Consider the following 72,089-nt stretch of genomic DNA (forward strand, 5'->3'; position numbering starts at 1 on the left):
CTGTTGTCCAACTCCTCTGTACGCAAGGAAACTAAGTCTTCAAAATTGCCCACTGCATCCTCCTGGATGTCATCAATGCCAATATGATCCTGGGACTCATCTGTACACACTGCCAAATATGAAAGATCATCAATACATTCCAGCAAGTATGGTTGACTAGATATATGAACAAAGCTCAACACCGGTGTATAAAAACTAATACCAACATCGGACAAGCTGCTAGCACAAGAAAAGACAACACCGTGCAATCTACTAATCAAATCCATGATAGCACCCAAACAAACACTGCTACCAAAAAGTGTTAAAGATCTCCTGTCAACTGAATCCCAAATGCCAATATAACAATCTTGAGTCCATATCTGTAAACTAGAATCAGCTGGTAACTCAAGCAAAATCCTCACGTGAGTAATATGACCAATACCAACTAACTCCACATACCTGTCATGATGAGATAATGAAGTCAAAATACTGTCTTCACTCACCTTCAGCTGGCAGGATAAATCATGTGAAGTACTACTAGCCTCAACCTCATGTGATGAAGCATCTAACTGTGCCTGGTACTCTCTCTTAGAAAAGTCATGAATGCTCAATGTCTGCTCATCTCCACCAGGTATCTCACCATCATGCACAACAACATCCTCATAATCATCATCCTTGAGGTCAAATCTATCTATCACTCTTTGACTAAAATCATCAAATGTAGTTACCTAATCATGACCTTGAGTAGTCATTCCATGATACCACCAATCATAGGCTGCATTTTCCAAGTGTAGACTTGCAATTTGAACAGCATCACTCTCCTTCATGGGGTTAAGTGTGAAGAAGGTCTATAATTTTTGTAGCCATGCTCTAGCTGAAATTTTATTTGTTCCATCAAAAGTAGGTGCTATAAACTTGCTTATTTTATTTTTGAGCTCTCTTCCACTTATGTCATGCTCCCTTTTGTACTCTTTCTTAGGCATCAAAGTGTTCATCATATCCACATATTCTCTAAAAGGAACCAAACTACAAAAGTCATCATCTAAGCCATTGTAAGTAGCTCTTAATGTAATCAAGTTACCTGTAACCTCTTCCATAGGATTAATGGCTGGATTTGGTACTGGCGGCTCATCTGCAGGCAAGAAAATAGTTTTGGTTGATTTAGATGGTGTGGATTTCAGATTTCTTGGCTCCTCTAAAGTGCTCCCTTTCTCATTAATAGATGCAACTCCTTGTAGTTTTTCTGTCAATATTCGCAAAGCCTCCCTAGTTTCTGCCATACTATCCACTGTTTGCTTCTGAGTATTTTGGATCTCTTGGAAAAATTTCTTTGCCATCTCATCTCGATCAGCCATACTTTTCCCTTCCTTGGATTTTGTACTTTTACTTTCAACTAGGGGTTTGATCAAAATTTCTTTATTCTTTTCTCGCTGTAAATATCTCTTTTCTCTTTCACTTAGTTGCGTGCAACCATAAACTTTGACATGCAGCTGATTAGAAGCAACATGCAACCACCAAATTCACCAAGAACTAACATGCAAATGATTATAAGTAGAATGCAACCATAGATTTTGACATCCAGCTGATTGGAAGCAACATGCAACCGTAAATTATGACATGCAAGATTTGGGTAGTTATCAAAACTAACATGCAAGATCTGGGTAGTTGTCAAAACTGACATGCAAGATCTGGGTAGTTGTCAAAACTGACATGCAATCTTCTACAACCACCAAATTCACCAAGAACTAACATAAAAATGATTAGAAGTAGCAAGCAACCATAAATTTTTACATGCAGCTGATTAGAAGCAACATGCAATCATAAATTATGACATGCAAGATCTGGGTAGTTGTCAAAACTGACATGCAAGCTTCTACAAACCCTCAGGCTGGCAAGATCATGGCTCTGATACCACTGAAATGTCCCTTTTCTGATTTTGTATGATATTTCCAACCTCTAATCAGATTTTCAAGATCAAACAACTAATATCACAAAGATCCACCAAATTTCTCAAGAAACCCCAAATCGGGTATGCCAGAAATTGTGCCAAAAGCTTCACAGCTTCACCTATTATTAATAAATCTGAAAGTGGACATTTTTATAGAAATTTCAGCAGCATAACAGCCTACAAAATGACATTTTCAGATCCGTATAGCCTTTACACAACAGTTCTCAAATGTAGGACAAAAACTATGCTCATCGGGCTCCTGAAATTAACACAAAAATGTTCGAAAACACCACAAAAACACTAATAATCTATCTCAGAAGTTTAATCACGTCCCAATACATATATTCAGCTCTATTTTAACACCTTAAAGACTGAAATACAACAGCAACCCAAACTGATATGAAATACTCAACTGAAAACACCAAACTCATAGAAAAACACACCCAAAACCCACAAATCTGCACTGTTCAGCACATAGGCAAACTCTATATGAGCATGCACATGGAATGGCTTCAAACTCCCGTCCTTAGCCTTCCTGGAAACCTGCAAACTACCCTTCTTGGGTCTCCCTGGAAACCTGCAAACTCCCGTTCTTGGGTCTCCTTCTCCACAAGTTTGGCAGCCTCTGAAGAATAACAAAGAATGAGCAAAAATCAAGTTCTGGAATCAGCCCAAAATGCCTCCAAACCCCTTAAAAGAGGGCATAACCGTAACTCATGTCCAAGAGAGGTTAATGAAACATATTTTAATAATAATTTTTATTTATTAGTCCAATGGTTTCCAAAGATTAACCCCCTTTTTCCGAAACTTCACTTTCTTGGGCCTGCTTGCCTTAGCAAAGATTATTATTTTTTAATTATTTGAAAAGGGGACATGACATTGACCATGTCTTTATGGGTGTTTGTACCTCTTTCCCTCTCTTATCGTTCTTGGTTCGTCTGCAGGAGACTTTGGCCCACCTTTTCAGTTGCCTGTCATCTCACCCGTCTGCATTAAGGGGGGGTTATTCTATTGTTCTAATGCTTCCGAGGTTTGATGGTTTGATAGTGTGAACTATTTATTCAATGGTTGATCCTATATACAAGGCAATTGTAGTGGCTGGCTACCTATGCATTTCGGTGAGATGGATCATCTATCATATAGACACGCTCAGTTCATGCCTTCTTCTTCCATGGAGGTTCTTCAGATTAGCAGTTTTCTTTTTGATGGCAAATTTGTGGCTTCTTCATGCTTTAATGATGTTGTTCATGATCACTCCTTGTTCCTATTTTAGAGGATGTTTCCCTAGTTGGAGGCTTCTTTAGTTCTTCACTAGGTTCTTACCTCTTTTTGGGGATGGTTTTTCCCACATGGTTTTCTCTCTTTCCCCATTTTCAAAGGTTGCATTTCTTTGCATTGTACATGGGTACCTAACATGGCGTCGTTGTCGAGATCCATTCTGCATTAATCTTAGTTTTGTGAGCTTAAGGCATTTCCCTAAGTTGCACTTAAGGGGGGGTGTTAGAGTAAATAATTAATTTACTAATTATTTATTCTATTTAGTTAAGCTTACTTAGGTAAATGCATTTCATTTATTAGTTGTAGTCTAGGAGTTAGTTATAAGTTGTTGACAATAGGGGAGTTTGTTCTCTCCTAAGTCATACTTATCCTCTCACCTTGTTCGAGGACTTTTTACCTCATGTGGATGTATGCTTAGTTGTCACACTTATCTCCTAGCGTCTTCTAGCTTGTTCTAGGAGATTCCTTGAGCTCTTTATATTCGAGCTCCCTCATTGTATTTTGATCAACACATTCTCATTCTTGCATATTGTAATACATGTTTTCTTGTGTTGCAATATCTTGTGGTCTCTCATGTCCGTTTAGGGTTTTATTCCCTTGCTCCACGCTCTTCCTTCCTTGGCTTCCCTTTGATAGGTTATTGCATGTAGGTGATCTTGAGCATCTTTAGAGTTGGAATTCATCAACTCCAACATAATGTATTATCAAATCAATAAATATTACAACTCACTTGCAATACAAGTTCTTACAAGAACATTACCTCAACTCAAACTTGAAGGAGCTTCACAAGCACCCTTCTAGCACTCGATCTTGCAAATGAAACTCCATGCTTAAACTCCTCCCCAAGCCCTTCTTTCATAAGCTTCTCACCAACTAGAATCCACTTGCAGTTTTACTATACCACATGCAAAACCTCCTTGACACATGTTGCATATGCACAACTTGTGTTGCCCAAGATATGCATGAACCAAGTTAAAAATAGTGTCTCATGCCCAAACTCTTATGCCCTATTTTTTACCCTCATAATTGTCATGACAAGTGTCATATAGAATCTAAAAAATGACCCTCCTATATTATACTATGGACAAGGCATCTTTTGACAACCCATTTTACCCTTCCCAAGGCACTAACATGTGGAAAACTTCCCAACTACTTTTGGAACTATCTAGAAAATATTGCAAGGTTGAGACATGCTATCTCAATAGATATAATTGTCAGTATTATAAATATATGCACTTCTTAACCACATACATAAATTTTATTTTAAAATTATCAAAAGAATTTGGCCAATTTTAAAAACCTTCTTTCTAATTGAGTTTCTTTTCCACATAAAATTAAAAAAACAATAATGCAACAAACAACCAAATAGAAAAGAGTCAACAAAACCCTGACAAAGTTTTCTGTTTTTGCCCTCCTCGCCAATCAAAATCTCTACAGCACAACCAAAATCCCCTTGAACACAAACAATATTGAGATTAAAAATAACAATGCCAAAAGTATTTAGTTGAAACCCACAAACCAATAGTCATAGCCATGAAAAACAAAGTTGGTACATTTCATTAAATACTCATTATCTCCCAATATCTTGCAAAGCCAAGTTGCTTTTGTCTTACAAATGCAAAATGTAAAAGGTGGGAAGGGTGAGACACACGTCACCACCTCTCCAAGCATAACAGTAGCCACCTCTCCAATGAAAATAAAAAGTCAAGACTAAAACAACACACACAAGATGCATTTGTGACAAAATATAACCATAAAAAGTGAAAATTAGGTCTAGAACAAGCCGTCAACAATTTTTGACAAGAGGAGTGACAACTTCCCATTAATGGATCCCCATACAAGACATCTATCAATATAAATATAATAATCTTCACTGTAACCCTACTTTCTTTAATTACTTTCCTAAAAATAACCAAAATATTTATCCTCATTAGCACTAATTAGCACTAATGTGTGTAATGCCTTGTTCTCTATACCTGAATGGACAATACTAGATTAATCTTAAGGGGACGTTGTTTCCTTTTTCAATTACACAAATTTGTCACTAATATATGCGACGTTAGCCAACGTGATGCTAAAATTTGACTCCTTATGAATGGATATTGTTGCATAGCAGTTATGTTGGGAACTTGGATAATGAGAGCATGGAAACAGCGAGAACAATCGGTGTTTCTGGTCTTTGTAAATGCAAACCAATTGCGCGCTTCATTTATACTCCTTGCAATCTTCGAGAGTCCAGTATTCCTTTAAGCAAGAACAAGAAAAGTAAGAGGGTGGCAGTAGATCGAGTGCAGTGTGAAGCAACCAGAAGTAGAAGACAAATATGCCTGGAAAGTGCTGGAGCTATGTGGGCATTGTTGTATGGGTTGCAGTCTCAGGAAGCTGAGGCCAAGGACATTCAGGTGGGCTCCTACCTTCCCCCTGCTCCTTCCAATGCAGGTTTCGTGCAATTCAAGGCTACCAACAAGGACACTCCAGCTCTGCGTGCCGGTAGGAAATTCTGATACCTATTCCCAAACTCTTTGATAATTTTGGTCAGTCATGCTTTATGAGATTTTTGGGAGAGTAGTGGAATTCGCCAGAAGATTAAATTGGTTAATAGAAAACCCAATTCAATTTGTCTGCGTTTCCAGGAAAGTTGAGCCTTTAGAGTGCTTTACTCCTAAAATTGGTCGTCGACTAGTGGATCCAAGAGTGTAATTAGCTCCACTTTTATATGATGGTAGTTCAACTTAGAGAAAGGGAAATATATTTTGGAAAGAGCTAAGCCCGTTCGGTAGTATTAATGATATAGGTTCCTGCAACAATTGGAAGCAAGGTTTATAACATATTTCCCGTATTAAGATGGGACCTCATATTTTTTTAGCATTAACAACTTGGAGGTTAGTTAATTTGCTAGTTGTCATCTTAATGACTTTTATACATTGGCAAGTCTCTTCTCTAAAAATCAATCAGCAGCATTTTTTCCCTGACAGATACATACGTTTTTTCAAATAAGAACTGTACAGTTACACTTGTCAAGTCAAGCATTTATTGTACAGCAAGAATTTTATTTAGAATTGTAACCTATTCTACTACTACCACAAGTTTGGAATGTGCTTCAAACTATCCCTTTTTATCGGAATCAATAAAATTTGGACTTAGGTGGGGAGTTTCGAATGCTCCCATTACAGGTTGGACTGCCAATTTACCTAGAGCCCCTTCCTCTTATAGTGAACAATTGACAATGAAATCCTTATTGAAATCTGAATGCGGACAAGTCAGGTCAGTGTTCAGAGGCGTTTTAATTAAGGGGTAGCTCCTCAAGGAAAAGAAATTCAAATAAATACAAATGGTGCAATAGTAAATGATTTGTCATTTGATCAATCAATATCGTCATAGAATAAGCCAAGCTCTGGATCTTAAAAACTGTCAGTTCATTAGCCAGATCCTCATTTGTCCTCTTAGTCTGAAATCACAAGATTGTGCCCATTATGCATTATTGCATTATTGCAGTGTGCAATAAGTCATGCCGAAAGGAAAACACAACGTTCCATGCCAATAGATAGAAGGGCTTGTCACTCCACCAGTACTTGGAGCTTACTCTACTCATGTGCAACCCCAATATATAACTTTTGGTAAACACAAATCCCGCACATAATAGAAATGACCATATAAAATTTGCAAATCCATACTTTTTTCATGGTTAGTAAGCTATATGTAACTAGGTAAAATATTCATTGTGCAATCGATATTGTTTCTAACCCATAAATAGGGAGGTCTTACCTCTAGTTCATATGAATAAATGGAATTCAATGAAAAAAAGCACCTTAACAAGCATTCTTAAATCATTTGTTAGTACCAAAAATTGGTACTCCTATGGAGCTTTGCACATTGCATCAGATTTTTAGTCAATATCCTTGATTACATTTAGCCTAGACCTGCGAATATACATTGTAATCTTCATTGCAGGATAGCATCAATATCAGCACTTTGGATTATTGGTGATAACTACTCGGCAAATATATCATCTGTCATTTGCAATACAGAGAATTTGTTCCACCTCTATAATTATGTGGTTGCATCAATAATTCATACCTTTGATCTACAACAACATTCATAGTATAACATTGTCATACAGCAATATAAATACGGTGTGACCAAGGATTGTTTGCATTGATGTGAATTTTATGACCACTTCAACATGCAGAATCAAATACTTAGTATTCCAAATGAAACCCCAAATCTCTAACTCTCTCTTGAACAAAGAAGCTCATATGCTAAGCAATGTATATAAATTGTGTGATCAAATGAGACAACCCCAAGGTTCCTTCTTATTGTGGACTTTCACTCAGTTGTAATGATGTAATATGTTGGGTATCACAAGGAGACTTACATTGTTCATTCACTGGACATCAACTACTTCAACCACTCCTAACCAAACAAACTGCAAAGGATAAAGGTTGAGAAAGCTATTCTACTCCTAGAATGCAAGAGATGATGAATGTCTTTGTGACTCTACTAGACTTAGGTTAGCCATTGACATCAACCAAACTAGTGCGATCTCCTAAGGTAATGGTAAGATGTTCAAAGTTCCAACTATTACCATTCCATTAACACCATCAATTGATGCATATTGATGTGCAAGGAATCATTGAAGTAAAGCTCATCAATATGCTGGTTGACCACACAAGGCAAACTTACAATCAGCAAGCTGCTAGTGGTATGCTCTATGTGAGTTCAACAAAGATGCATCCAAAATCACTTCCATTCAACTAAACACTACTTTTAATCAACATGAAATAAAATCCTATAATAAGTGAGGAAATGAAGAAATCATGCAAAACTCCAAAATGATACAAGTAATCTGCCACGAAGACCAACAATGAATTATGAACAATCTCAGCAGTATGATAACAACAATTTCAACAAGTCTCTCACTTTGAAATGACAAGGCATTGACCTTTTATAGTTGTTCCCAGTGCACTGAATGGCTCTATTTAATTTGAAATCAAGTGCAGATAATTTAATTTGAAATTATCTCCTTGAGCATATTCCTTTTAGGAAAATTCAATGAATAGCTCTTGCCCACCTGTAACCTTAATAATTCTTTTGGTTATTTGATCTCTATTCTTCATGTTCTCACCAAGTTTTGCAGATCCACCCTGATTTTCAACTTTGAGCCATCTTGTTTGTCTTCTTCAATGGATGGCTGGCCTTGAAGTCCTTGAGCTTGATCTATCAGTGTGGAAGCCATCTTTGATTCTTTCCATAACCCTTTTGTTTCTAAGCCATCTCCTTCTTTCATAGTTACCTTGCAAAACAAAGGAGACAATTGTATTAAGTTTCTGAAAAGATTATCACGAACGCGATTAGAACACTGTTAAAATGATTTCAACATGACACCTTGATGAAAGAAAAATTACTCACAAATTAGCATCAAAACATAATTTTCTATTTCAGACTTGATTTCTGATTTGATTTTCTTTCACCACTTCAGATCTGATTTTCCATGGGATAAAGGCTTGGCTGTAAATCAAAACGGTCGAACTCATGAAGCAACACAATATAGAGGGCAAGTTTTCTCTAGCAACAAAGGGCAGATTTTATGGTGGGGTTGGACGCTGCTGTCCATACAAAGTGCAGATTCCACACTAGGCTTGGACAGCCTTGTCTAAGCATTGTGTGGATTCCATACTATGTTTAGACAAGCTTCAAACTTCCTTCATGCAAACACTCTTGTCCTTTTCACCTCTGAAACCACCTTGATGTGTGATGTTTCTCCGAGTTTCAAGTTTAACAATGCAATTACTAGATCTGGGTCTGATTGGTGGTCTGACTAAGGCAAGCAATATTGGAAATCAGACACTCATGTGGCAGGTCGGAAATGAGAGGATCAAGTGGGAGGACGGAATATAAAATATAACAATTAAGTAATCTTTCCTTTCCCATACTTTAAGTTATATTTTATGTATATATTGTCAGGATGCTGGAGAGTGGTTTCAGATCTCAAGGAGTTATAATGGAGATTCTAGATTTTAGAAGATCCTAAAAAATTTCAGACTCAGCCAAATTTTAGTAATCAACACATTTTTTTTATAGTTAAAACTCAATCTCTTCTTGTTCTGCATCTTCACTTCATCCTTTTAGACTTCGGCCAATTCATTTCATCACAAAACTTTTGACTTCTATTCCACATCCTTGACTAGCTTGACCTGGATCTGACTCACCTCTTTGGGTTGACTTGACTCCCTAGTGAGTCAAAGTTGCTAAAACTCATCTCTTAGACTCAAAGACTTGAAAATTGCCACTGGACTAAGACTACCTGGGACAACTGCCCCACTATTGAGTGAAAAGAGGGGATCCCCATTTGTAGTGGAGCAATGGTGTGAAAACTTGACAATAGTTTGATCATCAACTCATCTGAAGTATATGCAATCTGGACATAACTTTGAGGTGACCCATACATAGCCATACATATCCACTTTCCCTGCATCTCACTGCCCCTTAGATCTTTGCACATTCATGTTGGTCTCCATGCAATAACCTCCTTCAGTTTGTTGGTTCCCAAAACCGCAGATTGGAATCCTACGAGCTTTGCCTGCTCGATGCTGGGATATCCAACCGGTCAAGGCCAACTTGACAAAACTGAACAACACGGTCCGAGTTCCCTGCACTTTTGGTTCTGCAAAACCGAGGTGGGTGTACTTGATACTGGAAAACAACCTCAAATCCAAGATGCTTAAAGCAAATCGGTTAGAACACAAATACAACAAAAGCTTTCAAAATGGCAAGAATTATTGAAAACTTCAAACTTGTGATTTATGAATTGAGAACAAAGGTAAATGATTGAAATAATGTTTTAAATAAAGAATAAGTATAGATTAATGCAACAGATGAATATATTAATTCCTCAAAGGCAAGAAATGAGACTTTTGCCAACATATGGATTATGAATCAGGAGTAAAAGACCAGTGCCTAATTAAATAGGTAATCAGAGTCAACATTATAAGTTGAGACATACAACTTTATAAAGTTTAATATATTTAATTATAAACAATTTTAATAATTTAGATGCGAGGGATCAATTATATAAACGCAATTTAAACTAGTCTAAAATGCACTTTAACTCCTGCGGAGACAAATTAGACATAAATACGGAAACAATAAAATATTTCACAATATCTATGTTTATCAAATTTAAAATGCAATAACGACCCAATCCACTTATCTGAATATTAAAATATTTATAGAAAATAATTTAAAATCATTTATAAAGGACACAACTTAATAATAATTTAAAACTCCGAAATATAAAATAAATAATTATGCCAGAAATAAAATTGCAATAAAGACATTCCTTATAGATGATCAATCTATTGTGAATATACCCAGACCGCAAAATTTGCTCATTAATCCACCATCCACAGGCTTAGTTCAAAAATTCGTTTCTTCACCCATTGAAAAATATAATACATCACAAAGCATAAGATAAGTAAAAATTTTAAAATATAAGAATCAATATGAATCTCCCCTCTCTCCTTTTACATCTTATATTTATAAATATCCGAAGTATATCAGTTGCTTTTCTAACCATCGCAACCTTGTAAGCAACACTCTACCTGTTGCCTAATTCCATGATGCAGCTATAATAGGCAAATAACAACAGAGTTGAGATAGAAGTGAAAATAGTCGATCGATTCACAAATCCTGCAAAACTTTATAAAATAAAACAACCACATTAATCAAACAATGAGAAGATCTAGGATAATGCTTAGAATGGAGTCCCTAAAAATAGGGTTCCATCACAGTGTACCACTTTTATCTACATTGTGCACATAGTCTCAAGCCTCCATTCGCCTACACTACTGTCATTGCAAAGATTTGGGAAGCTCGATAATGTTCGTCACATATTTGTTTGCAGCCATTGGATTGCACAACCTACATATCAATTGCACCATTCCACAATTATTATTGTGCATCTGTGATTGCTCAGAAAGCCAACCTAATTGCAAATCTTGAGTCACAACCAAATTAGAGGAATGCCATATTCTTATCAATAGCATCATCAAAATCATCAGAGATCAGACCATAGTCCATTCATATCGGTTGTATTCTAATTGTAAATTCAGTAGTATATTGATTATTAGGTGGCCTATCTTTGTTGCACATTGATCTGAAATTGATTCTCGATCTCAAATTTATGCTTTCAAGTCTCTGTTGTCTTTGCAATTTCATGTTTTCAATATTTGGGACATTACATATATCTTCTTTTGGGCCTAGCGTAGAGGATCTCTTGGGCCCCCTAGTATAGTTTCTTCAGCCCACCTCTACAGTGAGTGATTGTTGGGGTGGAGTCAAGGAGTGTAAATCATAAGAGTTTGAATGAGGGTGGCATGATGAAGGGGGGCAGTTATAGGTACCCTTGTTAGGTACACCACCTCATATGAGATGGTGGAAGACCACATGGGATGGTATATTTTCTCTTGGGCCTAGGGTAGAGGATGTATTGGGCAGCTTCTCATGTTTCCTTGTCCAAATTCCATTATGGTCGAACCCTAATAACAAATTAGATATGTTATATGATTAAAATGATTATGAACATATGTTCTTATACCCTAATAATGTTTGATCTTATATATTGTATCTTCAGTAATTTGTGTAAAATGCTTGCAAGATCTCAACAAGTTTCTATCTTGATTCACATTCTTTGGGTAGAGTTATATCTCTAACTATATCATGTTCCCTATTTATTGAATTTGTGATTCTAGGGCAAAATAGAGGGTCATCCCAAATGTGGACATTACAAATGGTGGAGTGTAATAGCTGGAAATGGTGAGAGCAATAGTCCCCAAGATGAGATTTATGATGACCATGGAATTTGTTATGACTTCTTCACAACATATTTGCAATTTACCATCACTACTCTTTTTCATTATGCTCCCTTTTCATTCTTTGAAAACATGTCTAAGTTTGAATACCTTTGGACCAAACTTTTGTGCATCCCCTTGATATCCCTAAATGGAGCATTTTAAACTGATTGGATACTGCCATAAAACACATCTCGCCTATGGATGGAGTTGTGTTTGTCATCAATTAATGTTCCATCCTTGTTTCCACACCAATTCTTGTAGCTCTATTCACACTTCCTCAAAGAACTATTTCTTCTTTCAATTTGAATTCATCTCCACAATTTTATAGTTTAGGGTGAATTTTTCAAGGGAATAAAGAAGCTATACACCCAAAACCATGTTAGTATATCCCAATCCATCAACTTGGAGTCATCAAGCATAATGTGTCTTCTTAAGGTGAGGTCAAGATGCCCTATTTTCTTGGTACATGTAATGGTGAAGCCATTTGCAAGTATAACATTGAATTCCTCAAGCTTCTCTATGGCTAGTCTTCTCTTGGATACTAGATTCTTATTGAGGAAACTATAAGTGGCTGCACTATCAACAACATTGTAATCTCTTGTTCATGACAGACTCCGTGCATTTGAAATGGATGACATACAGGAGACCCAAAAACACAATTTCGTCCTCCCATTTTTTCAACCCTCATTCCTATTAGGCCTTGGAGGTAACACCTCAGGTTGAGGAAAACACTTTTGGAAATGTTCCTTTTTCTATCCTATTGAAAGAGGTTTGGAGCTGAAGTTGTTCTTGGCCACTATATCCTCAAGATTCAAAGCTCTTCTAGTGGCATCCTACAAATAAGCCAGATCAATGTCCCTCACCAAACTCTTGAGTGGTTTGGTTAGATCATCCACAAATAGCACAATGAGTTTCCTCTTGATCACATCTGGAACTGTCACTGATAAAGTTTGAAGCTCTGCCACATAATGTCAAGTGCACTCTCTTGCCTCAACTATGCTATCTCTCTAAAATTAATCTATAGATCCTTCTTATCAAATGTCTCTACAAATTTCTGGCTAAAACTTTTAGATCAGCAATAGAAACATGCCTATGTGCCATTGCGTCATGGTACCTCCATTCATGAGCCACACCCTCCATGCCTACTTGACATCTTTTCATCTCATCATTTGGTTGTGGTGGTGATTATTGCCCTTGTTCAAACTGACCTTCTTCTCTTTGCCAAAAATTGGCCCAATAAGTCTATGAAGGGGGATAGATGAAGACTTAATTATTAGTTGAGTTGATTCCTTCAGCCATATTCTGATTTGGTTTCATAAAACTTAATTGTTGATTCATTCCTATTGATGTGAGTTTCATTCCAGTACAACATACAGAATCAAATACTTAGTATTTCACAATGAAACACCAAATCTCGAACTCTGTCTTGAATAAGGATGCTTATATGCTAAACAATGTATCTAAATTGTGTAATCTAATGAGAACCTCAAGGTTTCTTCTTAATGTGGACTTTCACTCAGTTATAATAATGTGATATGATGGTCATCACAAAGGGACTTATGCAATTCATTCAATGGATATCAACTACTTCAACTTCTCCAACTACTCCCAACCAAATAACTTGCAAAGGAAATAAAAAGTTACCTAACTCTAGGAATGTAAGATAATGTTGATGATGGGGTGAGCCTCTAAGCAATCCTTGCTTTGCCGTATCAATAGGCATAGGAGGGTGAGAGCTTCTAAGGATGCAAGAATGATTTTTACATTGTCAATATTCATCCAAATACTCTATGAAGGTGCAATCCAAATGATCATCTCCAATAGAGATAACACTTGTAATTTAGGCCTAGACTAGCTGTGCACCTTTACTTACAATCAACAAGTAACAAAAGGTATAGACACTAGCTTCATCAATCACCATTAAACTTAACCTTCCATCCATCTTTTCAACTTCTATCCAACGTGAAATAAAATCCTAATCTAAATGAGAGATGCAAAGAACCATTTAATACTCTGAAATGATCATATATATCCACCATGCAAGCACAACAAATGAATAAACAACAATTTCTGTAGTATTTTGGCAACAATTCTCCAACATAACTCTCTTTACAAACGATGTGAGAAAGCCTTTATATAGAGGGCTCAATTACAATGAATGACCAAGATTGATTTGAAATCAAGGGCCAATACTAGTCCACATAAGCCCTAATTAGGGTTTCTGTAACCATAATTACAAATATTAAATGCTTGTCCAATTACAATTAAGCACCACCTTGTGGGCCAATAGAAAAATTACATTGATTTCCAAGGACCAATGAGAAAATTCAAATGCATAACAACCAGATAAGGTGCAATAGCAAGTGAACCAATAATAAGAGAGCATTTGTAGAAGAAGCCACCACCTAGCAGACCAATGAAAAATTCAAATCCTGCTATGAACCAATCAAATAAAAGACCATGTGGGCCTATGCCACTTGGTGCTGAATGGGCTAATCAGAATCAGATATTTATTCATCAACCAATGAGCAAATTTAGGGCCATGTGGGCCTATGCCACCTCATCATCTTGGGAATTGTGCTCATCCTCATTCTCCCTTTAACATGAAATGTACCTGGACACAACCTCATTAATCATTTCCATGGGACTCTTGGCATGTCCTTGTTGATTGAGCAAAGGGCTGCCACCTCAGCATACTCATCTAAAAACTCGATAGATACCTCTTACTTGGTGATGACAAATCATTGTTAAGCCTTTAACTGTGATGGATCATATTCTTAATCACTTCATCTTACATATGTTTCATGCTTGGCTCTCTTGCTCTTCTTACATCTTATCATCTTCAAGGTGTTCCAACTCATAGATTTCAACTCAGCCTTCCTTCCAATGCCAAACCTTTGTCGGTGTCATAATGAAGGGTTTGCATACTACAAATGCCTTGATCTTCTAAGTTTCCTTCTTGGATGTGTCAATCTCATTGTTGATGAATCCTTTTTCATTCTTCACTGTTATCTCTTGCATCAATCTCTTGAGCTTTTGATTTCACCCTTCTTGCTTTAACATTTTCAATGGTCCCAGCTTCCTTTCCTTTAGCTGCTTGCCCATCTCCCATTCTATCCTTTGCTGGCATAACCTTGATCTACATGGCTCGAGGTCTTGGCCCTGTGGTGTTTTCAGCTCTTCTCTCAATATCTAGGCCTGCAACAAACATTATAAATAAGATTTTTTTTTTACATAATAAAATCTGGACAGAAAAATTAGAGGCTGTAGACCAGAACCTTTGATGCTTATATCAGACTTACAAAATAGATTTATTTGGACACATTACACCATAATTACATTTCTATTATGCTAACTTGATTTAAATTTGCGGAAAAAGATGAATTTAAATAAACAAATCAAAAAAGGTGACAAATCAGTTAACTCAAAATCAGAAAAGGAGATTGATTTGTTAACTAAGCTTTCTAACCAGATGGATCAGTCAACTCCTTAAATCTCTCCCAATCATGAGAAGGTGATAAGGCTGTTAACTGAGTTTCTCAGATCTGATTGCTCTGTTAACTCTCCTGATTTATCTGTTAACCTCTTCGATTGATTTGTTAACTCAGTTACAACTTAATTACATTTCTATTATTCTAACTTGATTTCATGCTATGTTTGACCGAAAAGATACAATTAAAATTCAAAATGAAGTCTGATATACAGTTCTGAAAATGAAAATGGACCTCAGTAAATGATACTAAAATTATGATAAAAGGCTGAAATCAAACTACCTTCCTCGGAATCTAGAGCCTGCAGTTTGATTTAAAGTGCTAACTACCAGCCCCTAATGTGAAATTGAGGTTTCATCTTATTGAAAAAATTGTTGATATCAGACCTGCAACCAAGTTTATCTTGCTGGTGAAGGCTTCCCGAGATCCCAAAAATCAGAATTTAAATGAGTGGAAATGGAACTTCCTTGACAATGTCTGCCTGACATATGGTTTTGAATGACTGATCTTGGTTTGCAGATGTAGGCCAAAAATGATGGATCATACTCTGTTACTCTTCAGCAATCACAGTGAATGAAACAAATTTCTCAGATCAGCCCCCCTAGAAGTTCAAATTTTCTGAGCTTGCTTTGCTTTTGAAATGAAAATGATTTTCTAAATTAAGAATGACTGCCTTGTTTATATAGTGGATCGTCTCAATAAGGGGTGCAGCTGTGAAAACATTTGGATTTTAAATGCTTGCAATCACTTATTTAATGGGGGCTACCTTGAATTTTGAGTTGATGTCATAGCATTTAATGCATTTCTTGAAAACTTGAATTAAAAACCCTTTGCTGGGTTGAAACCTCTTAAATTATCAATTGTCATTAAATTTGTGTCCATGCTCAATAGTTCAAGGAAAATTAAAATGGCATAAGGTTGCATCAAGTTCTGCATCATTGGATCTGAATTTAATTAATCCATTTACTTCCTCAATTGCATCAAGTTTTGTGCCTGATTTTAGCATTTAAATTTCATTTGGTGATCTCACCTCGAGTTTAGTGCCCAATATTTAATTTCCTAGGTCGAATTTGGGCCCGGGCACCTTGATTTACAGACCTTATGAGGGCACATGTTCCATTATGAAGGGCTCAAATCAAGTCTGACCCAATCCCCAACCCATACGCTATCTTCCAAGGTTGCTTTGCCTAGAATTTTGGGCCCAATGTCATTAAAAAGGCCACACGCTTCCTCATTAGGGCCTGCACTTTGAGTTTAGAGCTCATGTTTCTGAACTTTAATAATTGTTATCTCAGATCTAGGTTTTATCAGTCCATTTTTAGTCCACACGTTACATTTAGAACAGGGTTTGGCTCATGTCACATTCAGGTCTGATTGGCTTTTGGGCTCACAAAGAGTCGTATTTTCATGCTTAAGTCCAGATTTCAAATTCCAATGCAGCTTGACACCTTGATGATTAGATTTGGGGCCTATGAGGCCACTTGTCCATGTGTTTCATCATTTAGGACCTGATCTAGCTTGATAAGCCCATAACTAGTATTCAAGGAATCTTCATTTTGAGTTTTGATCTCTTAATGCAATGAGTTTTAAGGCCCCCGTTCACATGTATTTTTCACTGCCCCTTAAATCTGGGTCCTTCTTAAGTCTTGGTGTTGGTTTTGGAGGCCTAATTAAGGCCTTATCTTTTTCAAATTACAGCCTGCCCACATGTTACACAAAGGGCTGCAAATACTATCCTTGAGACAATTTTATGAGCCCAAGGCCTCCAACTTAGAATAATGAGGGCTTATCATTAGCATTCTAGGACCTTTTGAATTGAGTTTTAAGCTCCTTCCCCTAGGATCCCTATTTCCTTCTTCCTTTATTAATCATGAGATACGAAGGTTCTTTGTGTACTCTTTTGAGATGAGAAGAGGCTTCTTCTACCCGCTTGAGATGGGAGGAGGCTTCGTCTCCCTTGACTTGGGATGAAGGGGAGTTTCATCTGTCTCCATACTTAGCCAAAAACAGCTCAAAATCTCTCTTTAATATTTGACTTCCAAAGTTAGCCAAACTTTGCAAATTTTATCAAAATTAGGCCTCAAAATCCTAGATTGTTACTAGCACTAACCCAATCACTTAAACCTACCAACAAAAAAAGATGGGATCCCCATTTGCAATGGGGCAATGATGTGAAAACCTCACAAAAATTCCCTTCAAAGCGTAATTTTCTTTTGCCATGGACTTTCTCATTGAAATACCTTGACCAACTCCTAGTTTTCATGGATAATGATTTTCTAAAGATTTGCCTCTCTACCCTATCACTCATGGTTTCATGTCCTTTCTTTTCTTCACCAATATCCAATTTCCTTATCACTCCCTTGCATGGATTTGCATCACAAACTATTCCACAACTGGCACACATATTGGCTTTGATATCATTGTAATGCCCCCTTCATTTTTTTCTATGTTTTTTAACTTATATTATATTTTACTTTTTAAACAAGAAACAAACTAAACAAAAAATCTAAAATTTAAAATAATGATGGAAAATACTTGACCAAACCATCAAATACTTAATAAGCCAAATTTCAACTAAACTTGATAAATTTAATGAGTGGTACAAGCCCTAGGCTATGCTCCATGGAGTTTTGGGGATGGGGATGTTTTAGGGGCTATGGATATGTTTCCGGTATAGGTACGGTTCAAGGCCAATTTTTAGGGGACGGCAGGGGATGACTAATAAAAAAAAAGGGAAATATTTATATATATATATATATATATAGAGAGAGAGAGAGAGAGAGAGAGATTTCAAATGTGCAATTCTTAACATTGATAAACCATTTGCCATAGACATTTTAGAAGCTCAATACATTGCAAATTAACAAAATTCAAATACTTTCATGGTAAACATATGGTGTAAATGTAGCTAAAATGCCCAAAGGCTCTAAGTTTCATGCATGAAATGACATAAAATATTGAAATGTAAACAATAGACATACTCATATAAGTCTATAGCTAAAATACTAAACAATAAACAATAACATGGAATTCCAACTTGTTGTGAGGTTCTCACACCATCGCCCCAAATTCTTTGGGGACCCCCTTTTTTTTCTTTTGATCACCTCGACAAATTTTTGGGTTGTCCAAAATTTTTGAGTTTTGAAAATTTCATGCCTTGACACCTTCAAAACAAATTTGGGGAGGCTTAGCTTATTTTCACCTAGCTTTGCTTGATTTTCCAGAGCAACCAATTTCATCCTTAGGCCTAACAAAATTTTAAAGAGCAATATTTGGCAAGATAAAATTGTAAATTTGTACTTAGACGTTTTCCTTTGAAAATCTGGATATAATTGTGTAAATTTGAATAATCTTTCAAAAGAAAAAAATAAATTTGTTAGACTTAAGTTTTGGAAAATCTCAAATTTTTCTTTGGTGAAAATTTTAATTTTGTTGAAATGAGGCTAAATTGCAAAAAATCGATTTTTGGCTCTAGAAGAAATTTTATTTTATTTTTGTCAAAAAAATATTTTGGCATAGCAAAATCGATTTGGGTAACAATTGCAAAAAATTGGCTTTAATAGATTAAAATTGCCTTGAAAACTTTTTACCTTTAATGAAATTGGTAATTTAATATTGAAAAATGGCTTTTGGTTAGCCAAAATCCAATTTTAATGACGTATTAATTACTAAATCCTCATTAAATGGAAATATTTAACATTTCCAAGGCACCATTTAATTTCCTTTTGCAATTTAGAACTAATTGGCAATTTTAAAAGGCAATTTTCATTTTAGCAAAATTAATATTTAGCTAAATATTTAATTGTGGGCCATAATTTTTGCATTAATTATTGTTTTTTCTTGCTCTCAGGGTCCAAGTCGGCTAGCTTGGGGGTAAGAAAGTTGGGTATAAGAGGAGACCTCTCTCCCATTTCTTCCTCACTTCTCACTTCTCCTTCTCAAGGCGTTGGTGATTTTGCAAGAGCAGATCTGCACTCTTCTTGCTTGGCGAATTTTGTGGAGGGCGAAATTTGTGGGAGCTGAAATTTGTGGGAGCCGAATTTTGTGGGAGCGAAATTTGTGGGAGCCGAAATTTGTGGGAGATAAAATTCTGATTTTTGCAACAGGCTGCAATTTTTGCCCTAGGTTGGGTAATTTTATTTGGAGGTGAATTGCATGATAAATTTCTGATTTGCAAGGGATTTGAAGTTCTTAAGGTCAAGTCCTAATTTCAAAAAGTCGCTGTAAGATTATTGGTTAAGGCGAATTTTCATCATCTAGAGTTGCAAGGGGTCCTTAAGCTGACATCCTTCTTTCGTTCTAGTCTTAGGATTGCTTCCCTTGGTTTTACTTGCCTTCTAGTCCACCACTCTACCATCCCGTAATAGGGCAACGAGCATGGAGGATGTTAGTGCAAGTAAGAATACCAAGCGGACAAGACTAAGAAAGACAAAGAGGATATGATGCCCAAAAGACCCTTCTTCTCGAAAATGAAGAGAATAATCGACACCAATATCGCTACAGTGGACATGATACGGATGAAGGATAGACTAAAGGAAGGACAATCCCCCTTGGCAAAGAGGATGTCAACGAGACAGATTTTGGATCGAAGTTGGATGAGTTAGGAAGGATTGCTATCAAGAAAAAGCATTTGGGCACCCTTTCCTCTCTCAATGCTTTTATTGGATTTATGAAAGAATATGAGAAGGATCACGAAAGGATACTACAAGCAGCAAGCACTGTGGTGAAGTCAATGGAACTCAGAGCAAAGCACACACCTTGTCCTCCTATGGAAGAAGTTAATGAAAGGCTAGCTAAGTTCATTGCCTTAGCTAAGAAAATAAAAGAAAAGGAAAGATTTATATTAGAAGATTATTTGATGTAAGCTCAAGTGGCAATTTCCCTTTCTTCTAGAATAGGACAAGTGTCTATTTCTGATTGGCCACCATTTTGGTGCCTTCTCATTGGTTGCCACTTTTTGCATTTTTTTCATTGGTCCATTGACAAGGTGGCAGCTTCTCATTGGCCGATGGGGTGACAACCCTAATTAGGGTTTTGAGGATCCAATTTGGATCGTTGATCTTGTTTTGATCTCCATCGTCCGTTGTATTTCTGGCCCCTATATAAGGCCATTTGCTCTCAGTTGTAAAGTGTTGGAGAAATTGTTGCAAAGATAATACCAAAATTGCTCTCTTTTTCATTGTTGCGATTTGCATGTTGATCAAGAATACTAGGTATTATTGCATGTTTTCTACTTCCACTTAGTTAGATTTCCTTTCAAGTTGTTAAAGTTGGTTTCATTTCAAGTTGCTAAGTAGGAGTGAAGTAGATGGATAGTTGTATGGTAGCATTGGTAAATGTTTGATAGGGATCAATACTAGACCACTAGCATCCTAGCGGCTGGTTGGGAAGCTTTGTGTGGTAAACTAGTTTATTATTCCTTTGAATCATTGCACCTATGGAAGTGAGGCCGTTGGTCAACTCTCATGAGGTTCGATCCTTGTCCATTTGCTAACCTTCCATTCATAGGAGTAGGAGTAGAATAGTGAGTAGCTGGGTAGTTGAAGTTTAGAGAGAAGGAAGTTAGAGGAGTAAGTTAAGTATCAGCGCACATCCATTCACCTTCCACAACCATTGCTTTCCCATCAACATCATCACTGGCAGACACATCCTCCATCACCACCGCCATCAACATTATCTGCCACCCGCACATTTCACAAACTGAGCCACCATCACCTTCATCCCACCAAAGTCCAAGTCTTCCTCGAAAGAATAGTGTAAGGCCGCCTACGTGATTATCAGCAAATCACATCGATAAAACTGAGTGAGTATCCACAAGAGTAAGGAACATTGGAGTTATTCTCATATCCCATGAGCAATAACTTTTCAAGAGAGGAATTGTATGTTTGATACTCTGTATCAAATGTTCAATTACTAATATGTTATGTAAGTGATACAAAACTTGCATTAACATTATTTGGCGCTAGAAGGAGGGCCTGAAAATTTCATTTTGAGGATTTATTGACATTCAATTATGAAGAAGAATGGTACTCCCTAGATCAAATCAGCCTAGAGCAACTTGGAGAACACTTCAAGATCACATTGTAGCATGTTTATGCTCAACTGCTTGGGAGGAAAGTGAGAACACTAGAGAGTACCTGGACACCGTTGACGTGCTAAATCAAGAAGAAAGAAAAGCGAGAGCTATTGAAAGGAGAATTCAAAGGAGATTAGAACATCAAAAAGAATTGGAAAGGAAGCTTGAGAGAGAAAAGAAAGCACAAAGACAAGCTCAAGCTATTGTTGAAGAGAACTTGAATTAGAGACAATCAAGTTGGGATCATTTTCAAGCTGGATAGAAAGATTGGGTCTTTTTCCCCCGAAAGATTTGAGAGACTAATATCTGAAAAGAGGCAAAGGATATTGAGAAATACACCACACCAAGAGGAGGACTTACTTGTGTTAGAATCTCCCAAGAAACCAAGGAATCGTCGGGTGGCTGATACCTCAAACTTAGCTAGCCCCTCAAGTAGTCTACCAGTTCAAGCTCCAAGCAGTCCACCAGTTCAAGCTCAAGTTAATCCACCGATTCAGACCCTAGTCAATCAGCCAGTTCAAGCTCAGATCAATCAACCAACAATGGCTCAATCACCATGGATCCAAAACAATGCCTCACCACTCTTATTCCAACAATACCATGATCTACCAAAGAATCCGGCGGTATTCTGCTCCAAGTTTTTTGTCAATGACCCTAATCATATAGCGGACGAGCATATCAAGGTATTCCAAGAGGCATTATGCAATAGAAGAATTTAAGAGGAAGATGTCGCATGTAGGCTTTTCCCTTATTCACTAAGTGAAGAACCTTATTACTAGTTTGTCAATTTACCAGCATCATCAATAATAGGATGGGTTCAACTCAAGGAAGCCTTTCTTGCAAAGTTTGGTATGCCCATCACACCACTGGAATTACATAGAAGATTTGTGTACATAAGGAGGCATGATAGGGAGATGATAAGTTCCTTCAATGATCGTTTCCATAAGGCTTACACAAGATTGCAAGCCCCTTACACAATGACAGAAGTTGGTGCATTGGAAGCATACTACAGTGCCTTAGACAACCAGACGGTTATGTTCACGAGAATGGCGAATCCTGCTCCCACAATGTTAATTGAGGCCTACACTAAAGCAATTGAGATAGGAAGGCAATTAGACCAACAAGGAATGGAACCCCAAGGTGCAAGATATCCAAACAATCTGGTTCCACAGCTTGCATACCAAGTGCCTGCAAATCAGCTAGTAGTACACTCGAGGCCTCCATTATCTCAAGCACCGTCATCAGTACCAGTTTATCTACAAGGAGCAAGTTCCTCCACAAGGATGCAAGAAGAAAAGGATGAGATGAAAGAGTTGATTGACCAAGTCAAGAAGCTGTCTACAGAAGTCACCTATTTGAGAAACTAGAACAACCAACTCCAAAGTTCCCAAAGAAATAATCAAGGGAATAATTGCCCGAATCAAGGTGGAGGTTATCAAGGAGGCTATCAAAGAAATTATCAAGACAGAGACTACCAAAGGAATGACCAAGGTGGTAGCTATCAAAGGAACTACCAAAACAATAACTATCAAGGTAATAACCAGTCACAAGACCAAGGATACAACAATCAGTCCAACCAGAGGAGAACTTGGAATACGGGTCCAAACAATGGAAATGTGGTGTCGCCACTTGATAATCAAGCTTTAGCAGATAATAGACCAGTGGACTGAATATTCTTGGCTGAGTCCGCCATGTCCAAGTATTGTAGATTCCATGAGATGGATCAACATTCGGAGTTAGCGTGTGCAAAATTCAAGAGAGCATCTAAACTGTTCCAAAACATAATAGATGAATCAAATAACCAGAAAGATGTTAAGGTTACAGGGTATGAGATTGTCCCTTCCCCAGGATATGATCAATGTTCGACTTTCAAGGAGTTTTCATTCCCACCAGAATTTGAGGCTTATGAAGAACCCCAAGGGAGATTTCCTCCCAAGTCAACAAATGAGCCAGTTGATGAGGTAGTAGATCAGAAAGGATATGACAATGGGTTGGATTTTTCTTTCCTACCTTTGGAAGATACTGTTCTAGTTCAAGGAATAGGTGGGAACTGTTGTGGGCTTTTCACACCATTGCCCCATTGCAAATGGGGGGCCCCCTTTTGTCTCTTGGTCTTGTCCTTCTGGCTTTAGTTCTTGGTAGTATTGGGCTCAATCTTCTAAAGTTCCCTCTTTCAAATGAGAATTGGTAAAATTGGCCAGATGTGGAAAGTGTTGTACACGTGGCTTTGAGAATGGAAATTATTTGCTTGTTTGAGAATTGAATGTCTTGACTTACTATTTTTAGAAAGTCTATTTTTAGTAAGTCTATTTTTAGTAAATTTCACTGCCTCTCAGATTGGCCTTATTTTGACTTTGGGACAACTTACTATTTTTAGAAAGTCTATTTTTAGTAAATTTCACTGCCTCTTAGATTGGCCTTATTTTGACTTTGGGACAACTTACTATTTTTAGAATGTCTATTTTTGGTAGGTCTATTTCTGCAACAAGTGAGCTATGGTTGATAAGGGTACATGTGTCTATATCCAAAAGAATGAGCAAGCACGACAGTCAATCAAGAAAAAAATGGTTAAGTCTAGAATCACCCATGAAATATCCAAAAGTAGAAAGGCATGAAAATAATAGGAAAAATGGTTGTCGTGGAATTTTTCCATTGTGGACAAAATCCAAGATCACTCAAAAATCCTACCTTAGAGAAAAATGGTTGTTGCAGAATTCTTCCATCATGGACAAAATCCACGATCTCTCAAAAAATCCAGCCTTGGAGAAAAATGGTTGTTGCGGAATTCTTCCATCATGGACAAAATCCACGATCTCTCAAAAAATCCAACATTGGAGAAAAATGGTTGTTGCTGAGTTCTTCCATCATGGACAAAATCCACGATCTCTCAAAAAATCCAGCCTTGGAGAAAAATGGTTGTTGCGGAATTCTTCCATTATGGACAAAATCCACGATCTCTCAAAAATCTAGCCTTGGAGAAAAATGGTTGTTGCGGAATTCTTCCATCGTGGATTCCACGATCTCTCAAAAAATCTAGCCTTGGAGAAAAATGGTTGTTGCGGAATTCTTCCATCAGGGACAAAATCCATGATCTCTCAAAAAATCCAGCCTTGGAGAAAAATTGTTGTTGCGGAATTCTTCCATCATGGACAAAATCCACAATCTCTCAAAAAGTCCCGCCTTGAAGAAAAATGGTTGTTGTGAAATTCTTCCGTCATGGACAAAATCCACGATCACCCAAAAAATCCCACCTTGGAAAAAAATGGTTGTTGTGGAATTCTTCCATCATGGACAAAATCCATGACCACTCAAAATTTCCACGAGCAAGAGAATTAGAAATCATGGAAGCAAAAATGGCTAAGTGTTGGAAATTTCTCCTTCATGGAAGCAAAAATGGCGAAGTGTTGGAGATTTGTCCTTCATAGAAGCAAAAATGGTGAAGTGTTAGAAATTCCTCCTTCATGGAAGAAAAAATGCCAGTGTTGGAAGTTTCTCCTTCATGGAAGAAAAACTGGCTAAGTGTTGACAATTCCTCCTTCATGGAAGAATAAATGGCTAAGTGTTGGAAACTTTCTCCTTCATGGAAAAATGAAAAAGGATTAAGTGCTGGAAATTTCTCCTCCAGATCTTGAATTTCACCCTCTTCAAGTGTGTACCCAAGATTGGAAAAATGATTGATGATGATTAAAAAGGGGAAATTCTTCAAAATGTAAGAAAAGGCATAACAGTGAATTGAAAGCATTTGAAGAAAAAGGAGGAGAAAGCTCTAGTTCTAGAAATTCAAGAAAGATGCTCAAATCCAAAATTCTAGTACCAAGATCAAAGTACTAAGTGATCCGGTCCCAGACATTCAAGGCTCAAAGATCAAAGTTCAAATCCAAAAATCCAAGAACATGGTGAAGGAAGTTCAATATGAAGAAATTCTAGAGTAACATAATCATCAGCAAGGGATTCCAATCCATTTTAGGGAGATAAATTTCCAAGCAAGTACATGGAAGATGAGAATGTTCGAAGAGAGATTTTCAGAAAAATCAGTCAAAGTTGGATCTTAGTTAAAATGATGTAGTTGGAAAAGACTCGAGCTTACATGGCCTCCATCATCATTTCATGGCATCCAATTATCTTTGATGAAGAACTGAGGTCTCCAAGTCAAACTTCTATGCATTTAGAGAATGGAATCAAGAATAATTTATTCAAGGAAGACTGAGCATTTATTGAGTAATGGACATGCATGGTGGATATTTATTGGACCCCACTCCTTCGTAAACGAGCATGCATAGTGGGCATTTATTACCCATTACAGTAATGGATTCCTTGTTGCATCAATGTAGATTCCTTTCCTTTGCCCTAACCCTAAATAGGGCTGATGTGGCACAATCTTGGCCATCGGTTATTGTGATCATCCGGGCCACCTATTGTAATTGAGGACCTATATAAAGGCCTCATTTCTCATTTGTAAAAAAGATTTTTTATGAAATTGTTGCTATGAGCTACTGAGATAATAAAGTTTTCATTGGAGTTTGGTGAATACTTGATGTGTCTTAGTGCTTGCTTGTTCTCCTAAATTTCTTCAATTAGATTAAGTTTAGCATAGTCAATGTGTGGTGATTACAATGAAGAATATGAAGGTGTATTGATGAGTTCCTTTGGTTCATACTTTTGATGTTTTAGTAATTCTAACTCGTTGTGTAATGTTAGCCTAAACCCCTTTCATGCATATGCTCAACTTCTATCCTTCGTATACATTGTTCTTTATGATGGTGTATGCAGTGATTTGAAAATCTTTGGCAAAACCCTTGAAGATTGCACTGGTTTATGCGTAATTGTAGTATAACTTGGTGAAGTGGAATTCGGTAAATTGAGGAATTTGTCCACTAGAATACTATTTGTTGTTATCACTACCCTTAGGATTAGAATAGAATTCCTGAACCCCATCTTATTTAATTTCTGCATATTTTGTGAAAATTCCAAAAAGTACTTCATTGCAAAACCTTAAGATAGCTCCCACATCCAGTATGGCTTGAAACGAATCTAAATAAACATGTAAGGCCCCTTGTGATCATCAACAAATCACATCAACCACCGATCTTATCCACAGTCAAGACCTGGCATTAAAGGAACCTTGAAGTCATTGTATGATCTTCTAGCAATCTTAGCATACACAAGACTTTATTCAAGAGAGGATAAGATATTTTGGTATTTTGTTCTACAGTAGAATAAGATATCCTCCAAAACCAAGCAAGGAGCTGGAGCCGGGTTCGAATTAGTCAGCCCAATAGGGGCAACATATTTGGAGGCACACAGATTGCAATTCCCAGGCACCAACAACATGGTAGAATATGAAGCATTGATTCTAGGCTGCTTGTGTGCTATTAAGAAAGGCGCCAAAATACTTCATGTACTAGGGGACTCATATCTAATAATTGAACAGATAAAGCAAAAGTTCGCTTGCTATGACAAGAGGTTGAAGAATTATAGAAACCGATTCTGGGATTTGATAGAAAGCTTTGATGCCTTCAACATCAAGTTCAGCTATAGAGCAAACAATCAGGTGGCAAATGCTCTCGTGCAGACTGCAAGCTCACTAGCACCAATAAAGTTGGATGGCTTGAAGAAGTTTAGAGTGGAATTGGCATCGGTTCCATCAGTACCAGACAACGTCAAGAATTTCTAGGTGTTCGAAGATGATAGGCATATTCTTAAATTCTTGACCAATTCAGATATCTTCATAACACAGATCATAGATGGGGAAGTGGATGAAGAAGTGAAGTTTGACACAGAAGGAATTATGAGCCTAAAGACCAACACTATTCCAAAAGGAATGATTGAATTAGAAAGAATATTTGACATGGACCAATTCCACAAAATGCAGTATCAACCTACAGGAGGTGATGAGTGTGAAAAGGTTAATTTGGGAACAAAGGATTGTCCCAAGATTGTCCACATTGGAAAAGTTTGTACACCCAAGGAGAAAGCAGACATATTGAATTTGATGAGGGAATTCCCTCACGTGATTGCTTGGGGATATGAGGATTTGAAGACATATGACCCCACCATCATTATACACACGGTTCCACTGAAGGAAGGGAGTAAGCCATTCAGGTAGCGACAAAGGTCGGTCAACCCTTTGTTAGAACCATTGATATATCAAGAAGTGAAGAAGCTGCTTGATGCGTGAATCATCTTCCCAATGAGACACTCAACGTAGGTCGCCAATCTTGTCCCAGTCAGGAAGAAGAACGGAGAGATAAGGTTGTGTGTTGATTTCAGAAACCTGAACAGAGTATTAGAAAAGGACAATTACCCATTGCCTGCACGAGGTTTTGTAGGTTGTGAATGGAGCTAAAATGATGTCATTTATGGATGGATACTCGGGATACAATCAAGTGTAGTTGAAGAAGAAGACAGATTGAAAATGGCCTTCACCACAAAGTGGGGAACTTTTGCATACAGAAGGATGCGTTTTGGCCTAATCAATGTAGGCGCAACATTTCAAAGAGCTATGGACTATGCCTTTAAGGACTTAAAAGATAAATGCATTATCATTTACATGGATGACATAATAGTATTTTCAAAGAACAGGGAGGATCACATAATGGACTTGAGGAAAGTTTTCACAAGATGTAGAAGGTTTGGAATCTCTTTGAATCCGAAGAAATGCATGTTTGGAGTTACCGAAGGGAAGCTTCTGGGACATGTGATTTCAGAGAGGGGTATAATGATAGATCCAGAGAGGGTGGAAGCAATTTCCAAACTTGGCGTGCCAGGTAGCAAGAAAGAGCTCAAATCTTTCTTTGGAAAGATCAACTTCGTGAGGAAGTTCATATCTGCGTTTGCTGAGATTGTGAAACCAATGAATGACATGTTGAGGAAGGATGCAAAAGTAGATTGGACTCCAGCGACAAAAAGGGCATTTGAGGAAATAAAACATGCTATTATCAATGCACTAGTCCTGGTAAGCCCGAATTATTAGAGGCCATTCAACATATATTCTTTTGCCTCTGATCACGCATGTGCGGCCATTCTAACACAGAAGAATAAGGAAGGTGAAGAGCATTCGGTTGCATTCATGAGTGCACCTTTCAGGGAGGCCGAATTGAACTACCCAAATGTGGAGAAACAAGACTATGCCTTGGTGAAAGTGGTAAAGAAATTCAGGCATTACATCTTGAGAAGCAAAGTACACTCAATCGTGCCAGACATAGCAATAAAGACTTTGTTAATGCAAAGCGAACTTGGAGAAAGAAGAGGCAAGTGGGTTGCCACTATTTAGGAATATGACATAGAGATCCAATCAATGAAACTAGTTAGAGGACAACAATTAGTGCAGACCATGGCATTTGAAGGACCTGGATTTGTACAACAGGTTTATGAATTGGAGGAGGTACATCCCGATGAATGTTACCAGGACATAATCAACTATCTTTTAAATCATCGATGTCCTTCACATTTGAACCCAATGCATAAATGGGCTCTAAGATTTAAGAGCAGAAAATATATGCTACAAGGAGCAGTGTTGTACAAGAAGAATCATGAAGGGGTATATTTGAGATGCGTTGGAAAGGAAGAAGCAAGGAACATTTTAGAACATTTTCATGACAAATAGGGAATAGGACATGGATCAGATTTGGCCACAGCACATTGGATGCTAAGAGCCGGATACTATTGGCCAACTTTGTTCAAGGACACTCACGAGCATGTGAAGACTTATCATGTTTTCCAAACTGTGGTGAAGAGACAGAGGAACCTTGCGATGCCTTTGCGGCCAATCATCGAGGTGAGACCTTTCACGATGTGGGGACTTTACTTCATTGGTCCCATCAATCCACCTTCCTCGGCACAACACAAGTATATTCTAACCGCAACTGACTACTGTACTCGGTGGTCAAAAGCCCAAGCTTTCAAGAATTGCACTACTGAGATTGTCATTAAGTTCTTAGAGGAAAAGATCACCACCAAGTTTGATTGTCCTGCTTTTGTATGTGATAATGGTTCTACTTTTACTTCTTTGAAATTTCATACTTGGGCATTTGACCATGGGATTATTTTAAAATTTTCATCAGGATATTATCCCCAGGGTAATGGCCTAGCAGAATCTCCAAATAAGAACCTTTTGACCGTGATTGGAAAACTCTTAGATAGGAACCCAAAGATTGGCACACACAACTGAGATACGCCTTATGGGCAGATAAAACTAGAGCGAAAGAGTCCATAGGAAACACACCTTATCATTTGGTTTATGAACAAGATCCTGTATTCCCGATCCAATTGAAAATTCCAACTTTGAGGTTCATACAAGAATACTATGATGAGAATGAAGACAGAGTCCAAGTTAGGTTGACTCAACTGATGCAATTGGATGAGAAAAGGGATGAAGCCCTAGATAAATTTGCAAAACATCAAGGGGTAGTGAAACGTTGGTTCGATAGAAGAGCGCAAAATAAGGCCTTTAGGATTTCAGACTTGGTCTTATATTGGGACAAAACCCATGAGAAAAAAGGACAACATGACAAATTAGATAAACTATGGAAGGGTCCTTTCCAGATATCCGAGATCATCGGAGATAATGCGTTTAGACTAAAGACACTCACTGGCGAGGATGTCCCATTGCCCATCAATGGGCAATTCCTCAAGCATTATTTCCAAGCTTAGGACTCCACCTGGAGCCCTTTTGTACATAGTTAGAATAGGTTTGCTTTCAATTAGTAGTTTAGTTTGCTTTCAGTTCTTTTGAGTAGAGTTTGTCTGGGACCATTTGGCCCAAGGGTTTAGAGTAGTTTCCCTTTCAGTTGTTTAGAGTAGTTTTCTTTCAGTCGTTTAGTTCCCTTTTTGTTCTTTAGGGTAGTTTTCTTTTAGTTGTTTAGTTTAGATGTTGCGAGGGAGCTTGAGTTTGATTTGCATCAAGTCATTTGACTTGAGATCTTTTACCTTCCCTTAGTTAGCAGTTTTGGTTTTTGGGCCTTTGCAAGTGTAAAAGGGGGTCCATGTTATCACTCGTGGGCGAGGTGCATAGATTTTACATTTTTGGTGACAAAATGGAATCCGTCTTGTTCATTTCTCGAATACATTTAGCAAGGTTCAGAGATTTAAGGATGTGCTTAGTCGTTGGTCTATGATAGGACTTGTACTAGATTTGGGTTTAACTCGATAGAGGTTCTTGAGTTATCTCTGGCATGGTTACAACATTTTACTCACACTTAATTGCTCTGAGTTCTTGATGTTTCGAAGTGAAATTGGACTTAGTAAAAATCATATGCCTGCTTCAGTGTCACTGTGGTCTTCCAAACCCTCCACAAGCTTCATTGCCTGCAAACCAAACAAAAGATTGAAAGGAAAAGAAGAAAATGAGAAAATATCATTAAAAAAAAAAAAGGCAGTATCAAAGTGAAAATAAAGATGAAATTTGGTTCAAGGGTGTGCAATCATCTCTACCGATGCTATAAAAATAATCACTAAAGGTAGAACCGTGATTGTGGTGCCATAGCGATAACTCCGTTGGGGCTATAGACGCCTGACTAGCAGCGGGGCTCTATCGAGGTTGCTTTTGAGGTAAGGATATTATAATAGCTAAGTTCAAAAGATCTGAGAAATTGTCAAGTTCTTGTCGAGCGGGGAATAAATCATTTGCACACACGTGAGTAACTTATGGTCAGGGTGCTTAGGTTCAACTTGAAAGTTCTTTCCCTCGTTGAGTGCTTGTGCTTAAGTAGGTTTTTAGATAAACCATCCTGAGATTTTTTTTCTAAGTTGTTTTATTCTTGAAATGTTCTGGAACATTTCACCTGTGGAGTCGCTAGATGTTGTGAGGTTCTCACACTATCGCCTCAAATTCTTCGGGGACCCCCTTTTTTTTCTTTTGATCGCCTCGGCAAATTTTTGGGTTGTCCAATATTTGTGAGTTTTGAAAATTTCACGCCTTGGCACCTTCAAGACAAATTTGGGGAGGCTTAGCTTATTTTCACCTGACTTTGCTTGATTTTCCAGAGCAACCAATTTCATCCTTAGGCCTAACAAAATTTTAAAGAGCAATATTTGGCAGGATAAAATTGTAAATTTGTACTTAGACGTTTTCCTTTGAAAATCTGGATATAATTGTGTAAATTTGAATAATCTTTCAAAAGAAAAAAATAAATTTGTTAGACTTAAGTTTTGGAAAATCTCAAATTTTTCTTTGGTAAAAATTTTAATTTTGTTGAAATGAGGCTAAATTGCAAAAAATCGATTTTTGGCTCTAGAAGAAATTTTATTTTATTTTTGTCAAAAAAATATTTTGGCATAGCAAAATCGATTTGGGTAAAAATTGCAAAAAATTGGCTTTAATAGATTAAAATTGCCTTGAAAACTTTTTACTTTTAATGTAATTGGTAATTTAATATTGAAAAATGGCTTTTGGTTAGCCAAAATCCAATTTTAATGACGTATTAATTACTAAATCCTCATTAAATGGAAATATTTAACATCTCCAAGGCACCATTTAATTTCCTTTTGCAATTTAGAACTAATTGGCAATTTTAAAAGGCAATTTTCATTTTAGCAAAATTAATATTTAGCTAAATATTTAATTGTGGGCCATAATTTTTGCATTAATTATTGTTTTTTCTTGCTCTCAGGGTCCAAGTTGGCTAGCTTGGGGGGAGTAAGAAAGTTGGGTATAAGAGGAGGCCTCTCTCCCATTTCTTTCTCAATTCTCACTTCTCCTTCTCAAGGCATTGGTGATTTTGCAAGAGCAGATCTGCACTCTTCTTGCTTGGCGAATTTTGTGGAGGGCGAAATTTGTGGGAGCCGAAATTTGTGGGAGCCGAATTTTGTGGGGGCGAAATTTGTGGGAGCCGAAATTTGTGGGAGATAAAATTTTGATTTTTGCAAGAGTTTGCAATTTTTGCCCTAGATTGGGTAATTTTATTTGGAGGTGAATTGCATGATAAATTTCTGATTTGCAAGGGATTTGAAGTTCTTAAGGTCAAGTCCTAATTCCGAAAAGTCGCTGTAAGATTATTGGTTAAGGCGAATTTTCATCATCTAGAGTTGCAAGGGGTCCTTAAGCTGACATCCTTCTTTCGTTCTAGTCTTAAGATTGCTTCCCTTGGTTCTACTTGCCTTCTAGTCCACCACTCTACCATCCCGTAATAGGGCGACGAGCGTGGAGGATGTTAGTGCAAGTAAGAATCCCAAGTGGACAAGACTAAGAAATACAAAGAGGATACGATGCCCAAAACACCCTTCTTCTCGAAAATGAAGAGAATAATTGACACCAATATCGCTACAGTGGACATGATACAGATGAAGGATAGACTAAAGGAAGGACAATCCCCCTTGGCAAAGAGGATGTCAACGAGACAGATTTTGGATCGAAGTTGGATGAGTTAGGAAAGATTGTTATCAAGAAAAAGCATTTGGGCACCCATTCCTCTCTCAATGCCTTTATTGGATTTACGAAAGAATATGAGAAGGATCACGAAAGGATACTACAAGTAGCAAGCAACATGGAGAAGTCAGCGAAACTCAAAGCAAAGCACACACCTTGTCCTCCTATGGAAGAAGTTAATGAAAGGCTAGCTAAGTTCATTGCCTTAGATAAGAAAATGAAAGAAAAGGAAAGATTTATATTAGAAGATCATTTGATGTAAGCCCAAGTGGCAATTTCCCTTTCTTCTAGAATAGGACAAATGTCTATTTCTGATTGGCCACCATTTTTGTGCCTTCTCATTGGTTGCCACTTTTTGCACTTTTTTCATTGGTCCATTGACGAGGTGGTAGCTTCTCATTGGCCGATGGGGTGGCAACCCTAATTAGGGTTTTGAGGATCCAATCTGGATCGTTGATCTTGTTTTGATCTCCACCGTCCGTTGTATTTCTGGCCCCTATATAAGGCTATTTGCTCTCATTTGTAAAGTGTTGAAGAAATTGTTGCGAAGATAATACCAAAATTGCACTCTTTTACATTGTTGCTATTTGCATGTTGATCAAGAACATTGGGTATTATTGCATGTTTTCTACTTCCACTTAGTTAGATTTCCTTTCAAGTTGTTAAAGTTGGTTTCATTTCAAGTTGCTAAGTAGGAGTGAAGTAGATGGATAGTTGTATGGTAGCATTGGTAAATGTTTGATAGGGATCAATACTAGACCACTAGCATACTAGCGGCTGGTTGGGAAGCTTTGTGTGGTAAACTAGTTTATTATTCCTTTGAATCATTGCACTTATGGAAGTGAGGCCGCTGGTCAGCTCTCATTAGGTTCGATTCCTGTCCATTTGCTAACCTTCCATTCATAGGAGTAAGAGTAGAATAGTGAGCATCTGGGTAGTCGAAGTTTAGAGAGAAGGAAGTTAGAGGAGTAAGTTAAGTATTAGCGCACATCCATTCACCTTCCACAACCATCGTTTTCCCATCAACATCATCACTGGCAGACACATCCTCCATCACCACCACCATCAACATTATCTGCCACTCACACATTTCACAAACTGAGCCACCATCACCTTCATCCTACCAAAGTCCAAGTCTCCCTCAAAAGAATAGCGTAAGGCCGCCTACGTGATTATCAGCAAATCACATCGATAAAACTGAGCATCCACAAGAGTAAGGAACATTGGAGTTATTCTCATATCCCATGAGCAATAACTTTTTAAGAGAGGAATTGTATGTTTGATACTCCGTATCAAATGTTCAATTACTAATATGTTATGTAAGTGATACAAAACTTGCATCAACACAGCTCCATAATCAGCTGTTCATAATAATATTGAAGTGTAAATACTATAACTACATTACTAAACAATAAATATAGAAGTTTGCAATAATGTATAACGGTCCATAATATTTAGATGATAGGTATAAGAGTAAGTAGATTTGATGCTATAACATCCACTTTCAAGTATTATTCACTACTTGACTAGCTGCTCCTCTTGCTGCTCTTTTCCTTTGAGAATGTGAAAATGAATTTATTTTTCTTTTCTTTTTTTTGCTATTTTATGCTTAGAATAGGATTTGGTATTTTTTAATGTGGTTTCGGTGTCCTTGTGGGCCAGCTGGCCTTTTTTTTCAAATTCAAAAATGCCTTTTTATTTTAGTTTGGCAGTGCAAAAATGGCTTGAGACATAGGAGACGGCCAAAAGTGCTTGAGCCATACGTTTCTTTATGCTTGAATATAGCACAAGTCTTTCATGACCTAATGGATTAGAGATTTGTCTCTTAGTTCTTACTCACATTTAAACACCATCTTATATTCATCATCTCATGTTCTTCCCAATGACCTTGGCATTGTCACATGCATAACCCCCATTACTCATTCAGTAGGACATTGTTCTTCCAAGCATAGCCACTTGGGATTTGTATCTTATAAAAAAATCATCCTTGTTTGTTGAGGAGTCTTATATTGCAAATGGGGGTTATCTTGAGGACATTCATCTCTAAATTGTTGAGAGCCTCATCAATGTTGTCAAGTGTCAACACATCTTCATCACTCATGGAACTTGTTCTACATTAGTTATTGACAATTGTAGAGTCGTAGATTGTCACCTTCTACATTGATTGGGAATGTACGTAATTGGTTTGTGACATCATTTGTTGAACATTTCCGGACACTTGGAGGGGGGGTGTGAATTAACATATGTTGACCAATTATTACTTGTTCATTCCATTCAGCATATTTGCAAAAGTAGATAAGAACATAACATTCAACACACAAGAGCACCTAGATTTTTACGTGGAAACCGCAACAAGGGGAAAACCATGGTGAGATCCAACTCACTATATGAAGAGTTTGAGTCTTTGTCTCATGACGAGGGAATCTCATTGCTCCTAATTTGTCTTGCAGGCTAAGACAAACAATCTTAGGGCATAGCTAAAGATGACTTCTTCAGGGTAAGATACAATATGATATGATTACAATGAAATGTATTTGATAAACAACGATGCAAAAAGCATTCTCTAAAATGTTGATTACTATTCTTCATTTCGTTCATTAAAAACTGACTTCATCATTATGTTTCACAAAATTCCTTAGTTGTCAGATTCGTACCCTGGAGGCTGGATTTGGGTTCATGCCAATGTGGGCAGGATCCTTGTCTTACCCTATGGATCTAGATGGCTCTGCGGCCTGCGAATCCGGCTAGATCCACAAGATAAAAACACAGATCTTACCTAGATTGACATGAATCCTACGAGGATTTGTGCAAATCCTTGAGGATCCAACACGAATCCGTGAGTGTCCACGGGCCAAAAGTGTTTTAGAATTATAGATTCATACTATGAAATGATTTATGCACACACACACACATATGAATCATAATGGGAGAAAACAATTTAGGACTCCACAGATCTGATTGAGGTGCTCAAATTGGGTTCCGATCCCAAATTGGCAACTAAGCAAAATTGACATCATTTACACTTGCGTACCTTCACATTTATTCCATAAATCATACACATACACTCTTACAACTCATATAATCCTCAAAACAATTTCTCTTTCAAAAGGTTCTAGCGCTTAAACCTGAAATAATCTTCCATGTATATCCACAAACAATATATTGAGACCATGAGCCAAGATGTTACAGTGCAAAGCAATGCAAACCAAAATATAGTAACCATGTTAGACACTCTGTTCACCAGAATAGTCACACTGTAATGTCCCTTTTTTAGCATGACCATGATAGTGGATGAATTTAGCCTATTACTAGATCCTTGTAGGCTAATACTGGTGATTAGAGGACCCTATAGGGCTATGGCTCTATTTGGTGCTACTTACTATTTATAGTAAGTCAATGGATTATTGCAATGAGCTTAGATAAGTTAGAGGAATTGAATGATGCTATCAGTTTTTATTTTTTGGCTTCTGGTTTGAGCTCCAAGAATCTTGGAGGGAGTGTCTATTTTTAGTAAGTCACCCCCTCAAGTTCATTCATCGCCTTTCTTCATCAAGATTGCTCATGTGTTGTTAGATTTTGATTATGATGTTTCTTCAGTTATATTCGCAAGATAGGTGAATTGTGATTATTATTTACCTAAATACGCCGGGGTTGCTATTTTTGTTGGTATTGTATATTGGCCACCTTAGTGTCATAGCTCTTCGGAACCAGGTTGCAAATTCTTAATCTTGGCCACTAGGAAAAAGTGACCTTGTGTGTCAGAATATCATAATATTGTTGAAAAGGTCGTAAATGGAGCCAAAGGGAGTTAATAAATAATATTATTCAAATATGTGCCCAAGTATAAAGCAGAGAGCTCTTTATTGAAAAGTGTGTGAGAGAAGCTACTTGATTTTGGTGTCTTGAAGAAGACATCTTTAATTATTATAAAAGCAATGCTTTGTGAGAAAGCAATTCATTCTTGGATATCTTTGTTTGCATTTTACGGAGAAGTTGGTCTTGAGGGTTTGAGATCTGATGCTGAAAGAATTGTAAATTCTTTTCAGACTTGCTTGCACTTGAATTTGTTTTGAATTGCCAATGAATCGTGCTATTTACTTCTGCTGTTTGGGATCAAATTTCTGAATCGATCCATTCTAGGAAGGTGTCGTGATTGCTGAGATTGGATGTCTGGGATTTCTGAAAGAATTAAGAGGTATTAATGTGGTGTTTGGCGTTGATTCTTAACATAATCATTAAGATTAAAGGCTGCAATCATCCATTGGAGAGGAGCGTTGCAATTCAAAAGGCTGCAATCAAGTTTTCTATAGCAGCGTTTGGACTGTTTAAAGCTTCAAACACATAGGGTCTGCAGGTGATGTTAAACATCAATTCCTTATTTATTCATGAACAGGAATCTAGCGTTGATTAATCACATTGCCAGCTTTGAATTATCATATCAATGGAGTTGCCTTCATTCTTGCAAATGTTGATTATTTGTTGAAGTTAAAAAGGTGCACATATAAATTTAATAATTACTTTCATGATCTTGTACATATTTGCAAGGAGAAATAAACTTGAGAAGTTGAGATATTTGACTTTCTCATGCATACTATTCAATTTCAAAAACAAACTCTTGCATACACACAAAAAATAAGAACTTGACATTGGTTTCCAACCGTTTGACGAAATGTCAAAAAGCAAAATTAAATTTTGAGTGAGCCAGCAGGGCTCATTACACTCTTACCCAAAAACTCATACAAGCACTTGGAAATCAACTCAGTGTTCCAGAATATATTAAAAAATCATGATACTATAAGTTAACTAATTTTGACATCAATGACAATACTATACACTTACGCATATCACCAACATCATCATCCTTCTTGGACATGTGATATTTGAGCAATTTCCAGAGGCACACACTATTTGGATTTGGATTTGTACTTCTTCCAATTTATTGGAATGAGTTCAAATGTCAACTGGTTTTATTCATTCTAAGAGGACAACATTGTTTATAGGTAGTGGATCTTGTTCTTTCTTTAAACTTTCATCATTGGCATAGGAGCTACCTAAGTTACCGGATTCGCACCCTGGAGCTCGGGTCCGGGTCCGGATTCATTCGGGTCCGGATCCGAGCCCGGGTCCGCGACCGGTCCGGGCAGGGTCCGCATTTTGGCCTGCGGGTCCTCCCGGGTCCGTGCAAGCACGGACCCGGGAGGACCCGCAGGCCAAAATGCGGACCCTGCCCGGACCGGTCGCGGACCCGGGCGAATCCGGGCGGACCCGCGGCAGGTGGGGCCAAAAAGTGGCCCAAAAAAGCAATAAAATAATGTTTTTTTCATTATTTTTTTTGCCAAACCCTAAAGTAAGGCCTATTAGATGCATTTCATTCATCTAATCTCTCATTTGCTTTGTCATTTTGCTCTCTCATTTTGGTGTGGCCATTTTGCAAGTTTGAAGAGAAGGTTGTAGAGATTATTTGTGGAGTTTCAAATCCTTCAAATAATCAGTGTTGAGTGTTCCAGGTATGCATTTGATCCTTCCTTTTGCTTCTTTCATAGTTTGTTTTTAGTTTTTTAAATTTTTTATATTTATTGTTCTAAATTTTTATCAAGTTTTGTATAAGTTTTGAAATATTTTTTTAAATTTGTTTTTATAGATTGCAAGAATCCAAGAATGAGTAGTCAGGGTTCAGTGGGTGGGGTGGGATCCCAAAGATTTAAAATTGATAAAGGCTCTCCTTTGTGGAAGTATACAACAAGAATTGAGCAATGTGCTGGTGGGGGAGGGTATATATGGAAATGCAATTTTTGCCAAAACCAATATAGAAGCTCCTATTTCCGGGTTAAACATCATTTGATAGGTCCACCAGGTCAAGGGATTTCCATGTGTGAGGGGCCCCCAGAGGGAGGTAAAAAAGGGTTGTCAGCTCCTCAAATAGCAGGCATGTTAAAAGAACAAGAAGAGGCTGATAGGTTAGTGTCAAAGGTAAAAAAAGATAAGTCAAAGCAAATACCACCAACACCACCCTCTCAAACAATTAGTAAACCACATCCCTTCCTACCTACCCCATCTATGGATGAAGATGAAATAGAAACACCCGCATCCCGCAAGAGAGGCCCATTAGATACGGCATTTGAAAATGACAAGAGAGAAATTGCTGATATAAAGGTTGGGCGTTGCCTCATTACAAATGGTGTTTCATTCAATCTAGTGAGATCCCCTTATTGGAGAGAGATGGTGAAAGCAATAAATGATGCACCTCATGGTTACCAATCCCCTGGATATGAAAAGTTGAGAACCACCATATTGCATAAGGAGAGAAAGAATGTAGAAAACCTCCTCAAACCAATAAGAGATTCTTGGATCCAAACGGGGGTGAGCATTGTCTCTGATGGATGGAAAGATTGCAAAAACCGTCCTTTAATAAATGTGATTGCTGTTTGCCCCAAGGGGGCAATGTTTTTGAAGGCGGTTGATTGTGAAGGGCAAGTAAAGGATGCAAATTTTATTGCCCAACTTCTCATTGAATCCATAGAGTCCGTGGGAGTTGACAATGTTGTCCAAGTAATAACGGACAATGCTAAAGTTTGTAAGGCTGCAGGTGCTTTGGTAGAAGCACGATATGAGCATATCTTTTGGACACCATGCACTGTCCACACCTTGAACTTGGTGATGAAAACAATGGGCAGCCAAATTGAATGGATGAAAAATGTGTATGAGGAGGGTGAGCAGATCCAAATGTTTGTGACAAACCACCATATGTCACAAGCAATTTTCAGAACTTTCTCCCGCTTGGAATTATTGAAGGTAAATTTTAAACTTTATTTAGCTTCATTTATCATATTAATTTTTGTGTCATACTTTACAAAATTTAATACATATTCTTAAATTTTTGTGTTATCAACTTATCATATTAACTTACAATTTGAATTAACATGGTAATAGGTTGCTGAAACAAGGTTTGCTTCACACACAATCGTCCTTAGACGACTTGTGAGGGTGAAAGAGGCATTGGGTCAAATGGTTATTAGCAACAAATGGGGTGGATGGAAGCAAGCTGATACAGAAAAGGCCAAAACTGTAAAGGATTTGATCTTGAGTGATAATTTTTGGAATAGGGTGGAATATGCATTAGAACTCACCGAGCCCATCATGTCTATGCTTCGGTATGCCGACACGGATGAGCCTTGTTTGGGAAACATATATGATGCCATGGACTCTATGCTAGAAAGAATGAAATCAGTAAGTTTAAATTTTTATACAATACTTTATCCTTGTTTATTGAGAGATTTTGATTTTTGATTTTAATTAAGTTATTAACACTACATCAAGATAACTTACATGTACATCATTTGACATCCCAGGTCATTCAGAGGAGAGAGCAGGATCCTGATACCTTGTACACTAAGGTGGAGAAAATTGTTCTACATCGTTGGAACAAGATGACTACACCTTTGCACCTCTTGGCATATGCACTTTCTCCTAGATATTATAGCAGTGAGATACTTGCGATTCCTGGTAGAGTGGCACCATATAGAGATCCTGAAGTTGCTGCTGGGTATAAGAGGGCACTTAACAGGCTCTTTAGTGATCCTGATGTGGCATCAAATGTTAGGAGAGAGTTTGTTGATTTTGTCTCAAGCAAAAATGCAGAGCCTGATGCAATCAATGACCAAAGTAAATTGGATGCCATTGGATGGTGGTACTTACATGGGGAAAGTTACATGTACCTCCAACCTCTTGCCATTAAGATCTTGTCACAAGTATGTATTTAAGTTTTTTTTCCTTTTCTTATGGCTACTTAGCTTGTCGAATTAGCACTCTTAAATTCCTATTGTATTGTAAAATTACTTAGCTAATTTTTAAAAATTTGTTGGTTGTCTCTCTAGGTTGCAAGCTCTTCTGCTGCTGAGCGGAATTGGAGTACATACTCCTTTATCCACTCAGTGAAGCGTAACCGGTTGGGTTCAAAGAAAGCAGAGGACTTGGTATTTATTCACAACAACTGGCGCCTCTTATCACGCAAGGATCCAGGATATAAGAAGGGACCAGAGAAGTTGTGGGATGTACTACCTGAGACTTCTAACTTGGATATGACTGTCCAAGATATATCTAGAATTGCCTTGCTAGATGTTGAGGAGGACGAGGAGGAGGATGTGGCTGCATCTGGGGCTAGTGGAACCGGTTTGGGTTCCAATGATGTGGAAAATGTCAATGATATAGATGAGGATGAAGCCATTGATCCCTCATATTTTGATGACCCATTTGACCCTTGAAGGGCATTTGCATCTTTGATAAACTATGTTTAAACATTTGTCATTGACTCATTGAGTCATTTATGATTTATCACTATGTTTCACAGTTTCAAACTTTATTAAGTCATAATTTATTATCTATCAATCTGATGAAGTAGTCTATGTTTTGAAATTCCATTTTGCATTTTAGTAATTCAATGTATGATTTTATTTACAACATTAGCATAGATTAATGAGTGAGTATTTAATGTTTATCTTTGACATTTGGCATTGATCAATAATCAAGTAACATTGATATATTCATACTATGGAATGACTCAGTTTTACTTTTACAACTATATGAGTTTATATTTTTTTTGCATATATATATATATATATATATATATATATATATACACACTAACGAACCCACCCACGAACCCAAATGGGGAAAAAAAAATTGCCCGAACCCACGAACCGAACCCCGAACCCGAACCCGTCCCCGAACCCGAATCGGCAACTTAGGGAGCTACTTCTTCATTTGGAGTATTCCTTAGCCTCGGCGATTTAGTCGCCCATCAAATTGGCTTCACATTATGATTTTTGCTTGACAATTTCTACTGGAAAAAATTGCCAAATTGTGCGGCTAAAATGAGAAAATATTGGCACACAAAGTGACAAATTTTAAGTTAAAATAATATGTAAAATAAGGTTTCTGGGGCTTTTTTGGCAACACTTTATACCATTTTGGGGGGCTTTTTGTCGACTCATATCTGCGCTGTCTGATTTGTTAGCCAACAAATCTCAGACAACAATTTGAAGCCAAGAATGATAGCAGGTGATTGGAAGCCAAACAATGACAGCAGGTGATTGCCAAATATGACTAGTTCATTTTAGAAGGGATTACGTTGTAGTTTTTTGTTTTTAAAAGGAAAAAATTTATTTGCAATTTGATTTCAAATATTTGTTTGTTTATAAAATATCACTATATTTAATATTTATATAATCCTATTTAAATTTTACACTCCATGGAATCATGGATAGGAATTTAATATATATCATTTGAATTTGTAAAATATATTTACAGTTACACTGTACTTAGTTATACTATTTATGAAATATATTTGTTATTTAAATATTACATTGTATTTAAAATGTAAAATACATTCATTTTATAAAATATATTTACACTATATTTAGAATATAAAATGTTTACTATCTATTAAAATAGATATGTTCCCAAATGTTTTGGTCTCTGTTATTCATAGACTGAGCTAATAGTTGAGCTCAGACTTAAACAAGTCTTTGGTGACTGTCCTTTTTAAAAGTCTGATAAATTTTGATCTCAGTTACATCATAGACCTAGAAAAATTTGATCATGGATAGGAATTTAATATATATCATTTGAATTTATAAAATATATTTACAGTTACACTGTACTTAGTTATACTATTTATGAAATATATTTGTTATTTAAATATTACATTGTATTTAAAATGTAAAATACATTAATTTTATAAAATATATTTACACTATATTTAGAATTTAAAATGTTTACTATCTATTAAAATAGATATGTTCCCAAATGTTTTGGTCTCTGTTATTCATAGTCTGAGCTAATATTTGAGCTCGGACTTAAACAAGTCTTTGGTGACTGTCCTTTTTAAAAGTCTGATAAATTTTGATCTCAGTTACATCATAGTCCTAGAAAAATTTGATCTCAGATTTAGAGAACCATTTGGTGACTGCCCTCTTCAAATTTCTGATAAGTATGTGTGTGTATAAGAATTAGAATAGATATATTCACATATTTTTTTATCTCTGTTATTTCATAGGATCAGCTAATATTTGAGCTCAGACTAGACAACTATTTGGTGACTGCCCTTTTTTAAAGTCTGATAACTTTTGATCTTAGTTATGTAATGCCCTACTAGGGAACCGGAAGGACGAGGCTTATAAACCCTAAAGATACAAGTAATTTGTTTTTACATCTAACATGAAATGCAATGCATTATTACTTAACTCAAAGCATAAATAACAGATTTCTTTAACAACATTAAAATACTGGTTGAAATTGAAAAATACCTGTCCCCGACAGGTTCCCTAACATTGTGACTTTAAACATTATCTAATTCATTAACCATCCATTAGAGTGCACTATATTACTATATGTTCATTTTGAGTTTTTCAAATAAAGGTTCCTTGTAAACAAATCATCCATCTAATTTTACTACCCAAATTATCATTTAACTAATTTTACAACTCCATTTAGTAATCTACTATTTCAGTGCATTACTTGAACATAAACATAAATTTATCATTTCTTTTGTTACATGAACACATTCTAGATCTAGCTCATTTGCTAAGTATGTACAATATAAGAAATTGACAAGTTGTATAAACACACTTCACATATATAATATATACATTACACAGTGTGGTCTATTCCCCTTGCAATTGACTAGAACTACCCTTCCCTTTTACTTTTCTTGAATTAATACATATACATTATTGCATCATTTACAAATGTCTCCTTTTAGGAGTTTAGAATTATATGGATATACTTCACAATTTCATATATACATTTACATCAAATGCATCCCAACATGATAAAGTAAACCATGCAAAATCTTCAACTGCAAATCTGGAATGGAACATGCACCAAAAACATTCATGGAACCTAAAACAATACCTTGATAGAATAAAGATTAACCACCCAATCACGTGGGATTAATAGGCCCACTCCCTTGAGCTAGGAGATAGAAACCAGGGCCTACACAATAAGTAACAACTAGGACATACATAAGGTGGTATACCCTTCCCAAAACAAGCATAAAAGATGAAACGACAACAGAATGAGGACTGCCAGAGGCACAAAACCAGGTACACAGCATTATAATAAAACAAACATCCATTGATTAGGTTTAGGGGATCACTAGTTGTCTCTAAAGCACCAAACAACCCTAAACCCTAATCAGGCATTCAAAATGCTTCAAAAGGCATCAAAATGCACCGTACATGATATCATAACACTAAGTGATTTGAGAAGTCCAGTGTACCCAAAAATAGGTCTTAACAACCTCGGGAAGCCTTACAACCCTCTATACGCAAAAAGGTCCTGAAAACCGATTTATTGGGCTTTAAAAACACCAAAAAATGCAGACACAGACTTGACCTACTAGATCAAGGCACTTGCATAAATAGAACTAAACACATAAAATTCAAAGCTGTGCACTTGCAGTTCAAAATCTAGGAACTTGTAACACCCAAACGACACACATGGCGCTTTGAAACAACGCATTTGATAAATTAGGGAAACATACTTGACCTATGGAGTGACACAGATTTTCAAAACCCAGATAAAAATAATTTTAGTCCAGAATTATCTTACAGCTAAAACTAGGCAAGATTGGGACTCTGAAAGCAAAATCCGAGGTAGACCCAATTGAGAACTCCTCAATTCCCTTCTAATATACCAATCAAACCTAAATCTAGCCTAAGATCCTTTTCTGGATTTCATCTGAGACTTGACAATGGTCCTCATATAAAGTGTATCACAAATATGCTAAGACTCGCTTAAACTATACTAGTGAATTTCTCAAATAAATTAAAGACATTATGTCAAACACAAGGAACATCAACAACTTATTCCATTGTCCTACACTCAAACATTACATTGATCAAGCATGTAAATCAAGGAGAGAAGACAATATTTAATACACACACAACAAGCGATGTTTTCACAAATGATCTCTTCATGGGAATAGATCCTTCCTAGAGTCCTGCAGAGAAACCTTTGATAGAGAAGTAAATCCAATCAGCAGCAAATCAAACAACCCCTCTCCTTCATATCAACTCCAGCAAAGCAATCCTTCAAAGAACTCCCAAGAAGACAACTCTCATTGAACTATCCTATTTCTCCTTTTCTCTCACAAAATAAACTGCAGAGTTTTCCTCTCAAATCTGTGTTCAGAAATCTCTTCTTTAACCTCACTCCCTCTTTGCAAAATCACAATAGACTAAATCCTCCCGTGCATTTGGATGCTTGAGATTAATTTTCATTCCTCTTTTGCATGATACGGGAGGAGTTGCATCGGAATCCAATCGACTCCCAAACCATAACATAACATAGGTTAAACAAACCATTTGTTATGAAATGGTTGGTAGTCGGTTGGATTCTCATGCAACTCCTCCCATATCATATGATTAATATCCAACGATTAATATACAAACAATCCTCCAATGAGACAGTCAGCCATCAAATCTTCTACACTCATCAGAATCCCCATGCATCAGACTCCACTTTCACCGCCACCTCCGGATCCAGGTAGTCAGCAAGCACATCCAGTAATGTAGATTATATAACATAATCTTTCTGACTATGGCCCTGCAAGGCCTTTAAGAAAGACTTCTTATGACTTCTTATTATGATTAAGACTATTATGATGTGTGTGGATAGTAAGTTTACTTTAGCTATGGTGTGCTTAGTTAGCTCAGAGGTGTTAATGGAGTGTCTGCCTATAATTAGCAACTAGTTTATGTTGTTGATATGAAGCAGCTGATGTCTGTCTAGTTTTTGCTTACTGCTGTCAGTGTGCTGACGATGGTGATTTTGCTTACTATCACCCTTTGGGCGCTGTAATTAAGGGACAGCAACCTTGTTTTTTGCTGCTTTTAATATTAAAAACATAATCTTTCTGACATTTAAGTGAGAGTGAACTCTTTATGTTTGCAGTTTCATCTTAGTTTCTTCATGCATGCTATTAGGTATACTCTTTTCTCCCCCTGGTTTGGTTCTTGCTACAAGAAAGCATATTTAAGCAGTTTTCCTGATCTCACTTGTTGCTGAACACACTTCATTATTTACTTGTAGACCTTGAGAATCAATTGCATATCCCAAACAATTTCATCTGCAACTACAATAATCTTAGTCTGCTGCAATGTCTTCTACAGATGCCATAATATATCCAATTTCTCACACATTAATGTACTTTTCATACATCCTCAGATTTTTGTCTACAAATTCATTAGTCTCTTACTTCAGTGATATTGTCAGACCTGCTATGATATATCCATCTTTTCGTTTAATTGTAATTTCTTATATGTAAGACATGCGATATGATAACTGATTTCATCACTTCAGACTATTCATTTATGTATGGATCCCAAAAATGAATAAAACAAGTCATTGCTTAACAACTCAACTCTTTCTTAACTCCTGCATATTATGCATGTATAGTGGAACCTAATCCAGTATTCCTAGGAATGTGACCTACACTTGTTTTCTCTTACTGCCTCTTCTCTGGAATAAACAAAACCTAGACCCAGCATAATTCACTCACATAATTTATTTCCCCATAATTAGTGGTTATAAATATCCTCCACACAAGATTATATTTGTTTTTATCTCCAAGATCGTGGTTCATAGATTTTATTTCATTGTAATTATAATCCTGCATGTTCCTATCTGTCATTCCTGATGTACCAGCATCACTTATCATTCTGTGTAAATATATCTCAACTTGTTACTCTAGGGCATACTAAATGCATTAATTCATCACATAAAACATGAATTATGTTAATATTAATATTCCTTCTTGTACATTTTCACATTTGATGTTTTGGATCATGCTCAATGATACATCATTAGGAAGAGGGCAGGGAAGGATCAGATTGCAGACATAACCTTACAAAGAAGCAAGGAAAGGAATGGGGACTGGAGAATGAGGAACGTGAGAGGAGGAAGGGGATAAATACAGAAGATGCTAAATATATACATAGTAATTAATAACCAAATGAATAAACGAGTAAAAACATAAATTTATTCAACTATATATGTTTATTATCCGTACGAGCAAATCATTGTTGATGTTCTTGCGGTTAGGTGGTTCTAAGGATAATCTAAAGTGGTTTATTTGTAACTTTGAAGTGCATTCTCTGACTCTAGTAAGCATGCCTCGAAATTACTTGATCATAAGCTATAGTATCTTGCCCATTTTTTATGAACTGTATATGATTTTTAAACTCACCATTTATCTTTGCCAAATTGCCAGGAAATGTGGAGCCATACCAATTCATTCTTCCTTCGACGTGGAAGCCAGTGCGAATTGCTAACATATTGTCTGGTAACTACTGTCAGCCTAAATGTGCGGAGCCATGGGTGGAGGCAAAGTTTGAGGATCCAAATCAGGGAACTGTGCAGGTAGTTGCATCTCCTTTGATCCGCCTCACAAACAAACTAAATGCTCAAATTGAGGAAATTGGGAATCCAGAGAAGCTGATTGCTTCATTAGGTCCCTTTGTAACTGGGAACAGCTATGATCCAGATGAGCTTGTTGAAAGCAATGTGGAAAGGCATGATGACCAAACTGTAAGTCTGCTGGAAAGAAGCTTTCTTGGTACTCTCTTGCAATGGAGATGACTGAATTTTAATTGGATTTTTCTGGCTAATATTACAAAACTATATTCATGGGTGTTATGCATTACCGGACAATAATTTTGAAATAAACTCAATGCCATGCAATGATATAGTCACATTTTCTTGCAGATTGCTTTTAACTATTATAAATGTTTGCATCTAATTAGTTTACTTGCATTGATTTGTCTCTTACCAGTATTACAGTTACACATTGGAGACTCCATATGCCAAAACTGGTACACACAATCTTGCAAAGGCTACTGCAAAAGGCAATACAGTCGTACTATTTGTAGTCAGTGCCAATGACAGGCAGTGGCCAAAATCAGAAAAAGTGCTGCGAGCTATACTCAACTCATTCCAAATTTAGCTTGCTTCTCCAAGTTAGCTGGGTGAAGTGTATTTTATATATAATTATTTGCTCTTGGCTGCAAGTGTAACTTCAAGATTTGAGCATAATCCAATTATTTTTCATTCAATATCCTATTGATCTGTTGGAAGTTGTGTTGGCCTTATGTAAGTTGTTTTCTTTGCATTTATTAGAAAACGAGCTTATTTAATGTTTTGGCCAATTACGTGGCTTGTTGGATAGAATAAAGTGGCCTAAGTAATTTCAGGTTTGGATGGCAACTCTTGGTAGGTTTAGCTGTGTATAACTATTGTTTAAATTTCAATTTTTCATGCTTGTCCTCGATGGTTTTTGACCAAGGAATTGACTTCACCCATGAATGAAAAGAAGTTCAGCGTTCCATTAATTCATTTACTCATGGATGATCCTACCTAATTTTTTTCAATGGTTTAAATTACATTTTTTTCGAACTAAAATGCATATCCAGTTAGAAATTGGAGGTTGTTACAGCCATTGCTGAAGTCTAAAATTGCTTTAAGAAAAAATGAAAAATCGCAATACAGTTGTAGTGGGCTGCATGGGAAGAGCTTATCCTTCAACATTATCAGATTTCCACAATCCATTTGAAATGTATGAAATTTATTTCTGGATTCGATTGTGTAAGTTGTTTTTGCATCAATGTTTCGGATCACACTTCGTGATCCATCATCAGGAAGAGCTTATCCTTCTGGTATGTTCCAAGCCCAACTGACATCATGGACACTTCTGGCTGCTTGTTTGCAAATTCATGTTGGAGTTAATGTTCCAATAGTCATAAGCGATTGTTGCATATGTGGCAACCTATGTTTGAGTTGCTAGCAACATAAGTTTAGTTCAATTGTATGTTTCATAGAGTTTTAGTTTGAAACAATTATCTAGTTGTAAATGTGTCCATTTTCATGTCTGTGTTGTTAATCATGAAGTAGTTTGTTGTCAGTTAATTTAGCTGATTTATAGGAAAGTGGTTTGTTGCTATGATTGTATAAATAAGGATCATTTGATCAACAATATAACATGGCATATTATTTCTTTGGTCTATCTTCTTTGTTTCTGCTGTTCTATTTTTCTAATATGGTATCAGAGCCATCTTCTTGTTAAATTGTGTGTTAGAGAAAAAACAATAGAGGAGACGAGGCCTGGTGAATAACCACCAGATCTTGATGGTGATGATGATTTCATTGAAGATGAAGGTTCTATTCTATTTTGAAGAAGGTCAATGCTTTGAACAATAGGAAAGTATGTAGTAGAGGCTAGATGGATGCTCAATAGTCTGAGGTGCTAATGGATCATAGAAACTATATCTGTGTTGTCAATCATGAAGCAGTTCATTGTCAGTTAATTTAGCTGATTTATAGGAAAGTGGTTTGTCTCTATGATTGTATAAATAAGGATCATCTGATCAACATAATAAAATAGCATATTATTTCTTTATTCTATCTTCTTTGTTTCTGCTGTTCTATTTTTCTAATAATTCAAAATTACCACTTTCAACCAATGGGGAAACAATCCTGCTGGTATCTTCCAAGTCTAGCTGACATCACGGGCAGTTCTGGCTTCCTGTTTACATATTTAATGTTACGAACTTCCAAATTTTCAACAAATTTTTCTAAACAACAAATATATTGGCTAGAAAATTTCTATGAATGAGATCTGTTGTCTGATTCATACTATAATTCTGACTTTTATTCTTTTGGGTTTAGCATTTTATGGTGTCTAACCCAAAATCAGCACTGTCTATGAGGAGTAGCGGGCAGAAGAATTGGTAAGGGCTTTCGAGTAAGACTCAGAGAAACTTATTGGACTTCTTCATGGTGTCGCTGCTTTTGGGAAGGGATTTAAATTTACATTCAATTACCCCACAACATATTTTGAACCGTTTATTAAGATATATTACATATCCTTTTCAAAACACTTAATAGCTGAGATTCTATGGAGTAGAAGTAATTTTTTGTACAAGATGGTTCTTCATAGTCGTCAAGAGAAAGCTCACTTTATGAATCTAAGCAATTTGAAAGTTACAGGCGATTATTGATTCACATGAGCCTCTGGGTAAGTTGATTAATTCTGAGGATCTCTCAGCATGTTAGAATTTTGGATTTCAGCATAGTTCAGATTATGTGGGTGCAGTCACCAGGTTATGGGAATGAAACTTGCAAGTTTGCCTTAAGGTCGACTGGGATGAGATAGCATTTGAAGATATTGTGACAGATTCAGAGTTGGCGCAGATTTTCAAATTCCATTTTTTCACTGTGTTGGGAGCATCCAATGTAACAATTTGATCAGATTTTCAAATTCCATTGTTCACTGTGTTGGGAGCATCCAATGTAACAATCTGAACTTTTTATGCTATTTATTCAGAACTCCTTCTCTATCCGGCTATTCTAGTAGCATTTTCTACTTTTGTAGAGTTAACGAGGAAGCAGGGTTTTCTTACTTGTTCTTTCCGTGCTGAGTTATCGAACTAGTTATTATAACTAAAATATTTAATATAACGGCTCCGTCCATTTTTGCTTCCAAAAAACAATCACGGTTTCAACCCTATACGTGTTTTTTTGTAAACCTGACTGTTTTTTAAACCTTACCCCAGCGAGTGATATCCATACAAGGGAAGCAAATATACCCCGCAATAAATTTTTAAAATTCCAATTATATCTTTTCCAATTTAGGATCTATCATTTTAGATTAATAATTTTTTTAAAAATGTTTAATCTATCTTATTTTGGTTGGGCTTTCGTCGAAAGAAGGTTTTTAAATGTTATGACAAGAGAATGGTCTATAGTATCTAAATGTTATGACAAGTGAATAGTCTATATTTTGAAGTTATATCTTTACTAGTTATTCATGGTTCATAGTGTGTCTATGATAACCTATATTCAAATGCTAGGATTTGTATCAATACTATTATTGTGTTATCACATGTAGTTTAATTTTTTGTTACCTATTATCAATATCAAATGCTAAATAAAAATTTCAATGTGTACAACACAAGGATCTTTCATTTTAACTTTACAACATAAAGAAAGTTGAATTTATTTTATTTTGGCGAAGCACTCATCCAAATAGATTATTATACTACTCTAATAGGTGAATGGTCTATATTATACGGTTATTTTAGCTCAATGTGTCTACTTCATATTACATGTCTACTTTATCATAGTTTAATTTGGTGCCTACTTTTTATCCTGATTTTCTACACAACTAAATTGTTATTATGAAGATTGGGTGGATATTTAGTCCAAACAACATTTGATCATCTATCTTTTCCTATAGTGATAGCCTTGTAAATTAGTTACCTAGAAATAAATAATCCATATTCTTGGTTAAATGCCATGAACTCAATGCTAATTTAGACTCTCTATCACATTATTGTTTCTTAATGAATATGACAAAGCTATACATTCATTTGTTTTACATAATTTCCTTACTAGAAGCGAAGAGGTAATGTTATGTGTAGATCATCTTATATCTTTGTAATACTTTATCATTCTCTCAAGTTGTACAAAAACCCTTGTCTACATAAAAACATCAACCTAATGTAAATATGCAACCCAATATCACACTAAGATGTCCAATCTTTTTGAAATTAAAATATTGCTCATTGTCATTTTGTATGTTTATTTTGATTTTAGGTCTATCTATCCTAAAATTTGTTGTGCTTGTCTACTACTACTTTTGAGATAAAGGAGGTGTGAAAATTTATTCAAGCTAAAAGGGAAACAAGTACAAACAGAGAAAGGGCATTAGATAGCCATGCCAAGATCAACCAAGTGATCAAGTTGCTAGGACAAGCCCATCGGAAGTTGAGTCTTATCAACAATCTTTCAATTACACATATGGTCAAAAGCCCACTTCGCCAAACAATCAACAACACTATTCCATTCCTTGGGAATATGAGTGAAAGTAACAGACTCCAAAGAAGTACACAAATTATGAATTTGGCCCGCAATCAAAGCTAACTTCCAACTAACAACTTTAGAATGTTGTTGATTCAATAGACGTATCACCACTTGTGAATCGGATTCACAGATAAGCCTTCTCCAACCAAGGTCACAAGCATTCTTCACAGCATACAAAATAGCTATAGCCTCCATCAGGTTGTTAGTGTGATGACCTTTATAAATAGAAAACACAAACTGGACATCCCCCTTCCTATCTCTACCAACACCACCAATGCTAGCAGGGCCTGGATTTCCCTTGGAAGACCCATCTGTGTTGATTTTAAGAATACCCTACAAAGGGGCACTCCACTTCCCCACCATATTTATCTTTCTCAAGGGATGTCTACACATCTTTCTTAGCAGATTTCCATGTGAAGGGAGAGTATTCAGACGATTATTGAAAATATCCTCCCCTAGTTCCATGGCCTCAGAAGTGTCACATTTTGCAGAAATAGTTCCCTCCAAAGAATGGAGAATTTTCCACCATAAGTGAGGAACCTCTAAAAACTCATCCTTAAAGATATGACGGTTCCTTTCCAACTAGATATGCCAAATAATAAAGGAGGGTCCAAGAGTCCAGACAACTTGAAGAAATGAAGTCTTGACAGGAGCCTTATCCCAGCGAGCCAAGAATTTTGCCAGTGAGGAAACATGCCAACAGGATTTGTTCCACACATTCCACCAAGAGTGCCAAATATGTATACTAAAAGAGCATTTGAAAAAGAGACGAGAGATATTTTCTTCACTAGTCCGACATAGAACACACAGTGAGGGTCCTTGGAAGCCACGCTTGCATAGATTATCCCACATAAGACATCGGTTATGGACCACCAACCATATAAAAAAATTACATTTGGGCCAAGAAAACTTGTACCAAACTTGCTTCCACCAAGGCATCTGAATGTCCCCCAACGTCTGCCGAAGAAGCTCAACATATCCTGCAAATACTAAAAATTTTCTAGACAAATCTTCGCTGTCCCAAGCAAGAACATCATTGCCAACCAAAGTACTACACTCACGAGATTGCAAAATCTAAAAAAACTCCTTCCTATCCTCCTCAGATCCTCCTGGAGGCCATTTAGAAGGGTGTTTCCAATGAAAGGAAGGAGCCAAACCTCTAACACACCCTATCTTATAAAAATTAACAGTGTCCCAATCAACAACACTAAAATTTTGATAGAGGGCATGTAGTTGAGGATGAGTGATAAGAATAGGAGGGTGCCTATCCCAAGAGTCAAACCAAAATAAAGCTTGTGATCCTAAATGACAAATCCAAAAGAGACCATCTTTAACCAACTGAGCTCCAAACTTTAGCGTATTCCAAATCATGGATCCTCTCCCTTCCAGAGGAAAGCAGTGAACTTCAACCACATCAATAACTGGAAAATACTTATGGGTGAGAATACGAGCCCAAAGTTGATGTTGGTTAGTACACCAACGCCAATAAAGTTTTGCAACAAGAACCTGTCCATTTAAAATAGCTGATCGTAAGCCAAGGCCACCCTCCTTCTGAGGTCTACACACTATTTCTCATTTAACCAGACTCCATTTAGAAGTTGAAAGGTTCCCACTCCAAAGGAATTGACAAGACAGAGCATCAAATTCCTGAAGAAAATACATTGGAGCAGCCTGAACAAAACACCTTCCAAGAGATCCATATTTTGTCTACTACTACTTTATATGAGTTAGTACTATGACTTAATTTGGAAGTTTGGTTTAATGGAAAAGCTTTTGAATTTGACTTGGTTTTGTATTGTGAATATTTGAAAATGCATGATATAATTCCATAATCTTACTAATTTATGATAAATTAGTTATGTTTATTGATTGATTAGATGTTTATTTGCACGATATATTCTACGAAGTGCCCTCAAAATTTTGTAGTGAGATTTTTTTTCTTTTAACTATTAGAATACAGACAATTTATTGTTGTTGTTTTGAGATGTTACTAAGTTTTTTATTGATTTTTTTAATAAAAGGTGAAGTCTTGAATTATATATTAATATGGGTAAAATGACTATACAAAAATGAAAATTTAGAGCTGACATGGAATGTGAGGAAGAGTATATTTACAAAAATGCCAGATTGTCTAAGACCAAAGATATTATCTCAAAGATAAACTAGCAACAAACAATACAATCCCTATCCAAAAAGCCATAAGGCCACTACCCAGTGAATACATTTCATATATGATGAGTACACAATTATACTAAAGAGGGAAGGATTAGTTTCAAACTTAATATCATAAGCATATCAATTCAAAACTTAATTAATCATAATAACGTCACTAACATCACTAACTCAACATCAATTATCATGCATATGAGAAGAACACAATAACACGTGATATTTATGCATAAATATATAATGTTTTTATATAAATTCTTTTTAATTTTTTTGTAGAATCAAACCTACTAGAGGCAACACCTCTTATTTAATTTATGGGCACTAATTCACTAGAGGCACAATCCCATCCTTGAATTTGCAAGTATTGACCCCTTAGAGAACCACCCACTCATTAAATTTCTCTTCACACGTTATCCTATGACATTGGTCACCAATATGCAATAATTCTTATTACATAAATATTGCAAATTGATTAAAAATGTTGTTTTATATAAATCTTCTTAATTTTCCATGAAATCTCTCATTTACTCTCTCAATTTTGCACATTCTCTTCTTTAAAATTTCCATTCATTTGCTAGCATATCCAACATCCTTCTTCTACTTTGTCATATTTCATGACTCCTCAAATGTCTTTTATATCTTCAATAATCTTATGAATATAGATGTCTTTTTTCTAGAAGAGACAACTCTTACTAAATAACACATCTACTACATATTCATTTGTTGTACCCTTTTATATCTTCTTATTCAAGACTTTTTACTTTGCAAACTTATCTCCACAAATCTCTCTCATTACCTAGCTTTATTTCTTCATGAAATTATGCATCTCTTGGAAAGGAGACAACTCTTTAAATGATGTATTTTTTAGTTAATATTTATAACTTGATCATTTATATATCTTGTACAAATTTGGCTTATCTCTCAAAGTTTGATATGATTTTGTTCACAAATTTGCTACAACATTGTCCATAAATATGTCAAAATGTCTTATTTTAAATTTAATCTAACAATCCTTGAAATCCCTTCAAAAATTATACAAATATACTCCTTAAGCTTTCTCTCCACAAACTTAAATTAGCTAGTATATTAAATAAATATTTCCATTTTTCTTCCATCCATAATTCTCACTTCTTCCAATCTTAATCTCTATATATGAAAAAAAAATCATCCCTTCATAAAGAGACACATCCCGTAGAAAAACCATGACTAGAAACTCATCACCTTTTGTTAAACTCATTAGGAAGTTGGTTTCAAGTGTTAGAGTTGTTGGCCTATATCTTTGTATGTGCCTTATGAGTGCCCCATGGAAGAGAAACCAAAGCCCTTTGTGTTGATCTAGTAGTCTTAAATTAAAACCCTAGTTCAATTTCCTAAAAGATAGGTTAGAACCCTTGTTTTGTGCTCTAATTTTCAAAAAGGGTTAGTGTTTTCAAAGTTGGCACGAGAAGTATATTATAAATAAGTTTTTCTTTTCTCACAAAAGATAACTTTGTTTTTTATTTTTTGTAATTTTAAACCCTTTATTTTCTAAGCAAGGGTCATATTTCCTGTGTTTGAAAGGATGGCCTTTGTCAATCATTGATCTTGGCAAGATCAATGAACAATGCTTACTCACATTATGAACATGCAAGAGACTTAAGTAAAGTGGGCAAGCGCCTTTGTGCCATGGAGCCCTTGTTGACATTGGAACCTCAGTGCGCTACAAAGTCTGTAGATTGTCAAATTTGTCAGACCCTTTTGCAAAGTTGTTAGTACCCATCAACGCACATTCAATTTTCTTGCAATATTATTGGTTGGTTCTTTAATGCAGATGTTACTTTGTGATTAATTGTGATATACTTTCAATCTTGGTAAGATTGACGGAGAGCGTTTCCCTACATTAAGAAGGTGCACAACAGTTACAAAAAGCAGGGAAGCACCAACAAGACATGTAGCACATAGTGATGTCATGAACCCACTATGTCAAAAGGCAGTAATGACATTTCTTCATGGCAATTGTCAGATGAGCCAGAGCATAGAGAACATATTTCATTGGTCAAGTCAATTGACTGTATGACATAAGGATACAAGTTTGTGTGATCGTTGATTTGTGCAAAATCAAAGGCCAGCGCTTGCCCACATTATCAAAATGCTAGAGGTTTAAATAATGCGAGGAAGCGCCTTGTGGACATGTGTCCATGATGATGTTAGTGCCACATTTTGTGAGATAAACCAGCACTGCTAACAGTTGTTCTCCTTCCATATCACAAGTGTCAAAACTCCATTAGTTGTTTATGCTGACATGGTTTCCTGTAACATTGCTTGGCTCCACCGTTGATCTTGATTCGATCAATGGACAATGCTTTCCCACTTGATGAAGTTGCATGACAGATAAATAAAGTAAGTAAGCGCCTTAGTGACATGTGTCCTTTATGATGTCATTACTTTTATCTCAACCTATCAAAAGTGTTTAAATCATGTAACCATTGATCTTTCAGATATTGACGGCTTGCGCTTGCTCGTATTATGAAAATGCTCACTAGTTAGATAAAGTGGGGAAGTGCCAACCTGACACGTGGCAAATATGACGTCAAGGACCCACCTTTTCAAAAGATAACAAGAAACCTACTTGCATGGAGTTTGTCAGAATGTACTGCTTCATGTGGAAATTTTCTATTGGTTGATGAAGTTGACTGGTTATTATAAGGGTACGAAATAGTATGATTATCAATTTTAACCAAGATCAAGGGTTGGCACTTGCCCGCATTTTCAAGGTGCAAGAAATTTAAGCAAACTAGGGAAGCGCTAACGTGACACATGACATAGTGGGACCAAGCTTTGAGAAGGCTGCTGAGTCACGCCAGGTGGTAAAGTTTTAATGAATTGAAGTGCATTCATTGGTTGAAAAGGACATGTATGTGCCTAGTTGGAAGGTGTGTGTACCAATTGGGCCATATTTTATAAAGTTTCCTTTGCGAAGTATGATGATTTTTCATGATCATTGATCTTACATAGATCAACGATCAGGGCTTCATCGCATTATCAAGATGCTCAAACTTTAAATAATGTGGGAAGTGCCTATTTGACATGTGGCCAAGAGCTTTAAAACTTTAAAGTAGTTTTCTTTCTCAAATAAAGTCATTTGATGTTGTAAGATCAACAGATGAAATTTAAACTTGAGGCACGACATGAAGTTAATGGCTAAAGGAAATTAATATGGTTTAAAATTGCTTTGTGTGATTTTAATGCCATGGTATAATTTGCCAAGTTCGCCATTACTGAACTGCAAAATCGCAAACATTATCAGAGTGCAAGGGTTTTTTAGAGCTAGGGCACAAGTTCTGCAAAGTATTAAGCAAAGTTGCAGGCATGGTAAAAAGGCAGTCGGGGTCAAATTTAGTCACTTTCAAATTAGTTAAGCCTGAATTCCTTCATCATTCTTGATGCATATCCGATATTTTTGTTGCATAAAGGTTTTCATCATTCAACAAGAGATATTTCAAGTCGATTACAAAATAATGATGAAAACCATATCAGATCAGATGGGTAGAAAGATGATAGAGGTTTTGCAACTGCAAAGGATGAAATTTCAAGTGGATACATGTTGTCTTCAGATCAAATCCAAGAATTCACTCCTCTTCTACATCTTCTTCTTTCTCATCCATTGTAAGGGGTTGGAAAATATTGGAAATTTTGGAATGAAAACATTTAGCAAAATTGGCTCTGGAATTGATGAAATCTGAATGGAAAGACCTGGGATGTGTTGGTTCTAGACCATGAAGCTTTGCTTTGGTTATGATACCCCCTTCCCATCCCATTAGTCTCTCATTTCAACCATTTTCTCTCTTGTATGACAACATGTGTTATTGTACAGTCTAGTTTATTAGGTATCTTGTGAGTCAATTTTATGCATTTTCATGTATTATTTCAAGGAAATCAATACAAAGAACAACAAATGTTGAGTTTCATGTTAAATCTTGCCTCCTTTCTCAGTGATGTGTAATGTTTTATGATCTTTAAACAAAGAGCCTAGATCATAGTTGCAATCCCTTAAGGTTGTATGTTGTTTCATTGTTGCTTGTAATTCAAGGAATTATGTAAATGCTTCAGGGAAATCAATAGGATTGCAAGTTTAGTGAGGAGGATATCAGGTAAGAATGAGATTTAGATTGAACATTGATATCCAATTTACAAGGTAAATGGATAGATCTGGTCTTGGCATAGGATATGTGTTTAGGATATCCAAAATGCATAAGAGAGATTTATGAATTTGCCCAATGGATCAGTCATTGATAAGCTACAAGATCATTAGCTTGTTTTCTATACTTGGTTTTCATCCACTTTCCCCACCCACATAAAATCAAAATCAAATTCAAATAATCTTTTTATTTTATGTTGAAGAGCCAAAATAGAATGCCCTCACTCAGCTTATGCATTGCATTATCTTGCATTTAGCTACTGTAGATCTATGTCATTGTATGATTTATTAGGAGATATAAGGGTTAAATTTGCTTAATAGATTCAAGAATATGATTTTGCACTCATACCATATTAATTGAATCTGAAGTTCACCTGCCTAGGTTTTGCAGAGCCTGAAGTAGAAGGGTCAAGCCTTATAGTTGGCCCAGTGTCTGAAATGATATGTTAAAGATAGGAGTTAGCTGCCCTTAGATGTGTCTCGTTCTCATCAGGGTAATTTGAAACCTATAACATTTCAAAATACCAATAAAATGGTGACTCCACTGGGGATTTTATGAAGGAATTCATTGTTTAAAAGTACTAGAATCTCTGGCATACATAGCATTTTCAGAATTTGTATAGTAGACAAACCTTTAGAATTTGAAGAAAGATTAAATACAGTAAGTAAGAATTTGCTACATTGGTAGGTTTGTGAGGTGTTTTCCATTTCTTTTCTGAAGATTCATGTCTCCCAGTAAGTTTTTATCCATTTACAGTAGTAACTTTGAGGTTGAGTGTACATTGTGTTGTTAAGAGTCTTTATCTTTAGTCAATTCAGCCAGATTTTATCTTTCAAAGTGTTGTTGTAAAATTAGAGTCAAGAATGAACATAAAGTTTGTGTTCCCTTTTCCAAGTTTGCAAGTCTACAAGAGTGGTTTGATGGTTTGCATTTCTCCTACAACAAAAGATCTGGTTCAGATTCGTCAAGTGATAAGTTATGTTTTATTTCTCACAAAGTGTGAGTGGCGGCTCTCAAATCTCTGTACTCGTTTGTTCCTAGTTGATTTCATTGCACAATTTGAAGGATTTTCAGTTGTGTGGGAAAATCTAAAGCTTTTGATAGTTTCTTGAAAAGGAAGTTTAAATTCTTGATAAAATTTTAAAGTGTTGTTTGCAATCTGCTGTTATAAGAAAATGAAAATTAAAAAGTAGATCACAACAGTGATTTCTTTACACTCTCTCAAGGAGGTGGCAACTCTACGAAGTTTTTATCAATGGTGTGAAGGATTTTCAATATGCACCCATGTCAAAATCAGCAGATCAAAATCTTGCATCAGCACTTGAGGTATTTTGATTTTCATGTTTCTCTTTCATGGAAGTCAAGTGTTTAAAAAGGTTGCCTCTATTCAGTGATTTTAGCACTAGAAGAAAGAGGTAGAAGTTTGATTTTAAAATGGAATCAGATCCTAGATCTGCAATTAGTTTACCAAGACATGAAGATGTGCTGGAAGATATGGTAGAAATTAAGAAAGATCTTCACAATTAGATTGTCAGATTTATAAGAAATGTGGTAGGAAGTGTTCAAGGTCTAGAAGATGATCATATCCATGAAAGGTTTAAATCAACACTTATGGAGTTGCACATCTTTAAGACCCAAGGAATCTTCATGGCCTATTGCTTTCTTAGATGTCTTTATGCCTAATTCAGTTAACTGGCCATCACATTGGAGGGTACAAAAGATCTTTCATGTTGATAGTCTTTTCAAGAAATTTGAGAATGATTTAAATATCCAATGTGAATGTATTGAAAGTAATAGTGAGTCTAGTGAATCCATAGATAATGATAACATTTCTTGTGATTATGAAGAAATAGATTCTAGATCTACTAAATTAGATGATTTTAGTCAGTAGGATGAAGATGGTTATGTGATTGAAAATGAATCATGTAACAATATGCATGAAAGTTTTAACAATAGTACGGATAATTCTTCTTTTGGTAAAGATGAGAATGACACACCTAGTATTCTGATTTTTCATATTGTCAAATTAATGGCACTACTGCTATAAGTTTTTCAGATCAGCTGGTTTATGATTAGAACCTAGGAGAAGAGACTTGTGATGAAGTCTTGTCGAGTGTTGATGAAATCTCTGAACTGCTAGCTCATGATCTCGAAAGATATGCAAATGTTTCTCTGGATGCTCATGTTGTCCCTTGTGGTATTTCTTCTCAAGGTGAGGTCATTTCCCCAATGTTTGATGTTGAATTTGATATAGAATCAGAATATCCATTGTCAAATTTTGGAGGTGTATTTGATAATAGATCAAGTATCAATACACATACGACTTTTCTAATAAGGAGAGTACCAATAGGGAGAAGTTTCATTTTGTTTCAGATTCTTATCATGCTGATTATACTGAAATTGGTTTCAAATATAACAAAGAAGCAAAGGCCAGAAGTGATAAATCTAATTTTGAGTTTTCACTATATGCTGATGATAAGTTCAAAGTTCATTCTAATGAGTTCTCTAATGAGGATTACGATCAACATTGTTTAGATCAGCACTTTCAGAATGAGTTTTCATGCTTGGTAACTAATCAGCTATTTGAAGAATGTGAAGAGGTTTTAGTGAAAGATAAATATGATTTAGTGAATGACATGACTGCAAGTAGGCAACTATCAGATTTCACATACTCTTTGCAGCTAGAGACACAAGATGAGTTGCAAGTTTTTGGTACATGCAACTTGGTGAATGGTGTAGAATATGAAGTCTTTGTGTTTTTTATCAACATGCACATATCATTGTTAGATTTTGATTCTCAATTCAATTTATGTAATCATGAGCATGCTGATGTTTTTTCTCATAGTGAGCATGATGATTAAATAGTCTTTGAGTTTTATATGCACTATGAGAATGATGACAATTTTGTTTTGCCTGACGAAGTGATTGAAAGTGCTGACGTGTTGGGTGAAACAAAGGAGAATGATAATTTCAATTTACCTCATGAGAATGTCAATGAGAATTAGGTATATGATAGAGGTAAAAGTTTTTATTGAAGTTCAGTGGCCCAGGGCCATCATTTGTACATATTAGGAGCAGTTGTTTCCCTATTTTCAATAAAGCTATCAAGAGAGAAGTTTTGGCTATCAAGTGTGTGGTTTGCTTCTACCAGAGATTTGAATCCTTGCCATGCCCGCAAGGGGCATGCATCCCCAGATAGAGCCACTGTTGGCCTATATCTTTGTATGTGCCTTATGAGTGCCCCATGAAAGAGAAACCAAAGCCCTTTGTGTTGATCTAGTAGTCTTAAATTAAAACCCTAGTTCAATTTCCTAAAAGATAGGCTAGAACCCTTATTTTGTGCCCTAATTTAAAAAAAGGGTTAGTGTTTTCAAAGTTGGTGCAGGAAGTGTATTATTTATAAGTTTTTCTTTTGTCACAAAAGATAACTTTGTTTTTTATTTTTTGCAATTTTAAACTCTTTATTTTCTAAGCAATCATTGGCTAGGGTCGTATTTATTGTGTTTGAAAGGATGTCCTTTGTCAATCATTGATCTTGGCAAGATCAACGAACAACACTTACCCACATTATGAACATGCAAGAGACTTAAGTAAAGTGGACAAGTGCCTTTGTGCCATGTAGCCCTTGCTGACATTGGAACCTCAGTGTGCTACAAAGTCTGTAGATTGTCAGATTTGTCAGACCCTTTTGCAGAGTTGTCAGTACCCATCAACGCACATTCAATTTTCCTACAATATTATTGGTTGGTTCTTTAATGTAGATGTTACTATGTGATCAATTGCGATACACCATCGATCTTGGTAAGATCGACTGAGAGCATTTCCCTGCATTAAGAAGGTGCACAACAGTTACATAAAGTGGGGAAGCACCAACAAGACACATAGCACATAGTGATGTCATGAACCCACTATGTCAAAAGGCAGTAATGACATTTCTTCATGGCAATTGTCAGATGAGCCAGAGCATAGAGAAGGTATTTCATTGGTCACGTCAGCTGACTTGATGGCATAAGGATACAAGTTTGTGTGATCATTGATTTATGCAAAATCAAAGGCCAATGCTTACCCTCATTATCAAAATGCTAGAGGTTTAAATAATGTGGGGAAGTGCCTTGTGGACATGTGTCCATGATGGTGTTAGCATCGTGTTTCATGAGATAAACTAGCACTGCTAACAACTATTCTCCTTCCGTATCACAGGTGTCAAAACTCCATTAGCTATTTATGCTGACATGGTTTCTTGTACCATCACTTGGCTCCATCGTTGATCTTGAGTCGATCAATGGACAACACTTTCCCGCTTGATGAAGTTACATGACAGATAAATAAAGTGGGTAAGCACCTTAGTGACATGTATCCTTTATGATGTCATCACTTTTATCTCAGCCTATCAAAAGGGTTTAAATCATGCAGCCATTGATCTTTTAGAGATCGATGGCTGGCGCTTGCCCACATTTTGAAAATGCTCACTGGTTAGATAAAGTGGGGAAGCGCTAGCCTGACACATGGAAAATATGATGTCAGGGACCAACCTTTTTAGAAGATAACAAGGAACCCACTTGCATGGAGTTTGTCAGAATGTACTGGTTCACGTGGAAATTTTTTATTGGTTGATGAAGTTGACTGGGTATTATAAGGGTACAAAATAATATGATTGCCAATTTTAACCATGATCAAGGGTTGGTGCTTGCCTGCATTTTCAAGGTGCAAGAAATTTAAGCAAAGCGGGGAAGCGCTAATGTGACACGTGGCATCGTGGGACCAAGCTTTGAGAAGGCTGCTGAGTCACACCAGGTGGTAAAGTTTTAATGAATTGAAATGCATTCATTGGTTGAAAAGGACGTGTACATGCCTAGTTGGAAGGTGTGTGTACTAGTGAGGCCATATTTTATAAAGTTTCCTTTGCAAAGTAAGGTGATTTTTCATGATCGTTGATCTTAGATAGGTTTTTGCATTCAGGTGATTCTTAGGAGTTGTGGGGTTGATCTTTCATCAACTTCAACATTAAGCAATACATAGTGATACAACTTTGGTCCCTTGAATTTTTTTTTTTTGACATGACTTTTTGGCATGGAAGCCAAATGTTCTCTTTTACATGGTTTTAGTTATAACTTTTGTATATATAATTGGATTTTTTAAATTTGGGATAGGCATTGGAGACGATGTTTAGTCTCCTACATAGTGGTGGTTTTATTTTATTAGTTTGATGAATATATGTTCTTCATTAACAAGTTTGATAAAGGGAGCTTGATTATGGTTTATGGGGTTGATATCTTGTTGGTACAAGTTTACTAATTTTGATTATATCTAAGAGGTAGAATGGTCTAATATATTGAATGTTTTGTTAAGGATCTCATTTTTAGTCCCTAAGAACTAATGTTCCTAGATGCATCTCACAATTAATTTCTGTAGTCAAGATCACTCAAGTTTTAAGGTTAAAAAGTCAATTTATTTTTTAATGAATTTTTATTTAGTAATTTCTTTTTTCTGATTGGTTAATAGCAATTTTATTAGGGGTTAATTTCACTTTTTGTCAAGGAAAATTTCAAAAATAAATGTCTAGAAGCTTCATCAAAATTCTTTTTGACAGTTAAAAAAACCTTAGAAGGCTCCATAACTAAATTTGGAAGTGGAAGTGAATGATCTGGGATCAATAGCCCTCTCCACCTGCCTGCCGACCCTACCTATCTCCATTGTGCTTTCTCAAAAGATCCTAATCCTAGTTTGTTGTTTCTTCATCCTTTTCTTCTTTTACAAGGTCATTTTTGTAGTCATGCCCAAAAATCTTCCTTCCTCTCATGTAATCAACCCATGCTTATTTAGATTTGAAATAAAATCTATGTAGAAACAATATGAGTACCACTTGAAACCACAAACACCTCAAAAAGAATAGTGGTTAGCAAGATACACTGTCAATCATGGCTTCCACATATAGAGCAATTTCACATAGAGAACTCTATAAAAAAACACTTACTTCAACATAAATCTTAGTCAGAATTTAAATAAAAACACACAAACTTCTCCCCAGATGCTAGTAAGATAAAAATAGCATATAAATTTGTATTTATACGTAGGAAAAACTGTTAATTTCTAGAAATTTTTCTATGCCTTTCCACAGAGAAAGTGTGTGTCCTTTTATAATATTGGGCGATGGTAGAACTAGCTAGGAATAATTAGCTAGAACATTCTTCCTATCAGCCATGAGATGCAAAATAGTTGCACAATCTTAAGATGAAATCTCACTGTACATAATTCTTTCACCAATATTTTTGTCTTTTTCCTTAATTAGTAATTTGTAATACCAGTTGTATATATGTTTTAGAAATTGCCACCTCCAAAAAATTGTAGTCCACCATCTCCAAGTCAAAAAGAAGCATAAAAATTTGAGCAAAGAGCAAAAATTGGACAATGACCATCACCTCATAGAAACTGGTGCTAATACAAAATTAGAAATTGGGCTAGCTAGTCTAAATCCATCTTCTTCTCATAATATTTATTTCACAACCCATGGAAAAGCTTGCTAGAAACCACTTTAAGTGAAAAATATTAATGAGAATTATCTAAGCTATAGTCAATTTTTCCCAAAATCAAATAATAATTAATCTCACGTAGTCGAGAGCTTTCCTTTGGAAAATGGAAAAACATTGTGGGCATGTCAAATGCTCCCCAGGAACTGTTACCAATTGCCATGCCAAATAGCTAGAGCCAAGGACTAAGGAGCATCCAAACTACCAAATTTTCTCGAGGCACAATCCTGGCCTCATCCCTTATGATGTCTTTGAGCCTTACACTCAACAAGACACTATCCTTGGTGGCCTCTTTGTGAGCCATTCAACTTCATCAGCAGACCAATGAACCATTGACTAATACACAATATTAAATGAGGGGTCAATCGTATTATGTATATGTGCTCTTACTCTACCACTAGTTTTATTTTGTGTAAGTGTTTCTATAAAATAAAACACATGTTAGTGATTTGAGTTGACTAGTTGAAGGGTTGTCATTGTTTAGTCTTTTTTAAGGTTGCATATATGAGGCATGGCATGGGATATATAGATACATGCTTGGACACATGGAGAATGCATTGGAGAACTTGATGTACAAAAATATTCACTATTCTCATATGCTTTATGGCTAAATAATACAACTTATTATGGATACTTTTGGAGCCTATTTTCCCCCCTCTCATGGGGGGTTTCCAAGTATGTCTTATGTTATCTTGTGGTTTGTCTATTTAATCTTTTTCTTACTGGTAATCTTGTAAGCTTGTATCTATGTTTCTCTCTCATGGGCTATGTAGGAAATGGATTAAATGTTAGTGTTATCATTTTTTACGCCCCGCCAAGATTCAAATTTTAAATATTCTACCCACTAATGGCAAGTGTGCAAAGTTAATATTATTTTAAATACCTGATCAAACCTTATAATATGTTTTGCGGCCCGCAAGTCTTCCGTCGTCAGATCTAAAGAATATCTATGGTTGGCGCTATCTCACCATGGGAAGTTGCACGGTGGATACGTTAGCGACATAGTGCCCTTCTACTGCGTGTCCAGTTGGTCCCAGGTGTGCCTTGTCAGATATCAACAAGGATTTGTCAGATAGTTGGCATGTCGCCGGGTCCTATTGGCTATGCACTGAGAAGTCAGATCTATCTTGCTCGCCATTAGATTAGTTCATATCAACGATGGGCACTATCTCGCTAGGGAGAACTGCAAGAATTTTAACCATAGCGACATAGTGCCTCGGTGATGCGTGGCATGTAGGTACATTTTCGTCTTATGGGTTGTAGGATAAAGAGGTGTCTTGTCTTCCGTGGCAGCTGTCAGATAGGTCAGAGTACGTAGGCGGATCTTATTGGCCCATCCAATTAACCAGGTATGTAGTCCTACAAAGAGTTTGAGTGCTGTAGATGTGAATTTGATCCACGGTTGGTGTCATGTCACTATTGAGAGTTGCATGATAGATACCCATAGTGCCATAACGCCTCGACAACGCGTGGCATAGATGACATAATGGGCCCACCCTTCTTCAAAGTGATAGTACATCTCATCCTTAGTGGCAGTTGTCAGACGGGTCATAATACAGTGGCATTTTTTCATTGGTCCATTCAGCCAGCTCGAGATGTAGTTGTACAACTTTGTGGACCACCGTAGATCTAAGGTAGATCTACAACGGGCGCTATCTCTCTATGGAGAACTGCAAGAATTTTAACCATAGTGACATAGCACCCTTTCGCCACGTGGACCAGGGGGCTAGGTCTCACCAAGGTATGTGTGCCAAGGATTTCCAGGTGTCATTCGAGTGTGGTGCAATTGCCGAGATGGAACCAGGTATGATGGGCCTAGGTAAGAACAAGCATAGTATTACGACGAGTCTTCACGATCATCAAATTTTAGGAAGATCGATGGTTGGCATTATCGCGCTATTGAAAGTTGCACACTACATACGATAGCAACATAGGGCCTCAGTGACACATGTCAGATGGGCAGGTGTTATCTCGTGAACCTCAAGGATGATACCAGGTGTGCTGATAGCATTTCGCGAGCCCAGAGGTTGAAAAGCAAAGTGTAGAACACGAAGAGTCTCCACGATCGTCAGATCAAGAAAGATCAATGATGGGTGCTATCTCGCTATGGAGAACTGTGAGAATTTTGACCATAGCGACATAGCACCTTGGTGGCATGCGTCTCATAGGCTCAGCCAAGGTTGACAGTTAACGGCTGGCAATTAGTGTAATCGTCACAGCTGGAGTTAAGGAGTTGGCGCGGTTAGTGATGAAGAGATGGTCAACTATGTAGGACTTCCATGAGGTGGAAAAATAAAAAGAGGCTATTGGTCCACGTGGTCCATCCTTCTTACAGAAACAGGTTGACTCGCTGACTTTGTTGATTCACAACCCAAAAAATGAAGGTAATTGGTTTTGTTGCGCAATTTGATCTTCATGATCAATTCCAACTACCATGAAATGAATGTAGAATGAGAAGAACACTCCACCACCCATCTTTTGATCCATCTACCAAGTCAGAGTGCAGTTATGGCACCGTTTCTATCTTCTCAGGGCCCTGTTCCAAATCATTGTGTCTAGATCTGCATCTAGATCAGATTTCCCCTTGATTATTCTCTGTAGAACTTAATGACAAGTAGCTGCGAAGTCACTTCAGCTAGAAGAGATCTCAGTTATGCTTGAACTATAAAGGCAACTTTTGTAGATTTTTTCGTGGTCAGACCTTTCTTTGGCTTTTCTCTGTTGTTGCTCTGCAATTCCAGTGTAAATTCCCCTGTGCCTCTGAACTGTATGATTCTCTATTTTATGTCATTCAACCATTGGTATGAAAGTGCAAGAACTCTTTTCCTTCGCCATTGTTTTGTGAAAGTCCATAATCTGCATGACTGTATCTCTGTTGGCTTGTGAATGGTATATAAGTGAATCTCTCTTTCCTTGTGACATTCATCTTGATCATCTTGATCTACATGTGGTTATTTGATTAAAGTAGCTCTGAATGTGTATATTCTTAGTTTCATTATGGTTCAATAGTGCATATATGGGCAGAGATTGGTCTGAACACTCTATTTTGGTGCATTGCCTCTTTAAATTAGGCTAGGTAGAATTGTTTCATGCTCTCCTTCTCCCTTTTCCCCTCCAAGAGTAGTTAGGTGCACCCTAATAGTAAGAGGAAGTTGGCCTTCTCTGGAGACTCAACCTCACAGTTCAAGTCCCAAAGCTTGGAGGTTGTTTCCATGTTTCACTAGGTTGTCCTCATGCATAGGCTCTGGACAAGGGTGCAAACCTAAGTGACAACAGTTTTTTGCATGCCTAGTGGGACTCATTTAAGAAATTTTCAAGTCTACTAGTGTCAAAAGGGAAGATTTCAAGATTAATATTGAAGAGATAGTACTGGCTTCGGTGTTTAAGCCTTCAAGAGGCTCATTCTTCAAAGTACTTGGCGACTCTAAGCTTCAAACACATATCTGGTTCCAGACCAAAGTTGCAGTGATTCATGCCCAAAGTTGAGACAAGGACATCTTCTAGAGGTGATTTTCAATACCAAGAGCTTTCACTTTCAAACCCTAGAAGAAGGAAGACTAGAATATCCTTGTCACCAGTTAGGAGCGCAGTAGTAACAAATACTCCTGCAAGATCTATCTCTACTCCTCCTACTATTAGATCTCAACCTAGACTGCTATCAACATGTATCAATAGATCACTTGTCTATATGGCATTGCCTAGAGCTCATACTTTTTCCATCTTTTATGGTGGGAGCCCTCTCTTGTTAGCCCAAAGACATGACATACCAGTAGCTGCACTCAAAAGTATACCAAAATTTACTAGTGAAACTTCTACCTTCCCCTCAGAACACATTCAAGAGGTTGCAAATGTCTGCAATATCCATGGCATTACAGAGGATGATGTTGTAGTTAGGCTCCTAGCCTCATCCTTGAAAGGAAAAGCATTACAATGGTATAAAGGTTTAGCTCATGGTTCTATAACAAATTGGGATGGATTAGGAGCAGGATTGTGCAAACATTTTGAGGATAAGAGTGACTATTTGTCACTTTTAGAGTAGTTGACTACTATAAAAAGAGCCCCCCATGAATGTATGACTGATTTTAACTATAGATTCCAAAAGACATGGGATAGAATACCTACTTCGATGAAGCCTACCCCTGGTAATGCCTTCTTGCATTACCTTAGAGCTTTTAATAGCGATATTGCCACCACAATCCAAACTATGGGAGGAGATACCTTGCTTAACGCTTATGACATAGCAATAAGGGCGGAAAACATCTTGATACAAGGAGGTAAGTTAGCTCCAAGGGCCTCCTATGCCTTTCTTCCCTGATGTTCCAAATCATCAACCAGCAATGGCTCCCCTTCCCACAACTTCTATATCACAACCCCTTACTCCAGTCCCTCAAGCTTCCACATCCTCACATGGGATAGATGAAATCAAGGAGATGATGCAATCTATGATGCAGAACATAGACAAAAGAGACAAGAACCTTGATAAAAGATTACAAGATCAAGGGAGGAAGTTAGAAGATCAAGGAAGGAGGCTGGAGGATAATTTATCTATGATGCAGAAAGTGAGCAACAAAGTGGTGACTTTAGAAAGACAGCAAGCTCAAGGTAGTAAGCCTCATCAATTGCAATATCAAATTCTGAATAGTGGTAGGCCTCCAAATCCTAATCATTGGAACCATTCTTTTGATTAGAGTAGGCAGGGTGGCCAGGCTTCAACCTCAAATGTAAACCAAAGTAGGGCCATAGTCCATCAAAACAATATGGCTCAAGATCAAGATTTTTGTCCCTCCTGTAACTACTCCTATGCCTATTGTATATGTCAGAAGGTTGAATCTTATTTGGCCTTGACAGTCCAATAACCTATAGCAAAACAAGCATACAAGGAGGACCAATTCAAGGATGCCTCAGATATGCAAAGACAGGGTGATTGCTCTTTTATGAATCATCAGATGGAGGAGCATTGTAATGTAAACCAGGATTCCATTGCTCATAACACTAGAAGCAAAAGAAGAGCTATGGAAGATGTTGTCCCTCCTCCTCCCAATCAAGCCTAAACTTCGAATGCAGTACCTCATGAGCAAGCAAAAAATAATCAATCAAGTGCCCTTTAGCAGCAAAGGCAAAACCATGGCAGAAATGATACAAGTGATCCTCAGGCCATCCCATCACAACCTCATATAGTTGCAGCCCCTAAGGTTTCTACCAAAACACCTGCTATGCCATTTAGTGTGGTAGAGAAAATGAATAAGACAAATGTGAATATCTCCATGTGGGATATTGTTGCTACTATACCAATGTAAAGGAGGTTGCTGCAGGAAGAGTTAGAAAGAATTGAACCAAAGGATTAGACACCTAGCATGGAAAGTGCCACAAGCCTAGTACAACCATCAAGGGAGGAAGAAACAAGTAAAAGGGTTAGACCTCCTCCATTCTATGTTTCCCTAATTATAGGAGGCAAACTAGTCCATAATTGCATGATTGATTCAGGGGCCAGTAGTTCAGTGATGCCTAGGTGTGTTGTTGATGCTTTGGAAATGAAATATGAGCCCATTGTTAGGGATGCATTACAGTTGGATGGTAGTACTGTCAAGACTGTAGGGATCCTTAGGAATGTGGAGATGGGCCTACATGCATGCCCTGGTTGTATTGTAACCCAAGATATCTCTATTGTTGAAGTCAAGCCATATTCTACCATCTGTCTGTCAAGAGACTTTACTGCCCAAATAGGTGGTTTCATATCTTCTGATTGGTCATATATGTCTTTTAAAACTAGATATGGAGCTAATGCTTCAATCAAAGTAGAGCCTCAAGCCCTCCATCATACTAAATCTTACACCCCCAACCCCATCAACATGAATTGCCCTATTCTAGAGATGGATGAGAATGACATAGTGAAGGAGCCCACCACTCCCCTGGAAAAGATACCTAATTTCTTCTTGGATGAATGGGCTGACGCATATCAATTTGACCCTATGTTAGAGATCCTCAAGACAGGTCTTAGTACATATTGTATATTGGAAAAGGATGCCCTGGTTCCCAATATTGTGGATGCTAAAGGAGATGAAAGTGGGATATGGAGTATGTACTTCGATGGATCAAGGAATAAAAATGGATCAGGAGCTGGTGTAATGTTAATTTCCCCTGCACAAATAAGGTATTACTTCTCCTTTAGGCTCCAATTCAGTTGCACCAATAATGTGGCTGAGTATGAATCCTTGATTCAAGGTCTCTTACTTGCTCAAAAAAGAGGAATTCAAGCCTTAAGGGTCTATGGAGATAGTGAGTTGGTGGTTAATCAAGTGAGAAATCAGAATATCGCAAAAACTGGTTTGCTTAAGTCTTATAAACATAGAGTTTGGGATTTTCTTGAGGGTTTCAATGCATTTAACATTCACAGCATCCCTAGAAAAGAAAATAGACATGTTGATAGACTTGCAGCAATATGTGCATCTTATGATGTGCCAAGGAATCTTGAGGAGGAGAAGAAGCAACAAATCAGAGTGGTAGTAAGGCCTGCCATCCCTAACAATAACACCCACTGGCAAGTGTTCGAGTATGATGAGAAAATTGTCAACTTCTTGTAGAATGAGGAAAAATTTTCAGAGAGAAATCAGTCAAGACTGCAAGATCAGTATGGTGATTAGATCATTCACCTCAGTTCTAACAAGCTGCCTAAAGGTCTCATTACTTTAGAGAGTGTTTTTAATCTTGATGATCAAACAAAGGGCAGGGCCATGAACCTAGCTACTGATGAGGGTGACCATACTCCAGTCATGGTTGCTGATGGAAAATCCTTAAACATGGGGAAGGTATGTTCTGAAATTGAACAAGAAAATTTTATTCATCTATGTCAGGAATTTAATGATATATTTGCTTGGACATATGATGACTTAAAGGGTTTTGACCCAAGGTTATTTCAGCATACCATAGATTGAGTTGATGATGCAAAACCAGTAAGACAAAAACAAAGACCAGTGAATCCCAAGATTGAACCATTAATGAGAAAAGAGCTATCCAAGTTGATTGAGGCCCACATAATTTTTCCTATCAAACACTCATCATGGGTAGAAAACCTTGTCCTTGTTAGGAAGAAGAATGGGGAAATTAGATTGTGTGTGGACTTTAGGGACCTTAACCAAGCTTCCCTTAAGGATCACCATCCTCTCCCTTATATGGAGCAGATTTTGTCCAAGGTTAGTGGTTCAAAGAGATTCTCATTTCTTGATGGATTCTCCAGTTACAATCAAGTGCTAGTTAAAGAGTTTGATAGGTACAAGATTGCATTTACCACTAAATGGGGTACCTATGCTT

General features: G+C 36.7%; 2 protein-coding genes across 2 annotated transcripts; both read left to right on the forward strand.

The window, feature by feature from the left end:
* The first annotated feature begins 5,281 nt into the window (after positions 1–5,281).
* PPD6 (thylakoid lumenal protein (Mog1/PsbP/DUF1795-like photosystem II reaction center PsbP family protein)) lies at positions 5,282–48,102 on the forward strand. The gene is given in 4 exon segments (XM_089818727.1): positions 5,282–5,321; positions 5,324–5,695; positions 47,262–47,578; positions 47,823–48,102. Coding segments are annotated over 4 exon segments (885 nt in total). The 5' UTR covers positions 5,282–5,296; the 3' UTR covers positions 47,994–48,102.
* Positions 38,577–41,374, forward strand: LOC149565192 (uncharacterized). Its single transcript, XM_089818726.1, has 4 exons — positions 38,577–39,781; positions 39,920–40,216; positions 40,339–40,737; positions 40,864–41,374. The coding sequence occupies exons 1-4, from the start codon at positions 38,648–38,650 to the stop codon at positions 41,248–41,250; spliced, it is 2,217 nt and encodes a 738-aa protein (XP_089674852.1). The 5' UTR covers positions 38,577–38,647; the 3' UTR covers positions 41,251–41,374.
* Positions 48,103–72,089: the final 23,987 nt, after the last annotated feature.

Source organism: Cupressus sempervirens, chromosome 3, assembly GCF_028749045.1.
Source record: "Cupressus sempervirens isolate cs-2001-9-10 chromosome 3, ASM2874904v1, whole genome shotgun sequence".
Classification (NCBI taxonomy): Eukaryota; Viridiplantae; Streptophyta; class Pinopsida; order Cupressales; family Cupressaceae; genus Cupressus; species Cupressus sempervirens.

Coding starts and splice junctions, on each gene's coding strand:
- LOC149565192 (XM_089818726.1), top strand. CDS start 38,648: ATGAGTAGTCAGGGTTCAGTGGGTGGGGTGGGATCCCAAAGATTTAAA. Junction 40,217..40,338: donor TGCTAGAAAGAATGAAATCA/GTAAGTTTAAAT, acceptor TTGACATCCCAG/GTCATTCAGAGGAGAGAGCA. Junction 40,738..40,863: donor CCATTAAGATCTTGTCACAA/GTATGTATTTAA, acceptor TTGTCTCTCTAG/GTTGCAAGCTCTTCTGCTGC.